Below are 71650 nucleotides of genomic sequence, written 5' to 3'. Positions count from 1 at the left end.
AACTTGCTGAGGATTTTTGTGCTTTTTTGCTGTACACTGCTTGATTTGGTGAAATTGCAATTGCACTGAATTGTTTTGTCTTCTTGTTTGTTGGTAAGTGAGACCTTTGAGCTGTACTCATGTTTGACGCACGTGATTTGAAGACTGCTTTTGCTGAGTGCATGTTGTAATGGCGTCGCGTGATGTGTCTTGGCCCAAATCTGCTGAAAATCTATGTTAATTTTAAGAACTTGCAAGTTCCTCCAAATATTGCAGAATTTGCTTGATTTTGTGTTAATTACTGCTATCGCAAAATTACGAATTCCTGAAGGGACTGTTTAATTATCATATTTATCTAATGTACATTGCAACTCTATATAAAAATTACTTCTAATCATATTAATGGTTAAGTAAGTGTGTGTGTGTGTGTGTGTGTGTGTGTGTTTTAGGTGAGCATTACAGAGTGGGATGAACAGGAACAGCACCTTCTGGAGATGTTTCCTAAGTGTAGCGTGACCGAGGCCAGAAGTGCGTTATCTATTGCTAAAGGAGACATGGAGGAAGCTGTTCGACTCATTATTGAGGGAGATGTGCAGCTCAGTCCCACCCCTCCCCTCAGTGTGAGTAAACCAACCATGGTGAAGCTTCATTTGTCTCTGGAGCCCTGAACTACTAAATAAAAAACAAAAAAAAAACAGAACAGTGGCCCAAATATGTCGTGCCAGCTGTGCCTCAGGATTAATCATTTTATTTGATGTATTATGCCATTCAGTCATATGTATTGACTGAACGTTTGTCTGGAAGCAAGCTTTATGTTGTATATGTTGCATTTGTTTCTTTATTTCTAGGGAAGCCAAGGGAAGACAGTTTCTGCACAAGCTGATGAGAAGCTCAAAGCAAATATTTTAGAAAAGTGAGTCTTCTCTGAACTACTGTAATAGTTAATTTTCTGTTTCAATTAGAGAGATGAAGGAATGAAGATGTATCTTTTATACTTTTTATGTTTAGATTTTTAGATTGTAAAGTGTTTTTATATTCAGTGTCTTAATAATTGATGTCCTCCTATTCTATTGCACACTAAACCAGTCACTTTAGACTGCCTTGTTTTATTGACTTGTATAGTTATTTTAAATTGTTATATTGTATTGTGTCCAATACTGTTGAAAGCTTCTTCTTCTGCAAATAAGTTTCCTTGTCCATTTTCTTTCAGGTACATGTTGGTAGATAGTGAGGAAGATAAGAAAATACACAGACCGTTCATCCCAAAAGACGTGAGTCTTTTGTTTTCTTGTGTACATGCTTGTGAAGAAAATAGCACATACAGTCCCTTCTGAAATTATTGGAACGGCAAGGCCAATTTGTTTGTTTGTGCTATACACCAAAGATGTTTGGGTTTGAGACCAAAAGATGGATATGAGATGAGAGTTTAGGATTTCAGCTTTTATCTCCTGGTATGTGATAAACAACATAGATGTGATTAACAACATGAAATATAGAACCCTTTGTATCAGACAACCCAATTTTTAGGCAAGCAAAAGTATAATAACTGATAATAAGATAGTCTTGAAGTCAATTAAAGTAAATAACACTTAATTTTTGGAATAACTTAAAATAACTTGATCAAGCCTACAATTCATTGACATCACCAAATTCTTGTTTCTTCTTTTTGTGACGCTTTTCCGAGCTTTTACCGCAGTATCTTTCAGTTGTTGTTTGTTTCTGGGGTTTCTCTCTTCATGAGTTGAACTGCTGCTTGACTGGGTTAAGGTCTTGTGATAGACTTGGCCAGTCTAAAACCTTCCACTTTTTCCCACTGATAAAGTCCTTTATTGAGTTGGCAGTTTTAGATCATTGTCTTGCTGCATGATAAAGTTCCTTCCGATTCATTTGGATGCATTTCTCTGTAAATCGGTGGACAAAATGTTCCTGTAAACTTTTGACCCAAACCCAGATGTCTTCAGTCTACTGCAAAAACAAATGAATTGGCCTTGCCGTTCCAATAGTTTTGGAGGGGACTGTAGATGTAGGCACTATAACGGTGTGTTATTTATAAGTCTACAAGGCTGATAGGTTGATTTCTAACTTATAGGCTCCAAAGAAGTTGGTGCGTTACCATGGCAATCAAGTGGTGACTACCAAGGGAGAGCGCTACCATCTGGTCAAGAAAGATGAAACGGAGGAAATGAAAAAGACTTACGTTAGCCTTAAACCAGCACGCAAATACCGCTTTCATTGATGATGTCTGTACAATTACACATCTGGTTTTTAAGTTTTATTTATAACAGGAGTGATTTGGCCTGTATATGAGCTTTTATGTGAGGTCCTATTTTTCACTTTTTTTGTCGCTTGCTTTTTTGGGGTATGGATGATTCAGACTCTATTCCGTTCTAACTGCACTGACAATGAAATCTTTACAAAGATTTGTTTTGGGGAAGTCTTTTACTTTTTGGTTTTTTTTGGTTTAGTTGTGTTTTATGTACCAACATCGGTTCTATGTTACCCCTCCTAACTGCCAAGGGTGGTTAAAAGAAACCTGTGTGTGTGTGCATCCATGTTAACAAGACCTTCCACAGTCATATAGTGGTAGCCATTCTCCCCCTTTTCTTCATGTTCATGGAGCTATCCAATTATCAGCTTGTTGACCGCATTCAGAACTACAGATGACTTGTTCTCCAAGGCTAAGGATAACCTCCTCTCAATCTCTTCTACCTCGTTGAGTGTACTTCTTGTATATTTTATATATATAGTATATTATGAATATTATGAATATTATTCATAGAATGCTACTGTAGTGCTCAGCATTACTACCTTGTATCACTCACCGCATTGATCACTACCTTAAAAAGGTCACGTTCCATGCTGTCTAGCGAGCTACCAGGCCACTAATCCACAAGGATGTAGTGTCTGACTCTGGACATCCTCTGTGCTGACTGCAGTAGTCTCGATGTCGATGGAACCCTCTAAACCAGCAGATTTAGACCCTGGTTCAGAGATTCATCTGACCCAATCTCTGTAGCGCATACAGCTTGTTGGCTGCAAAATGCCCACATCTAGTGATGACTGATAAGCATAACAAAAAGCCTAGAGAGCAATCTGAACTGCTCTCTAAATTAATTCATGGCTTTGAAGCAGACATGGCTCAGCTAAAATCAGTGATTCAGGAGCTGAGACCGTACAACTGGTAGGCTCAGAGTTTTTAACAGCACACTCCTTAGAGTTCAATGCCCAGTCATCCTTTTCGTTCCTTATCAGGGGAGGAAACTGTCCATCCTGTGCTGGAGGCTGACTTACTAGTGATCACTTCAGCTTAAAAGAGTTGGAGAATTACATGCTCTGGCAATAAGCTCATTTTGCATGTGTTGATGACCAGATGTTTCTGGAGAGACCTTGTGGTTGAATCTAGGATTTCTGCCCAAGGTCATATAAACCAATTTTCGAATCGGTTGATTGACCTTGTAGCAGGGTGAGCCTGCTTGCTATGGCTGGTACACACCCTACAATATTGTCAAAACCAGACGGTGTCCACCTGATCCATAGACAAAAGACACTCCTGGTGTAAACAGAGGCTGGCCCACAGGTTGGTGAACTCCATCAACATCGCCTATAAAAGGGCTGGACAGCCACCCCTACTGTGACATGGCACTCTACGAGGAGGGTCTCCTTATTTTTGGGCATTATTTAGAGACGCCTCCAGGAATTCTGTGCTGCTGCTATTACTACCTGGACTTCACCATGCACATTCTCTAGCTTGTACAAGTGGCTTGAGTGCCGAGGTTATCTCTGAGCACTCTCAAGGATATTCATGTTCATGACATTGTTGGCATATGTTATCCGGGAGATTCCCACCCCTGGTAGTTAGGTGGGATGAACTAGAATTATGTAACTGTGCTTTTATGAACCCCAGATAAACCCAAAGGGTCCTTCTCATTTGAAAACAGCGCCAGCTCAGCAAGAAGGTTCCATTGAAAGATGGCTTTATCATGGTGGTATTTATTGTAAATACTGCATCATACGTCACTACATGACTTTGAAAGGTCTTGGCGCACACTCAAGAAGGCACCAAGGTGTCCCTGGCTGTCCCTAGTGGGTATCCAGGGTTTATATATATTACATACATAACATGCAGTGTTTTAAGGATAATGATAGTTAGGCATGCATTTTGAAATCTGATTGCCATGGGGTAATGAAATGTGTCAGTCAGTAATATATGCTGCTAAGTGGCTGTTCTGTTATAAAAACAACCAATCCAACAGTTACTCAGCCTCAGGCATTATTAAAGCTGGGATGTAGTGAGATTAAATGACCAAAGGCTCTCATGGGGGGGGCGGGGGGGGGGAGAGTTACACTGTTTTTTTTTATGCAGATACAAATTATACAAGCATCTCCCAGTTTCATTGCATTACTACTTGTAGTGTAAATTCTTTTGAGCTTTGAGTGATTTACACTGGATCCACAGTACTTTTTTTTTTTTTTTTTTTTTTTTTAGTATTATGATGTGTTTTAGTCTCATTCTGCTGTTCTGTATTAGAAGTGTTGTGTACTTTGGTGTGTACAGTTCTGCATGGTTTTAGCTGATGGAAGATGACTGTTCATGTAACTCATGTTCACTATTCATAGTAGTACAGGAACCCTTGTGTATGAATATTTGTAAGGTGTCATTTGTGCTCAGGTTATGCAGTTCCTCATGAAGTGACATCTGCTAACTGATAAACTACAAAACTGTGTTGAAACGCATCAAAATTTAGATTTTTGCTGTATGATTAACATAAAAAGATGGATATAAACTTACATCAGGTGTATATTTCTGGCTGTATGTGTTTTATCATTCTAAATTCACAGCACTATTTTGTGTCAACATCTGTCGTGTAACATGAGCACAAGTTGTGGAACAGTTGGCTGAGCTATCATTTGAAAAGGTGGTGTGTTTTTTATTTTTTATTATTATTTTATCATTAGCAGAATACAGAGTTATGAATGTGTATTCTGGTTGTTAACCTGTTAAAACTCTTAACTCTGTAGTGTTTTTAAAAGAATATCAAATGCTTGAGAAATAAATGAGTGAAGAATTGAACGCTATTATTGGACAATACAAAATCTTCCATTTTTTTCTGCTAGGTTCAGTGTGATCGCAACCACTGATTTATAGCAGCATATTGCAGAGGGGTATTTTATAGAAAAAAACACCCACAACAGTATGTCATATAAAGAATTTATTGTGTTGCTGTCGTCTATGGTTACAGCATCAGTAAATACTAGTCGGTCTGATCCAGAGGCTGGTCTGCATGGAAAGGCAGCAGATTACACAGATGACAGACAGATTCCTTGCACAATAGCAGTGTAATGTAATGTAATGTAATGTAATGTAATGCCACACCACTATCTGTATTTGCACTTAAACCTGAAGTGGATGTGGCTGAAAGCAGAAAGGTGAAAATATAAACAAACTAGTAGCCGAATTTAAACTAAGGATGACTGAATGAACACTGTAAATGCAGAACTCCACATGTTCATGTCCATGGAAGTGGATTTTGTTAGTAGCTTTATATCTAACTAATCACTTTTGCCTAGATCTAAATAAAAAAAAGTCCCTTTTTTTGTTGCGTCCCACAGACAATGTCCCGATTACACTCCAATAGTTTGAACCAGATGTTATGTTAAGCAATAGTGGACCTCCTATTCATATCTGTATTCGTATCGGTTTCAAACACTATCTGTTCATTCCGAATAATGTATTCATATTCAATTATAGCTCTATTGCACATTATATTTAATCTTCTCATTGTTTTTGTATTGGTTAATCACCTAACTGTCCATAATATGGGCAGTACCACTCACTTCTGCTTCAGAATGGACACAATGGACTTGTTATAAGTGTGATAATATGCATTTAGGATACAGGTCTTAATTTCCCAATGTCCGTATCACCTGGGAAAAGTACCACTATGTCTCTATACAACAATGAAACATACTGAACCCAGAAGGCTGTGAGCTTTTTCCATATAGCATAATGCACTCCACCTCTGTAATGTACAGAAGCTCTAAAAGGCCATGCATTATTATTTTTTTCTTTCTTGTTTTCTTGTCATCTCGCCTTAATTTTCTCACTATCTCGACATAAAAGTTGGTTACTCGTGATCTTGAGATAACAAAAAGCTGTTTTCTCACGCTTTCTCATGCCTTGTGACCGGGACTGGTGTTGCGTACGTGTTGGCGTCTCGCCATCACTATTGCAAATGTAATAATCGTCCACTGTTTCCCCATTCTCGAGTTTCGGACACTAATGTGGAAGTTGTCAATCACTGACAGACAGAGTTATTTCAGCTTGAGTGAGTCCCTGATCAAATTAAAAAACTAATTTGTTCAACCATGATGCTGCAGGATTGCTCTAAGCTTTTGCTGCCTCCAGAACAATAAAAACATTACGTCAAGTGTGCAGAAAAATTAAGTTGTGATAATAATGCATGGCCTCTTAGGGCTTCTGTAGTATTGTTACCATTAAATAATATTATACAACTCATTAAGTATTCACACAACTTTAAGGTAAGTAATAGGTAAGGCTTTATTTCCAGAAGAACATTTCTCTACAGTGAATTAAAGCATCCTGGGAAGGTTAGGTAAACGAGACACTGTACCTTTGCTTCTAAAGAGCACTTCATTTATGAACTACATGCACAACAGGGTTGAGCATCTTATTCAGTGACTAATACAATAGAGCAACATTTTCAATAAAAACCACCACAACCGAATAATACTAACCTTATTTTTAACTGATATATGTCAGTATTTTTTGTGCAAGACCTTCATTTCTTTAAAACCCATGGGGTAGGTTTAAATGACGGACCAAAAAAGACAGTACCCTACACACTGCTAATATTCCCTACAACTCGAAGGCTAAACAGGAGTCATTATGCAAATCTGATGAATACTCCAAGTAAAAACTATTTTAATGCAATTTCTAACCTAGAAACATTCCCGAAGCTACCAGTGAATTAACAGCAGGTTTGAAGATGTAAGGAAGTGAAAGCTGGCTAACAAATGGACACAAACGAATAGAACACAAGATTTTCTTGTTTACAAACTGATGATTCTGGCTTACATTTCACCTTTCAGTACAACCCCATGCCCTGAAGTCACTGTGTGGCATGTCTACATCTTCACTTTTATGTACATGGGAAATAGTAGCAATTCCAAATGGCATTTATGATTCAAATTACAGATAGAAATGAAAGCTACAGTGCATGTTTGTTTGTTTGTTTTTATGTTGTTTTGATAACCTGACATGAGTTGCCCTGGCAACCCTGTAATAGTTACTTTCAGTCCGAGCTGTCAGGAGTGTAGGGTTGGAATTGGCGTGAACTTAGTCTGTACATTATACCCCATCTCAGATACGTCAAATATCATATATCTCAACTTCAGACACAAAAGAAGTCCATCTACACACTGACTGGCAAGAGCCGTAGCTAATCAGACCGAGACAAACAGCATGAGGGTGTAAACAAACAGGAGTGAAAGCGTGAACTCCAGCGCTACACTGGAAGAGTAAAAGGCTTCAGGACTGATATTTTTTTGTTTTCTTTTCGTTTCTCGCTGAACAGAAAAGGCATATGTTTTCTCACATATGTATTCCCAGATGGTAAGTGGTAATGACTAACAGGAGAAACTGATGAGTTTCTCTGTATATTTGTATTTCAAACTTATTTATATCAGGTAAGTGAGAGTTTCTAGTGAGCGTTGTTTTCAACACAATCTGGTTCATGCCAAATGTTCTTGACAGGCCGAAGAACAAATACACGGATTACATGAGAAAATAATAGGTGACTAGTTCATTCTGTGGGACATGTACTGTTTATCACACCACAGAACGGGCACTGATACACGTTGGCAGCCCAGCGATGCACAGGCACGACTGCTTGATTAGGCAGTCTGTAAATGGCTGACAGCTGCTAAAATGCAAATTATTGCTGAGAGCTTTTGCTCTTTTCATATGGGACTCAGTAACTGTGACAGTAACACTGATGTGCACAAAAAAGTTACTTTCTTCTCATCACAAGTGTTGAATATTTTGGGTTGCTTCCTAAACTGCATACTACAATAATAAATAGCATGTCTCTACACTATCAGAGTCATTACTATTTCTTGTGCCTTGTGTTGTTTGGGACAAAGCCTTGAGTGCCATCTAAATGTGTGCACTCGTAGCCGTGAAATTAATTTGCATGTAGAGGAAGAAGTATGACCTAATGCTCAGCAGTAATGAGACTACAGTCAAATCATAGTCATATGAACAACAACAATAAAAGCTATACTACTAAAATATATATATATATATATATATATATATATATATATATATATATATATATATATATATATATATATATATATATATATATATATATAAACAATTCAATCACAAATCAATTTGGCACATACAAAGTAAGCATTTACAAAACCAAATATGCAAAGTCTCTCCACAAAATCCACAAAATAATTCACCTTTCTGCAATAATCACTGTAGAAGAATAACGATCAATATGAACTTCTCTTGTGTGCAGAAATCTGTCATTGAAATCATCATAAACATTCTGTGACTGAAGATAAACAGAAGACAGGTTAATAAATCTACATTACCAAAAAAAAAAGCCTAAATGCAAAACAGACTCATTTGGAAAGTAGTTAGTGAATCAGATCTCAATTAGGCAAATAAACTGTGACAATAAGCAACTTGGACTTTTCTTTGTGTTTCCTTTTACATGTGGATTCGAGTAGCATCTTTAATGATTGTGAAGTCGCCTATTGTTGACCTTTAGATTCACTGTAATTACACAAAGAAGCATCATTCCTATGTGGGACAGATTACATTCGTACCATAGAACACATTTTTTATTGAATTCACACACAAAGACTCGACAGTCTTTCAATACAGTAAATGAAATGTTTGCCATAGCTTGCAATTAAGTCCTAAAAAGTGTACCACGGGTAAAATAAGATTACATTCAAACAAATGCACAGGTCAAACAAGCACATGACTTAATGTGCACAAAAAGAATTAAAACTTTTTTTTTTTTTTTTAGCAATTATCAAAGTTAATTTATTTTATTTTTTTTAAATCCTATTAACAGTCCCATTCCTTCAGGGGTTTCAAACATTTTCTGTGCATCACTACTGTGACTGAATGCTACACTCTTTTGGGGGTGTTAAAGAGAGGCTTAAATGGGGGTGGGAGAGATCGGCACTGATTTCAAAAGTGTAACTTTATAACCTGCATAAATTACAGTATACAGTAAAAATCTGCCATTGTTAAAGTAACACAGCTTGGCTTGCTGGAAGCACTCTTTAAAACTGACAGTCGTGTTTTGACTATTTTGACAAGGTAACAAATAACAAAAATAGGTGCTATTGCAGGGGCACTGAATGTGTGTGCTCTGAAGGTTTATTTTCTCCCACACTGCATCATATAACTAAATCAGTACATAGAACATTATGAGAACTCAAAAGACGGAGCAAATCAATTCTCTCTAGTGGTACCTTCAGTCAGCAGACATAACAGCTCGAGATATTCAAAGCAGACTGAAATGTATGCAGCCAAACTACTGCCATGCAGATAACCGAACAATATGAATGTACAGACAAGCATCCATCCACATCCCTATTCGCTACTATACAAAAGCACACTGGAGGTAAACTGCTGATTAACTCGGATCCTGCTCGTATCTCCCCTTGATCATCATGTTCAGCAATGGACCAACCTGTCGAAAGAACAACAAAGTTACATTTCTTAAAACATCTATAGCACAGCTGACAGCTTACGAACTCAGCAAAATTCAGATTCCCAGAATAACAGCTTGATAAATTAAAATAATGCAAGAATTATAAGGAAATGCAAAGCAGCTGCAGCTTTTTGAAACCAGAACCACTGTTCCCGGGCTGAGTCTAGGTCGTTCCCAAACCCACATATGGGGTCACTTGAGTTACACATGGGGTTGTGAGCGAAAACACATCTCCTCTTTTGTTTAATTCAATTATTTTACAAATTAATATTAGAAATATTGAAGACAGATATTGTGTGCTAATATTTTCTATATTCACTATATTGACATACTGCACAAATGTAATTGTGTAGTTCTAGGGCTATGCCTCAAATCGCATTCTTATATACTATTCTAGACTTTTTCTAAGACAGAGACTGAGATTTCTAATCTAATTTTCTAGATTAGTAAATACTTTTGAATGTAAGGTCAGAGTTGTCCATCTGAGATGCAGCCCATGACAACAATCATGACAAAAGTAGAAAATTTCAAGAAAGACAGAGCTTGTCAGGGTGTTTAATATGTCACTGTGCATAAAATTGCTAAACATTTTACAATTTGACTTGTAAACCTGCTGGACTGGAATGTTTTGGCTCTGGTACGCTGTCTAGTGCTTCTAAATCTTCCGGATGTGCACAAGATACACAGCAAATGTGTGCACAATAACGCAGCTCGCGTTAACATTGCTTCTGTACGCGCACAAAAAGTATAAACAAGGCTGCTATTGAAAAATAATCCACACTGGTGGTGTGATATAACCAGGTGTGGATTATTTTCCTCTAAAGCCACAACACCTCCTGCTAGACTGCTAGTAAGATGGTGCAAGGAATATTCCTTTGGTTTTTAGTCATTTACTTTACACAGATGTATTTTAATGACATCATAAAAAATGTCAAACATTACAACAGTCCTATATTATAAATCTTGAATTTAAAAGAATGTAGGATGGTCAAGGCTTGAGGTTGCAGAAAATTCATAATGTCAGTTTGGGGTTGTTTGCTCAAAATGTCTGGGAACGCCTGGTTAGGTTCTGTCAGTGGAAAGACGGCAACATTTGTGAACATGTGCACTGCTCACACCAAACATGATGAACGTTATTTTATACCTTGAGGATGTGTACAAAGAAACTCTCATGTGGAAAAAAAAAAGTTTAATAGATTCCTGAACATGTTCAATTTAATTTTGCTTAAAAGCAGGTTAGCTACAAATATTTTTGTATCTAGGTTAAGGTCAAAAGACAGAAGGACCGTCTCCATGCACTGCTGAAGTGTTTAAAAATAGCAGGCAAAAACCACTATGATTGAATGCTCTACTTTTCAATACCTCATGTGGGTCCCCCAAGGCCTCTCCTAACATCTTCTCAATGTTCCTCATAATGGCCACCCTCTGATGGGCCTTCAGTGGGTATTCTATCCTCTTTGGAGTGGGTGCACCCTGAGAAGAACAACACAGGTATGTTTCACGTGTGATATGAGATCACACAATACAAAAGGCTCTCTGTGGCTGCACTGACATTACATGCAACTGTGAAATGAGTCTGTGAGCTTTGGGAGTAACAGGTTCTACAACGTGTGCATCCACGTAGAACCCGAGTCATGGTGGGTAAACGGAGAACTATGGTTCCTTTGAGCTTAAAAGGTCATTAGGAGATCATTTGGGAAAGTGCATTTAAAATATTCTTAGGTGTTTAATATGGTATGTTGATTCAGTTGCATTTGTAGCAGCTTTACAATCTTTGCAAGGATTCACTTGGCTTTATATGCACTAAATTAGAGGTGTCAAAGTCACATTCTGCCATATTTGTGAGCCCTTGAAGGGACATAATCTAAAGCTATTCATTTTCTAACATATTATTTATTCCCATTATTATTATCCATCATCTTAGCTAGGCTTGGAAAGTTTTATTTTTTTATATGACCAAAACTTTATGGACACCTGACCATCATACCCAAATACATCTTCCCCAAATGGTTGCTACGAAGTTGGAAGCACACAATTGTATAGGATGGCTTTGTATGCTGCTATAGTATTACAACTTCCCTTCACTAGAATTAAGTGGACCAAATCTGTTCCAACATGACAATGCCCTTTTGCAAAGTGACACACATGAAGACACTGTTTGCCATGGTTGGTGTGGGAGAACTTGAGTGGCCTGACAGAGTCCTGACTTAACTATCTTGTATGAGGGGGTCTGTGGACCAAAAAATCTAGCTGCAGAATCAGCATGCATATAAATACCTTGTACCAGAAGTTGACGGTGATAGTTACTCCTCCATTTAACAGGGACTCAATGTGATGCCACCTGCATTATTAAACAGAAAGATTGACTCAAGTCCTATTCAACCTAAAACCAAAGTTTGTAAAGTATTTTGGCTGAATTCTAACATCACATTTTTTTCACTCCGCAGAGAGAAAAAGAAAAAAAAAAAAAACCTCTTATCTGGGAAGCCATGTTTAGGATTTAATATCTCCAGAAATTCATTTCATTGTCCATTGATATGACACGGATTTTCTTATAGATCAATAGTTAAAAATCTATTACAAATTTAAATGACAGAACATACCACTTGGAATTCAATAGTACTTCATAAAATTATTTATGACTAAATCAAGTTTAAATCAAGCTAAGTGCCATATTTTATATATATATATATATATATATATATATATATAAATAAATAACCACATACACCTGCACACACACACACCCCCCCACACAACTGATTAGCACTTCTTACCAGTACATAGGAATGTACAGCACATCGCCTGGTCCAACAACAGCCTCATATCCAAAGGCATTTTTAAATTTGGGAAACTTTTCATAATCAGGGTTTTCAAAATCAACCTACAATGCAAAGAACATGCAATTAAGAATCATTTTGTTTATGTTCCTATACTATAACATACTTCTAAAATCAAGGATTGTAGAACACTAAAAGCAGTGACTAACTTTATAAAAAAAAATAAAAATAAAAAAGATTATAACCATTGGTGTTTGCTCATAGCAGCATTGGTAATAATGAAACATTTCTGCATGGATAATAAATTGTCTTATAATTCTTCTTGGCCAGAAAGTGTTGATTCATTTTCTATAACAGCATCTCTGATAGTACTTCCAGATGCAAAGCAACTCTCAAGTTTATAATGCGCTCGTTCTAATGCCCTAGCGTTTCTATAGTCATAACCCGTATGGTGGACATGCCACATAAGCAGATTTATTATTTTATTTTATTTTTTAATTGTCATTATTAATACTGTAAAGTGTTCTGTACAGAGGTTTACAGTAAGTCTACCTCTGTATGGTATGGTAACAGGAAGTAACTTATTTTGTGGATGTTCTACAACATTACACAGAACTATAAAGAGATATTATTTTTATTAATAAATAATACATTTAAAAGTGTTAGCATTGACAAGTCCTTGTGGTAAAAGAGGAATTAAACATTTTGTTATTGGAAAATAAGCAGCTTCTGGGTGGTAATGCACATCACTGAACTGTTAATTATTTTCCTATAACAGCACATACCATTGTGCTTAATTCCTTAACATAATATATAACAAAAACAAAAAAATGACATCATCCTTACTACTGAAGTAGTAGCAGCAATACCTGGCTCTGCCTGTCACATGGGTGATGAACAGGGTAAGGGTAGAGACACTCAAACTGGTCTGGTGGGAAAAGGATGCATCTCTTGTAACCTTTGATTTGTGCAAAGAAATTCTGCTGCTCGTCATAATGTGCTGGCGTCACGTTGCCTTTTCAATGAAAGAGAATTAGAAGCATGCAAGAGAACACAGCAGAGACAGACGTTAAAATCATTCAGGCAATTAAAAAAAAGAAAATTAAATATTAAAGCAGCGTTGCTACAGTAGGTGGATGTCTACTAAATGGCTGGCTATACCCTATGATCTGATGTTGTACCTTCCATGCCTATGAGGAGCAGGTTTGAGGTTAGCTGCCCCCAGTTTTGCTGGGTTTGCTGTTTGTTGATCCAGTTCCAGTTGAATCCCAGAAAATCCACGACAATTTTTCGCCCAACCGTGTCATTTAAGGTCTGCTGCAAGTATAGTCTAAAAATCAAACAATGTCGTTGAATACATAGGTCACAGAAGTTATATACATATATATGAAAAACACAGACTGTAGCCCATATTTTCATCAATGAAATGGAACCACCAATAGGACCTCTAACCAGATATTATATGGGTGGGTGACTATTCTCAGCACAGCAGTGACACCGATATTTTGGTAGCATGCTTGTGTGTACGCTTTATCAGACACAGCAGTGCTGTTACGTCTGTACAATTGTACACTTACTGGCCAGTTTATTGCATACACCAACCTTGTATGTGTGCAGTTATAACCTCTAGCTTTTTCTATACACAATTTGTGTAATCCATCATGTAGCCCATCATTAGTGGTTAGTGTCCGACCACAGGACTTCTGGATGATTTTGGTTGGTAAATTGTTCTCAAATGAGCAGTGACCTTGTTTAAAATCCCCAACACCAATGGGGCCAGAACCCATATAATATCTGATCAGGAGTTCTTGTGGTGGTGTGATTCCTTATATAGACAGCGTAGAGGCTGGCTGAGGACACAGTCAGTACCTATGGGCCTACCTACAACATCTACATGATGCACCTATAAAGTTGAGTGCACATACAAGGTACATGTATCTAACACAAACTGGCATCTCAGTGAACCACCTTGTGCATTTTTTTTTAAATCAGTAAATCAGGTGTCTTGAAAAGGGATTTAATCTTTAAACTACAATACAATACTTTTCCATTAAAAATTTGCCAACTCAATGGAAAAGTACACACAGTGGCCAGATAATGTTCCATATCAAATGTAAATTTGGCAAACCATATAGTCCAACTAAATAAGGAGTCATCAATGATCAATGACCAAGTTGAAATCCATCTGTCATAGTGTACACTACATGATTAGCACTAACGTTCTTATACCAGACAATTCGGTTCAGACCGTGTTTGAGCAATTCTGGAGAGCACAATTTAAAATCTACTTTAAAAATTCATACAGGACAATGTGAGGAGACAAAGTGAGAACAGCGACAAAGCAAAAAGAGTTGTAATAGTGTGCACTTGGAAGCTTTTACAGTAAGTTACAGCAAGGTAAACCCTAATCAGGACAATGGTATACATAAACTTATTGCCTAAGCAGGTGGTGTAGCAAAGAAAGAGCACTCCATGTCCTAGTCCATTTTACCAAAAGAAACATGGAGTGTTGCCCTGTATATAAATGAGAATAAGGTGACTCGACAGAGATTAATTGTGAAGGACTAAACACTAACTAAAGGAAAGACTTTCCGAATAAAATATAAGAACATAACACTTGAACGTAAACAAACACAAAGTAGTAAAATATATAATGATCATTAGTGATTATTATAATATAATATTTTGATTGCAGGTCGATAAATATTTTATGGCTGAATGCAGCATCGAGCTGAGTGGAATAGTTCATATCATCATATTCCCTGAGCTCAGGCAAAATGATGCCAAGTGTTGCTTGAGCCAGACGACGATGAGAGGACACATATTGCTAACATTAGACCACTGAGCTAAAATTCAACCCACACAGGCACATGCTGCATTATATAAAATGGCAAGCTACTGGCAATGATCACAAACCACCATTTAACTGCTGTACTGGAGTACATATATATAACATCCAAGAACTTGAGTTAAAGCTATGAATGAATATCTTGTTAATAATCTTCTCTCTAATATTGAGAGAATATGGTTTTATTTTTCCACACATCAAAACAACATGTCTAACTAAGGCACAGTTGTGAAGTTAGCGCATGAGGAGGTCTGTTATTTCTGCCTGTTACCTGGCCGATGCCCGGCAGTGATTTTATTTCCTCGATAGGATTTCATGCATCTCAACATGTTCCACAACATTGCACCCCTGCTGTTAGAGCTATCTTGAATCAAAACACGTTGAACACTTTTTTTAGCCACCATTTGTGTTGATACAGGATAAGTGATTCATTAATACAACTTACCTCTGTGTTCCATCCAGCGCCTCTGATTGGTGCATCTTTTCTACGAACTCGGAAAACTTCATCTCTATTCTGCGTGACTTTGGCACAAAGTTCTCAAAGTTTGACATTTTCTTCTCATCATAATATAAGAATCTGTGGTTTTCAGAAATGTACACAGAAAAGTCCCCATTGCCAATGTTCTCTTGCAAGTAACTGATGTCCCATTTGAGTGCTGGATAAACCAAGTTGGTATCTGTTAACACAACAGGTTCCTATGGAAAAAAATGGCAGAATTACTATGCATTCATGTAAACATTCAATTCAATTCAATTTTATTTGTATAGCATTTTTAACAATAGACATTGTCCCAAAGCAGCTTTACAGAAATAAAAACATGTACAGATGGTATGGATTTTTGGTTATTTTGGACTCAATATGCCAAGAGTCAGTTGTAATCCTACATAGTTAGCAGCACTAAATGACTTCTAAATCCCTAACATTTAACAATAAGTAACATGGTCAATCCAAATACAATCACAATATGAACAGTGGTGTTCCAAGCTAGATTAGCCTTCATTTACACAACCATCTCAACATCAGTAAAATCCTGGAGGAGTACTCCAAGATGAAAGCTCACTAGGTAAGCCAGACTTAGCGTCCCATCCAAAAGTACTGGAACAGCAAAGCCTATTAATTTGCTTGTTACGCACCAAAGACATTTGGGTTTGAGATCAAAAGATGGATATGAGACAATAGTTTAGGCTTTGCTAGAGATATATCTCCTTGCAGTTCTTGCCTGATTTCCCACAGAAGCAAAGCTTGGTTGAGCCTGGTCAGTACCTGGATGGGAGACCACCTGGGGTTAAAATAAGGTTACTGCTGGAAGTGGTATTAGGGAGGCCAGCAGGGGGTGCTCACCCTGTGGTCTGTGTGGGGCCTAATGCCCCAGTATAGTGACAGGGACACTATACTGTAAAAACAGCAACGTCTTCTGAATGAGATGTAAAATGAAGCTCCTGACTCTCTATGGCCATTAAAAATCCCAGTATAGATTCATATTTTGATTTCTCGTAAAGAGTAAGGGTATACCACAATGTCCTGGCCCTTCTCCATCATGGCCCCCTAATAATCCTCATCCCTGAATTGGCTACTTCAATCTCTCCTCTCCACTAATAGTTGGTATGTGGAGGGCATTCTTGTCACTGTGGCTGCAGGTGCATCATCCAGGTGGATGCTACACACTAGTGGTGGTTGAGGAGATTCCATCCTCCCCAATACTATGTAACGTGCTTTGAGTGTCTAGAAAAATGCTATATAAATGTAAATGTAACTAGGATTTATTTTGCAGGCCATTCCAAGTTGTTGTATTGCTCAATATTTGTGCAATGACTCATTGATTTTACCACTTTTCTCAGTTTCAAAACGGCTTGCTTTTCTCCCATCAACAGCTCTCTGGTCTTCATGTTGGTTTATCCTTTTTAACAACAAATGCAGTCTTCAAAAGGTGAAACTGAAGGCTAAAAGCAAGCATAGATGTTCAGAGCTATTTATTGTTTAAACAATCAATCTATCAGGACACATCTGGGTAACAGGAAACACCCGTCAGGCACATGTTCCAATATTTTGCTTGTCTACAAATTGGGTGCTCTGATAAATGTGCCATGTTCTGTCATTTAACAGATATACATATAAATACCAGGAAATAAAAGCTGAAATTCTAAACTCTTCTCATATTCTGATCTCAAACCCAAATGTCTTCAGTCTACAGCGAAGACAACCGAATTGGCCTTTCCGTTCCAATAGTTTCAGAGGGGACTGTATTTCCACCAGCCCAGCTAATTATCAACTTCAGGTCCATGAAGGAAGCTAATCATAAGCCTTCTTCAGTTACTATTATAGCGTGTTCCTCTGGATAAACCTGCACTGTGTATGGCTAATGCTGAAGCTCAGATTCTGCAGTTGTTTTGGACAAACCGAGTGGCATCAAGGTTCCAGCAGGATAAAACAAAGTGTCTAATAAATTACTACCAACTTAACCCATCTATGATTACATTACATTTTGCCACTAAAGTTCAGATAAATGAAATTTCTGTACTTGTGGTAATGTCGGAACTGATGTAATCTGATGGCTGATTCCGATTAGTAATTTAGTAGCCTTGAATTCACATGTACCATACACAGTCCTACCCAGCTCAACTCAACCAGAAGAAAAAAGAAATCCATCACTCTCTTACCTGTGAACATTGTTCTTTCTTTGCTCATTTCATTGCTGCTTTGTAAAACCATCATTTCAATGGAATAACTACTGCACACTTGTTGGATAACACCATATTAATTTGATATAATTACAAATTTACTTAAATCAAGAATGTATTATGTCTGGGTAGTTGATAGTAGTTTTGCTCATAATGGACTGATCATTTTAAAATGTTTTAAATCATGTTTTCTTGAGAATTCTACAGCTTCTAGAGCTTTATTCATACTTATGAGTTTATTTGTAATTAGTTCTTTATAATCTTTATAGAGTTTATTGAGCAATAACTACTCTCCAGGATAAGTTGCTCTATGTATACAGGCTTTAACTGACATTTTATTGTTTCTGCAGTTGACTGTTTGGGGCTGCTTATATGCATGAGCCCCGATCACTACAGCCAGACTTCACTCAGCAAAAACAGGTCATACATAGTGGAACACACTGAACAGGGAGTCACTTGTTTTCCTAGCTTAAGTGAAGCTATATCAGACAAGCATTTTGTACTGGCTCGCTTCATGAAATACCCCCTGGCTCTACCATGCCCATTAATATTAATGCAATATATACATATTACAATAACCTAAATCAAACTCTTTTGAATATCTGCTAACTACAGGTAGGCCATAACCCTTACATCAGCCTCCTATTTTCATCATGAACCATCAGTTACATAAGCCACTTAAAAACACACCTCAGTTCTATTCAGACGGGATTCAATTTACATAGAGACCTGGAGTAATTCCATCATTTGCAGGTTCTTCACCATGCTTATATTATATTTCCATCCATGGCGATCAGCCGTGTCAGTGGGTTTTTTTTCTCCTCCCCTGAGGAAATCAGAGACCAAATGACCTACTGTTTGTCCAGCTCCACAGTCATCTGATAATTTTAGTCCTGTCTGGGTAGATACATCAGTAATTTTGCTAGCAGATGCTGGCTCTTAAATTTCTGCTGCTACTCTCTGTATTTAATCACCTAGCATGCGTATCCCCTTCCCCAAATCACAAAAAGAATAATGTTTTGCAGGAGTCTCAAAACAACTTACTTGGTATGGGTCATAACCTAATTTCCATACTACCTACATTGGGAGCCCATAAGCAGGACAAAGAAAATACAATCACAAAGGCTGATGGCTGATCAAAGAAGCTATTATAATGCCAGCTATAGTTAACATTAAGTAACATTTTGTTTACATTTAATGTTTTGCTTTCTAGAAATCAATGAATAAGCAGCTATAAGTCTGTAAAGTCCTTAATCGTCTAACACTGTCAGATTAATAACCATGACCGTATTACTGGCATTACAAGTGAAATTAATCACATACTGATAGTTTTGTGAAAAATAAAATTAAATCTTCATGCCCGTATTCATTCAAAGTTTATATTTTCAATACTTCAAAGTAGCAAACATTCCAGTGTTGTAACTTTCAATATGTCCTAGTTTTTACAGACTAACATCATGTTCAATTCTATTTTATTGACTTGTATAGCTCTTTTCACCATAGACACTGTTACAATCACATCAAGGGTTGCCATCATAAATGGGCTATTTAGCAAAAGTGTTTTCAAATTGTCTGTAACCTACTTTTACAAAAGCTTGAAACACACAACTGTGTTCAGAATAAACATATGGTGTTAAACACAGAATCACAGGCAAAAGGAGGCTTCCTGTTAAAGGAAAGCCATTTGGGGGAAATCAGTAAACTCACATTTCAAGGCTATTGCCATTTTTATTACATACATCTTATTATGTAAAGTGTATACACTTAAGCTCCTAGAAGCAATCTAACAAGGCAACTACAAAACTGGACACATTTATTATTTATTTTTAATGCAAGTGTAAGGATCTCGTACACAAGTGTGCCATAGCAACATTTTGAATCTATCTGAAATGAAAATGAAACTGTGGTTACCCGAACCCACACCCATATATGCTCACATTCAGACAAATGACTTCTTACCACATAACATTTAAAAATATAATAATAAGAAGAAGAGGAAGAAGAAGAAGAAGAAGAAGAATTATTGTGATCTTTAGAACATATTTTGGGCTTGGTTTTGTGACAATATACTCTGTTATAAGATTTCTCATCTTAGCGATATATATTGGCTGTAACATTACTGTTAAGCTGCCTGCATGGTAGATAGTGGCAGTGCGCAGGAAGGCGCTGGTGCGCGCGCGCTGTGCGTGTGCTACGTGACTGCAGGAACGTGCCGTTTTCAGCTGAGCCAGTCTGAGCCATAAACACCACATACACGGAACAGCCGAACCGAGGCTTCAAGCGACACATTATTTTGATGGGAATGCCGGCTCTTTTTGGTGAGTCACATCATTTAGTTCAGCTCACCAAAAAGAGTCGATACTTTCTGCTCCCAATTGGCTCAGTGCCTTATTTTCTACCCCGGACAAAACTAACTGTGGTCGAAATCTTACTTTACCTCCTAATTAACAAAAAATAGCATTGCTTTGCATTGTTTTATCTTTTAACCTAAATCATAAAGACACTAGAAATGTGCATTGACCAAACCAGCAGTCGTCCTTGCGTTGTTTTTGTGCCATGTGGTTCACTGTGAACATTTATTTCAATCAAAGAAAAAGATATTTCAAAAATGGGTCATTTAAAACGCCAACCCCACATTATCCTTAAAAACTTACTCTGCCTCTTACACCTCTACTCTGCGCACTGTGCTTTTCTAAAACTAAATTAAAAATCTTGTATGGTAGCACTACTTGTATTGTTCTCCGCTTGATATATCGCTTTGCTTGTATTTCCTCATTTGTAAGTCGCTTTGGATAAAAGCGTCTGCTAAATGAAAACATGTAAATGTAGTTATGCGATTCGGCTCTCAGCGTTCACCTAAAAGAGTCGGTTCAAAGATCCAACTCGTTTTCGAACAACACATAAACAAGCACGTTAACAAGACAATCTGTTGTGCTGACAGCCAGCATTTCCGACTGTTGTTGATAAACACACAACCGTACATGAAAGCCACTCAGACCTCAGTAACACACAGAGTACGGTTTTCTACAAACCGGTTGGTATGACGTAAAAGGTGTGTGTTTGAATTGAAGTACAATTCAATTCAGGTTTATTTGTATAGCGCGTTTTACAACTGACATTGTCACAAAGCAGCTTTACAGAAATATATAAGTTTCCAATCTAAATGTTAAATTGATAAATTTGTCCCTAATGAGCAAGCTAGTGGCGACCGTGGCAAGGAAAAACTCCCTGAGAAGAAGTAAGGAAGAAACCTCAAGAGGAACCAGACTCAAAAGGGAACCCATCCTCATCTGGGTAGACTGAAGACTCGAGAGGTGAACTAATCATTTCTGTTTCCGGGGAACAGACGTGACAAAAGAAAGAACGGCTCGGATCAGGAGGTGAGGTGAACCAACAGACTACATAGCCTGAAGACCTAACGCTAAACTATTAATTAATCATTTCTGTTTATCATAATTCGGCCATGGTTGCATTAGCCTATGGTTGTTTATGTTTGTTTATATATATATATATATATATACACACACACACACATACACAGGTTATTAAGTACTAGATGTGTTGGGGAATTTAACATGTAACATTTTAATTATATGCTGCTGAAATTAACGAAATGACTCGGGAAAAAAGATTCGTTCATTTTTCTGAACGAGATTCAAAGATCCGAGTCAGTAAAATGATCCGAACTTCCCATCACTAGCCTCCAAGCCACGAGGACGGTCCAGGCTCACTGCTCTCTCAGTATCTAAAAGCTTTGATTATATCAGTGAGGTCACGTGACTCGGGAGCGTGCTGCTGACCAGAGCTGCATTCTGTACTTGAACTAATAAACTGCGGAGGCGTGGCACCAAGTTCCAGACTCCAGTAAGAGTTTTACAGCTTACAACCTTAGCACGACTAAAGCCGCTGAGCACATATACAACTAATACACAATATATCTCATTATGCGCAATTACACCTGAATTCATGTTCCAGACTACAAGTGAAAGTGTAGTGAACTGTGCTACTCACTCACAAGCATGCCATTTAGCTAACTACTATAAACATACACGCATGATGGAGAGCTACAGCTCTGTTACAGCGACTATTAATCAATGTAAATACAGTTTCTTTCCTATTCGACGTTAGTTATGGAAAACTATAACGGAAAATAAAATATTGAAATGAAATATATTACTGCCGAGCCGTCTGAAAGAGGTACATGGGATCCTTTGTGGACGCAAGATGCATAGTCATGACTCCAGCCGTGAAAACATTTTAGCTATGATTAGTGTTAAAAAAAAGCGTAAAACATGTTAAAGACTAATTCCCAGCTAACATATCAACATGGCACGGTGTTAGCTAGCGTGTCTGTTTACTTTCAAATCAAAACCAACGCTAGGAATGACTTAGCAAGCTAATAGTAATAGTTAGCTCTCCACATACCCAGTTAGTGTACACTACTTTAGGTATATAAAAAGACAGCATTACCTCATTATTGATTAGGATCTCTGCTCGGGGGTCCGTATGAGAAAGACGTGGGATTTGTATAGTTTGGAAAGGGTATTTGCGAAACTGAGAGTCAGTCCAACCTGGATCATGAACACCTGAGAAAGGGTTAGCTGCATCGGGAGATGTGGGCTCAGCTTCAGCCACTGTTGTTGTGGCCATTTCCTCCGTCTCAGTCTCTCCGTGTGGGTGATTGTCCTTGCAGGCGACACTGCGTTGTTTTCCTGGTATGTGGTAAGAAGTTGATAGCAGCTGAGCGAACTGGAGCTGCTGAAGTATCCGCCGACAGTCTCTGAGCTGGGCAGCAGCACACTGCGCCTCGCCGTGTGTCAGGAGCTCGGGTTTGTTTGGCACCGGTGACGGCGCTGTGTTTTCTGTTCCGGTTGTGTGAAGCCACACACAGTGACCCATGTCCTACAAACAACTACACACTACTCTCACTTGTACAGACCGATAAATTATTCAAAACCTCCGTTTCCTTTCAGTTTTTGTAAGATTATTTGTAAATATTAACTCTTCGACAATTGCAAGTATGCGCAAGCAATTGTGTGTAAGGTCTTTTTTTTTGAAAACGTAAGAATGCGTTATTAAGTGCAGCCTGAAAAAAAATAACGAATCCCTAACACATTTACAATAATTGGGTAAATTGGATTCAATATATTATTATAATTAAGAGGCCCAAATAGCGTTAATAAACTAAATAAGAATGTATATAACCATTTTAAACTGTTTTATTTTAAAACGGACACAATATGCGCGCATCCCAAGGTGTGAAAAGTGATTCACTAATGATTCATTTTCTTTCGATTCTTTTAAACGAATCGGTCAAATTGAACCGCAACTAGTGATTGGAAGTTGGGATCATTTTACTGACTCGGATCTTTGAATCTTGTTCAGCAAAATGAACGAATCTTTTTTCCGAGTCATTTCTTTCATTTCAGCAGAATATAATTAAAATGTTACATGTTAAATTCCTCAACACATCTAGTACTTAATAAACTATACAAATAAACTATAGGCTAATGCAACCATGGCCGAATGATGAGAAACAAATGATTAATTAATAGTTTAGCATTAGGTCTTCAGGCGATGCAGTCTGTTAGTTCTTTCTTTTGTCACGTCTGTTCCCCGGAGACAGAAATGATTAGTTCATGTCTCCAGTCTTTGGGTACGAGTCGTTTGTTCTTCCTGAGACTACCCCATAGGCTGAATGCAGTAGGGCTGTGATGTGATGAACAAACGACTCAAACCCAGAGACTCGAGAGATGAACTAGTCATTTCTGTTTCTAAAAATCAAAACCTGAAATCTCTCATTTATATGTATTCATACCCTTGGCTAAGGCATTGTACACTGAGCTCAGGTACATCCTGATTTCTTTGATTATCTTGAGATGTCTCTAGAACTTGCCTGGCGTCCACCTGTGGCAAATAAAACTGATTGGGCTTGATTTAGAAAGTCACACACTTGTATGTATAAGGTCCTGCCAGAGATGGAGACTCGAGTCTGCGACTTGGACTCGAGTCGCACTTAAGTCACAAAAAAATGACTTGCGACTTCACTTGGACTCATGAACAACTGACTCGAGACTTGATTTGGACTTGAAGACAGACTTGTGAAAAACACAAGTCATATTTATTTGGCATTCCCGATTAAGTACAAAACTGTTTCCACGTCTGGTTCAGAATACTGTAATTGCTGCCAAAGGTGTTTCTACAAAATACTGAATAATGGGTCTTAATACTTATCTAAATGAGATTTCAGTTTTGATTTAAATGGTAAATGGCACACTTATATAGAGCTTTACACTGTCTCATTCACCCACACACATACCACTGGTAGCAGAGATTCCACGCAAGGCGCTAACTTGCCATTGGGAGCAACTTGGAGTTCCGTGTCTTGCCCAAGGACACTTCGGCATGTGGAGTCATGTGGGCTGGGAATCGAACCGCCAACCCTACGCTTAGAGGACAACCCACTCTACCACCTGAGCCACAGCCGCTCTGTAATAGATTTACAAACATTTCTAAGACGTTTCATTTTGTTATTATGGGTTATTGTGTGTACATTAATGGCCAAAAAGTATATAAAGTAAATAAATCCCGTCCGCTGAAATACTTTCCAAATCCGCTGTAAATGGTGGGTAACCTACAAAAAATGTGTGTGCCATTTGAAAGGCACATATTCAAACTTTCTTGATTAAATTAGCTTGTGTGTGTGTGTGTGTGTGTGTGTGTGTGTGTGTGTGTGTGTGTGTGTGTGTGTGTGTGTGTGTGTGTGTGTGTGTGTGTGTGTGTGTGTAGACATGTTTGTATATCTGGCCGTAGCTTTAATATCTAGGCATAGCTTTAATGAGGCATAGCTTTAATAATCATGTCAGTGGTCCATGGTTCTCAACTGAAGTAAAACAGCAAAAATAATTTTATTTTATTTCTTTCTTTCTTCCTTCTTGTAGCAGCAGCAGCAGCTTTAGAAAGAGAGCAGGAACCATCCTGTTCAGGTACAAAAGGTCTACCAGTTCAAAACTGGTTGAATAAAATATTCTTATGATCGGTTATATTGTTATTGTAGATGCTAGATGGATAATGTTTGAAGTAATCAATTTGGCACATAATACAGAATTAGTCGTTTGTTTTGGTAAGTTCATCATAAAGCACATGCAGGTGTGTTAAAAGGGAAGGGTTCAGAGCTCAGTCAGCACAGTAAGCACTAATACAGCTGATGAAGGTCATTTGTTCAAAATGGCCTGTTTTTGTGAAACTATATATATACCGTATATGTATGTGTGTGGCCTGGACCCAGATTCCTGGCCTGAATTATAGTGCTGGACTGGCCCTGACTTATATATGCAGCTTTTAGTGGTGAATCAAAGGAATCAAAGCTCAGATCATTCAATTCCCTTTCAAATAGAGTTCAAAATAATCCAATAGGTCATTTGAGCTATAATGTCCATGGCAAAACTTTTGTCCAAAACACACACAGTAATAGCGCAAACTACTGATTATTTTTATACTCCATGAGTGTGACTCGAGCTATCTGAGTTTTGATTCACCATTCAGAACAATGTCCACAAACATTGTTCAGGCCACAGTCTAAGCTTTCTGCTACTGCAGACCTGCATTCAATGTTTTATACTATTATTGTTACTATGTGTCTGTATAATAACCTATTTTATACAGATACATACACACACACACACGCACGCACACACACACAGTGGGGTCCAAAAGTCTGAGAGCACTAGTGAAAATGCTTCTGCTTGGCATTCTTTTTCAGTTTAACACAAAGGTTTTCATTACAAATTATATTATCCGTAAAAACCTGTGAAAAGTAGAATCTTTATTTGACATGAATTTAATAATCTCTTAGTTTTTGTCTCCTTTTTGCTTTAATGACAGTGTGTACTCGAGCTGACACACAAGTTCTACAAGTAAAACCTGATCTATACATGATAGATCTGATCCATTGGCGTGTCATCTGAACACGTTTCAATGGAAGGAATAAGACTCCCATAAAATCTGACCTTTTGTACAAAGGAGTCAATATGGTCAACATTGCAAATTAGCTTACATTTAAATAGTGGCCTAGAAATTGTACAACATCTTGAATACTGAATAGTCAAGATGTTTTATGTTTCCTTTTTTGTTTTAGAATTTTCTGTTTATTTCCAATTTTATATATATATAAAAAAATGAATGCCTGTATGATATGCAGACATAAGACACAACTTCACAACAGTTATATTAAGTGGTGAAAGTCATTAAGATTTTAAGTAGGAGCATTTAAATAGGAGTCTGATATAGCCACATTATCAATAGCTTCATCAGTTCACCAGCAGATGGAAGTGTAGCACCACTCTCACCTCCTCATATAATACAGTGGATAAAAAAATTCTACACACCCCAGTTAAAATGGCAGATTGTGCTAAAAAAAAATGAAATCAAGATATATCATGTCAGAGCCTATACCTTTATTGTAAAATTTTAACATATTAATTAAAGTGAAAAACAATAAGAATCATTTTAAGGAGGGAAAATTAAACAATTACCCGGTTGCATAAGTGTGCACACTCTTAAACATACTTAGTCGAAGCATCTTTAGATTTTATCACAGCATTCAATCGTTTGGGTAAAAGTCAGTAAGGTTGGCAAATCTTGACTTAGCAAAATTTTGCCATTCATCCTTGCAAAAGCATTCTAACTCTGTCAAATTGGCTGAACATCTCCTGTCCACAGCAGCTCTTCAGGTCACCCCACAATCATTTTTGATTGGATTTAGGTCGGGACTCTGGCTGGGCCATTCTAAAACCTTGAACTTTTTTTGCTGAAGCCATTCCTTTGTTGATCTCGAGGTTTCCTTTGGGTCGTTGTCATGCTGAAAGGTTAACTTCATCTTCATCTTAAGTGTTTTAGTAGAAGACTTAAGGTTTTGTGCCAAAATTGACTAGTATTTGGAGCTATTCATTAATCCCTCCACCCTGATTAAAGCCCCAGTTCCAGATGAAGAAAAAGAGCCCCAAAGTATGATGCTGCCACCTCCATGCTTCCCTGTGAGGATGGTGTTCTTTTGGTGATGTGTTGTGTTGTTATTGTTTTTTTGTGCCAAGCATATCTTTTGGTATTATGGCAAAAAAAGTTCAATTTTGGTCTCATCCGACCATAACACATTGTTCCACGTGGTTTTGGGAGATTGGATGTATTATTATTATTATTATTATTATTGGTTTTTGGCTTCCGTTTTGCCACCCTAACCCCGTAGCCCAGAGATATGAAGAATTCAGGAGATTGTTGTCACATATAGAGAGCAACCAGTACTTGCTAGAAATTGCTGCAATTCATTAAATGTTATTGTACCAGTACTTGCTAGTAATTGCTGCAATTCTTTTAATGTTATTGTAGGCCTCTGGGCAGCCTCCCTGACCAGTTTTCTCCTGATCTTCTCATTAATCGTAGAGGGATGTCCTGTTCTTAGTAGTGTCACTGTCATGCCATTTTTTCTCCACTTGTTCATTATTATCTTTACAGCGTTCCATGGTATATCCAATGCCTTGGAATTTTTTTGTAACCTTCTCCTGATATTTTATAACATTGAGATCCTACACCTGCTTTGTAAGCTCTTTGTGATTCATGGCTTTTCCAGTTGGATGTTACCAAGAAGATGTCAGTAAAATCCTATAGGAACATCTGTACTTTATTTGGGTATAATCAGTCATTTTAATCGATGGTATGCATACTAATTACTATTTAACATGAGTTTGAATGTGATTGGTTGAATCTGAACACTGCCACTTTCCCAATTATAGGGAATGTGTCAGTGTGCATACTTATGCAAGCTGGATTTTGCAAGTTTTTTGTTTTTATTTTTTTCCCCCAATATAAATATCAAGTGTTTGTCACTTGATATTTATATGTTGAAATTTCACAATAAAGATGAAAAAGGTTACATGATTTAAGAGAGTTAAAAAAAATTACATCACAAAAACCTACCATTTTAACAAGGGTGTGTAGACTTTATATCTACTGTATGTATGGGCCTCTATTCAAGTCTAAAGTTATGTGTAGTTTCTGCAGATAACATTCAAAGCTCACACTTCAATAGTATGCTAAATGTTTTCATCCTAGAATCTAATTATTAAACCTAGTAAGACCCTAAGATCACAACTGCTCTGCTATGTATTATATTGTACATACTGTGTTTGGATTATATCCTGTCTCTTGTATAACTCACTTGAACAAATGTAAATCACATAGTGTGAGCACCGCTGAGATGGTCAAAAAGGCCACAGTACTACTATAAATACTTTCAAATAGGGAAGAAAGAAATGAACTAGCTTACTTCCTTAAGCAAGTCATATTAATTATTTCTGAGCAAGAATCTTCAGCACTTGTGTCATTGTTTTCTCTCAGCACATCCTACTGACCCTAACTCGCTCTTGGTGCTGTGTGTCCAAAGCTCCTAAGCCACAAATCCCATTAGTCAAGGTTTTACAGAACTATTAAATGTAATTTTCCCATTCTTTTTTAGGTTGTATCATCACTTCCCTTGATGAAAGAAAATTCCCTCTCTTAATTGTGTTTATATTTTCCAGTATAAATGGGAAAAAATGTGACTTGACAGCAAGTGATTTGCTAACTGATATGTAATTTCTATAGTCATACATTTCATATTTTTCCTGTACAGCATACATATATTTAAAAGTCTCTTTAAAATACATTAGCGTTTCATTTTTTTATTTTATTTTCTTATATTCAGTAGAACACATTTCCCAGAAAAATGAGTCATGAAGTATAATTTCTGGTTCACTGACATCGGACATGCTCACTGATCATCCGAACCATGTGAGCAGATTTAGATCTATGTGTGTAGAGCTCCTAATCTTCAGTTCCTCTTATAAAACATTTCAGATTCATGGCTCACAAATCACAAGTGGCAAGACACAGCCTTATTCTTAACTAAACATGCACAAGGTGGAAAAGAAGTTAGCAGTAACATGGAAGAATTTCTGAGCTCTAACATTTTTAACTATTAAAACTGGAACTGATCAGATTTAATAGACAGCTGTAAAGACACATATCTGATGTAGTTGTAGTTTTTTTTCCATATTCTGCATGCGTAAGTGCAACGGTTTCATGATAAAAATGCTGTGTTTTGTCCATGTTAAAATATAATGTTTCTAACTGGAAATTGATTGGATGTCTGTAATGACCATAAAAAGCAACAACCATGATAACTTATTATAATAGATACTATATATATATATATATATATATATATATATATATATATATATATATATATATATATACACACACACACACACACACACACACATATATATATATATATATATATATATATATATTAAACTGCTGACAAGTTACAGTGTGCTGATGAAAGTGAACTGATAGAACTCTTTCCATTAGATTCAGATGACTGAATGTAACTTGGAGCCTAGAGGAAGTAAGTAAGATCAGCAAGGTGTTTCACTGACACATCTTTAAGTAAAGCAGACTGTGCTTGCAAGCATTAATGCATCACTCAGTGGAGGTTTAATCTGCCTTTTTAATAGGATATCACTTTTACAAGGCCTTAGTTTTGTCACTGGGTGCTACAGTAGGGCTGGCACTTCTGCAGGTGGGATGGAAGCTGGTAAGTATTTGTTTATGAACCCTCCTTGTCTAGGTACAATACTTGAACTAACTTCTATTCATCAAATAGTGTGAATCCATGCAAAGCCTTTTCCCAAAGTCCCTTTGAAGGCAACAGGCCATTGAAGGAGGAGGAGAGGGGGATTAGCTTCTTCAGCAGTGGTGCATTACCGAGGGAGCTGATTAGCTCGCCATTCATTGTTAAATCGAGCAAAGGAAGGCCCTAGAGGAGTGAAAGGAGCCAAATAGGTGGGCTTGGAATAAAACATCCACAGGAAGCCCAATACAGGCCGCATGAAGTTTCCCAACATTTTTTCCCCCAAGATGATTGCGTGAAAAGGAGATTAGCATACAAAATTAGAGGCAAGATAATTTGAGGGGCGACATGGTCCATGTTTTCCCTCTGTCTCGACAAAGTTAATTAAACCAGTATTAAACAGTAAAGAAACATCCAAGTGCCAAGGCATTGGGAGTTCTTTGAGGATTACTTAGATAGAAAAAGGGCATTTGAAAAGAAGAAATTGAGAGAGGCGTGAAGGAAGGAAGACTATAATTAAAACTCTTTTCTTATTGTTTCCCTGCCCCAGGGTTATCTAACACTAAATACAAAAAAGAATTAGCAAATCTATATGGCATGCTTAAACATTTGGAATCCTGACAAACAATCTACAGTTAGTATATAGGTACTGTTTAAAATATGCAGGACTGTATATATTTATATACTCCGGATCTGTATATAGTATTTAATTTCATACTTTCATGCAGATTTAACATGTACCATAAAATATTCAGATCACCCTTAAACACTTTTAACCAGTGACATAAGCCATGAGCACGAAGTTCCTTTTTATAAAACCCATACTTACCAAAATATCGTTAAATGGAAAAAAAATTGTTAGAAAAGGACACATTACATATCTTTAATCATAAACGTATGTGGGATGAAATGCAAAATAAAAAAAAAAATCTATCCAACAAAACACCACTACATATATGAAATAAATTAACAATATAAAAAGTGCTTCATCTTATTTACAGTTCATTTACAGAGAGTATGATTATTATCCCCAATTCGGAACACAATAATATTTAGTTGTTTGTTTGTTTTTTTCAGATTCAGATGTATTATAATAGAAAGAATACAGAGACACAGATTTCTGTTGCTGGAGATGCTATTACAAAGAATGCCTTATTCAAAGTCTACTGAGCCCTAATTTATGGTTAAATACAGTTTTCAGTGCTATCTTATATATATATATATATATATATATATATATATATATATATATATATATATATATATATATATATATATATAACACAATGTTTCAGTATTGAAACAATGACTAATGCGTAATATTTTCCTCTTCTAGCTTTCAGATATATTTAATATTTGTTTGTGTATTGTATGTGTTCTTTTTCACTGTCAGTTTTTTTTAATTGCTAATGCACATTCAAAATTCAGGTTGAATATATTAAAGATTACACTGTGTCATTTTCAAGCCTTAAAGACCACATTAGTGCTTCTTCCTTAAGCGAAGACTTTTTCTTCGACTTGCACTATCATTCTTAACCTGCTTGGCTCTCACACAGTAGTACTTGGTGACAGTCTTGCGGCACTGCTCACATTTTACCGCACAACACCAGTGGAACTTGCAGTTGCAGCTGGATACAGTCTCTGCCCTGCGCTCCTCCACAGCCAGGCCGCAGTCACTGCATAGCCGCTTGCAGCTACGCTTCTCCCACTTACTCAGATTCTTGCCCTTTTTTAAGCACTCACGGCCTTCGGTGCCTGGAAGGCCTAGTGTACGGTTCTCAACGCAGTAATCAGGAGAATCCTCCAGGTGCACCAGCTCCTTACGAGAGATGGAGCTGAAGGTCTCAGCGACGGCTCCACGACTGGCCGCACTGTTACCTGCACCACGCAGGAGGTCCACCTTAATGGCACGGTGGTACTTCTCTTTCAGGTAGTTGCCCACTTCTCGAAACTCGGGCAACTGAAGCCAGCAGGTCTGAGTGGTGCAGCTGCCGGATACACCATGGCATTTACACGTCCTTTGCATGGTCCCTTTCACAGCCTGGTGTAAGAAAAGTTCACAAATGAAAGAAATGACTAATGTGCTTCAGAAAAGAATGAATCACTCTTAACCAGTAATTCCATAAGATGAATTTTTGACTATCATTCAATTCACTAATGCTAGTATTTGTACTCATTTTCCATGTTTTAAAGACTCTTGAATTTGAATTCATCATTTCTCAAGATAACATACAATGAACCCATTCTTGGACAGACTATATGTCCAAAACATGCACTTGACAAAAAAAGGAATTCATTTGAATAAAGAAAAGCAGGTTCAAGGTTCAAGCTTGGGTGTTTCTCTTTTTTTCACCTTTTGTGCCTGCACAATATATCTTGACTTCAGATGAAACAAACATCTGTCATTTGAAAGGAAGCGTCTCTTTCTCAGGGACGTATTTGCTCTTGATAGGAGGCAGAATCAAGGTTTCACAGTGAGCCGAATTGTTCAGCACAGGAAAGGGGAGTATTTATTTAGCAAGGCCATTGTCAACATGTTTTCTGCCGTGGGCAGACCCAATGGTTAATCCATTCAGGATGAAATGAAAAAGAATTCTTTTGCATTTTTTTTTTAGTTACAATGATGCTCCAGGTGCTATAGTGAGCTGACAAAACCTGCAGAGGGGGTACTGGCAGGAAAAACAAAGCACTTCAGCTGCATGGATGTGATGCCTGTGGCTCTCTCAAGTGCAACAAAGACCAACATAAATGTAAGATCCTTATTGCTAGAATAAAACTAAATGCTTATTTGAGAAGCAACAGAATACAGAACCTTTGCAACGTGTGGCCCCCTAGGTCCTCTAATTAAGCTCGCACCACTGATCCCAAGAATCTTGAGTTGAAGTCTTGTCATAAAGGACATTCACAGGCTGTAAATAGGCCCATCTGGTACAGCGCAAACACTGTTGGGGGAATGAGTGGCACCTTGCTTATAAGGCCATGAATGAAACTCTTGGGTGGTAAGCGATCACTGGAAGCACTAAAAATGATTCAAAAGGCACTTTACATTCTGCTGGTGGCCAGGAGAGCTGCCTATGTTTCAATCCCCATCTTGTAGTGCAGGAGTAAATCCCCCACTCTAACAAACTATCTCTAGCACCCTCTCATAGGCTAAAGTCTGTGGGAGAAACTGGAGAAGCCTTCTTTGACTTTCAGGATACCTTGCGTCCAGCTTCATTGTTGTGCAGGTTCATGGCAGCACGTGCATCTTGCCCAGTTTCTAATGCATCCACAAACTGTTTGGAGATGGCCTCTCCAAAGCCCACATTATCACTGCAGCCTCCCCACAGCCAGCCTTGACCACCTGAAACATAGCCACGATATCAGTTACATACCACATAAACCTGCAGCACCTATCCCTCTTGTTATTACTAAGTAAATACATAAACTAATAATATTTGCCCAATGTTCCTGGGATGGGCTCCTGACCTCTTAAACAACTGCAGTGTTGTTTTTACTATTGTCTGTGATTGTGTATATCATAGTGTTCTTTTTACGGTATGTATACTTACCTCGCTGACCATTCCTGGTGTCATCACAGCCACAATTATCAAAGTCGCCCAAGCTGCAGTTCCTTGTAAGAGTGTACATAACCCCAGCAGAACTGATGGCATGAACAAATGCTGTCTCCCGGGTTGCTGCAAATAGAAATTAGCTTGAAACTATTTCTGATTTTTGTTCACATACAGTATTTTTGTGCCCAGCAAGACATACTGGACGTTCTGACCAAAGTGATTTAAAATTTCATCTGCGTTTCCTTGTAGACTACTTGATAAGATATTAAATACTGTTTATGACTGCTCACAGGTTTGTTTGTTGAATCAAACAGTGAAGCGCACAGTTGGCATAAGCTCAGCAGTCTCTCAATTAGGCAGGGGTCAGCACTAGACTGGGTCAGGTTTCCTTTTAGCACTTGAAGAATTCCCAGTGAAAGGAGTCTAAGGCGAACCTTTGACCCACACCCTTCAGATTAAGAGGACATCCATTTCACTCACTCACGCTGCCTCACAATAACATCTAGGTGGCCTTATATTTACTCACTTATATGCAAGGTTTAACTGATTTGAGTAAACAGTATATGTGGCTACAGTAAACAGTGTTCAAATGGTTTCGAATCAGATTACTATGACTGGATGATCTTATTGTAATAGATAAATAAAACTGTATGCTAACTCATTAGACTGACAAATGACAAATATCTTTTTTTATTATTATTGCATTGGGACACACAAAGAGTATATTTTGAGTAATTTTTCAAATCACACACTTACCACTCCTGAGTCCGCTGTGGGTGGAAAGCTGAAGGGCTCGTTCTGGACAGTTCCAGCGCTCCCACGCAAATTGATACTTGCATTCCTCAATCCCACTCTGAGCGCCTGCAGCTACGCTACTGGAATAGATCAGGTAAGCCTGCAAAAGCAGAAATAGTTAAACAACTTGATCCTTTTCACGCACCCACCCACACTCACACACACACACACACACACACACACACACACACTTTGGTTTAAGCTTCTGCAGGCAGGCTCACATGATCTGAATATACGTATTCATCAATTAAGATCAGACGTGGTTTGGTCTCTTGTTAAGACTTTGACTATAACTGATCCATACACATCAGTACAGCTGAATCACTCACAAGGTGAATGGGTTCAAGGGGAATAAAAAAAAATAATAATAAAAACTATGAAGATCAAATATGTGAGTTATAGTCTACCCTAGCATCAGATGTAGTATCAAAATAATTCCTAATAGTGAATGTGCTGTGAGATTTAAAAATAAAAATAAAAATGTCATTGGGATGCACTATTTGCATTGTAATGATTTATCTTAAAACAATGATCAACTTAAATCAGTGCTAGGATACTTTGACTCTCTGATTTTAGATTAAGATCTTAGTAGATCAAAAGAAGTTGGCTTACTTTTGGGCCAGTCATCAGGAAATTATTCACTGACCTGGAAGACAGCGCAAAATGTTAGCTCTCCCCCATGACCAACAATTTTGTACACAATACTTCTACAATACTTAGGATAAAAGGTTGCATCACATGCATAACATATACAACAAACAAACAAACAAACAAATAGTAATACTTTTCTTTTTCATACATATAAATAGTATATATGAAACAGTGTTACTGATTACAGTTACTACATAGATTCCTGAAATTAGATGCAAACAGTTAATTGCAGTATGTACATATATTTTATTATTTTAAAAATAAACTTGGGAGGGAAATCTGTGATCTGAAGAAAAAAGCTATGTAGCTATGACACTTGGTTATGTTGGATATGTTAAAAGTAATACATCTATATTATAAAAGAAGAATGGGAATTGTTTAGAGGATACACAAAGAGGTTAAATACAGTTAAATAAAGTCAATGAATGGGCAAGTAATTAGAAAATATTTATAGCACATTCAAAATGTGTAATACAAACTTTTGATATCTCATTTTTATTTTTTTTATTTTGTACTATTACTATATTTACACACTACCTGTCTATTTCAGACCCCTTCAGAGAGGATTACTTGGTCTAATATTATTCTACTCATCATGATCATCATGAAACCTGAACTTTAGACAGGACTTTACATTTCCGTTCCAAAATCTCAAAATGTCAAATATCACAAAGAGGTCATTCTGACAATTAATTAGCCTAAACAAAATAATGCTAACATCAAAAGATTTGATTACAAAACCAGTTGCCAACAGGATGAGTAACTACAAACACATTCGCACACACAAACACACAAAAAGCGATAAACAATGAGTTAAAATAAGTTAAATGATTGATGAATGCAATATATAATCTTTAAAAAAAAATTGTTGGGGGGGGGTCGGTCTTATATTTGTTATTAAATGAATAAAATCGTTGTGCTCTACAATTTGGCCTAATTCCCATGAAAATGACAGCAGTTGTAGTATGTGAACATTTTCAAAAGACAAACAGTAGTACAAATATTTTTTAATGATGGTTTTAAAGTGTAAACGTAGCTTACCAACTGCAGCAGGATTTCATGTGAACCATCAAGATGAAAATGTAATAATAAACGTCCAAATGGATGAACATCCTGAGAGAGCGATGTTAAAGCCAGATGTTAGCCTAGAAAATGGAATCAGGCGAAGCAGAGTCTATATAAGCTACAGGCAGCCTCTGAAATGGATCTGCTCTCATCCCAAACCGAGATTATCTGCTTAATTAAAGCCTTTTCCCCCCTTCTTAGCCTTTCAGCCAATCAGCACTATTGTGCCTAGGAGAGACTGAAATGATCAAAAGGGCACAGTGGCTCCCCGGGGCCAAATAGCGGGGAAGAGCTCAGTGCCTTAACAGTTGGGGCGAATCCATATGAATTCGGACTGGAGATCGCTGATCTCCTCAAAAACTCAATTTCCCCAGTGTGGGACAGTAACCTGGGACCCGAGGATGGTCGGGGATTGTCAAACGTCAAATGTTATTTCTTCTATGTTGAGGAAATTAGTGCAGTTTTACAGAAGAGACTTAGATTAAATCATCCTTAATCCAGATCAGCCCCTTTATGTAGACTGAAAATGGTTATTGGGGTGTTTTCAAGTTCTTTTCCTTGTACGAGTTTATAAATTCCCCAAATGCATTACTGCACATTGTACAGCCTAACTGTATACATAGCATCTGTGCCATGTGTATTCTCTAAGCTTTATTGTGTCTTCTGTACATATTTATTCTTCTCAATCCTTATAATTATGTGTCTTGCTGTCATATTGGTCTATGTACTGGAAGCTTCACTTCACACCAAGTCAAATTCCTTGTGTGTGAGCAAACTTGACAATAAAGCTTATTCTTATTCCTCTTATTCTTCTTCTTCAAGTCTCAACATTCTCAGAGATGGGATTGGTGTGCTGAATGTAAAAGTGAGCGTGTAGCACTCTAAACTCTATAATCGACTGCAGATGCTTTAAAAATAGACCAGCTAAATTATCAAATGCACGACTGAGCAAAACTATTCACTGGAAAGAAGAGACCGAATTAAGGGGATTGAATGAATAGAAACTGTGCAGATCGATGTAATGAAACTAACGGGTCATGACGACACTGTGTTTGCTCTCCTAATCCTGACAAACTCAAAGCTCGTTTGTTGTAATCTTCAATAATCTTCAGGGTTTTCACAGCTCACGTTCCCTCTAATTTAAGATTAAGGAATGTTATTATAAAGAGACGCTTCTGGATTATGACCTGAAAGGGGCGGGGGGGGGGGGGGGGGGGGGGAGTTGATTGTTAAACCATGGATTTGCCCGAATCAGAATGCTTTGATTCGCAATTATATCTTGTAAATTAACTTGTCAAAATATTAAGCCACAAAAACAAACAAACAAACAAAAACAAAGAACATTTTCAATTCTATTAAACTAACCATTTTATGTACTTCATATTTATGATTACTTCTATTACTTCTATTCTATTTAATTTTGATGACGCTGATGACAGCAAGCTATAGCCTACACCAAAAATTAAATAAATAGCCTAGATAAATAAATAAATAAATCACGCGGCACTTTGAAAAATATTGTACTATAGTATAATTTTAAAAACGTGTTGTGCATTGCACTGTAAAACTTAAGTTATGTGAAAGTTATGTGAACTTATCTCTTCTCTTTAATTCCAATTGCCATGGCAAGTTTTGGATACTGAGCTGAGTTTTCAAAAGAAAAAAAAAAACAAAACCTGAATTTAAAATAATCCATTTTCTTGATCAGCAAAACTTAACTTTTTGAACTGAAAAAGGTTATCTTCAAGATGAGTTTCCTCACGTTTTTAAGGCAGCAGATGAACTATCGTTTCTAAGTTTAACCAACCTGAATAAGTCCTACAGTTTACTAAATCAGTTATTGAAAAGGCATTACACAAATAACACCATCTTTTTAATGTGATGCTAATTAACCACTAAAAACAACAACAACAACAACACTAACTAACAACTACAACATGGGCCATTGCTTAACAATAATACAATATTGGGATGTATGCAGGGTATATTCAGTAAGAATTCAATAAGAGATGAGATTCAGTTGTACTTCCACCTGCCTGCTGATTTTAAGGAGTGCACGAGTGCACTACAGTTTGAAGTCAGCAGAGGGAGCCAGCGTCCAACACACACACACACACACACACACACACAGACAAACAAATGTTAGTGTTATTACTCTTGTGAGGACCTTCCTTTGACATAGTGAGGCTGTTAATGCAGGTAATTAATGCTATGCCTACGCCTGAATCTAAACCTAACCTTAACCTCAGTAACCAAGAGAAAAATCATTTAACTTTCTCAGTTTTTAAATAAAAGCTACATTTTTTCCACCCATCCATTCATCTGCTATACTGCTTATCCTTCCTTCAGGGTCAGAGGGAAACCTGGAGCCTATCCCAGGGAGCATCGGGCACAAGGCGGGGTACACCCTGGACAGGGTGCCAGTCCATCGCAGGGCACAATCATATACACATTCACACACCCATTCATACACTACAGACACTTTGGACATGCCAGTCAGCCTACCATGCATGTCTTTGGACTGGGGGAGGAAACCCCCACAGCACAGGGAGAACATGCAATCTCAGCACACACAGGGCCACGGTGGGACTCGAACCCCCAATCCTGGAGGCGTGAGGCGAACATGCTAACCACTAAGCCACTGTGCTAACCACTAAGCCATGTTTTTGTTAAAAAGAAAGAAATACCTTGTGGGAAGCAGTCAAGTTTTCTAAATAAAACTGCATTTTATTTTAAAATGTGTCCTCGCAGCCTACATTTCACGTATTTCACTAAATATTAACGTATTCCTATATCTGATAGCTGGTCATCACAAAGGGCTACAAACATGCTGAAATCTATTTTTACTTCAATGCATTTCTGCCACCTGTGGTAATGCATGACTGATGAAAGTTAAATGACAGTTTTATGCAAAACTATCGCTGTTATATTTCCACAAATTCCACAAACATCCATACAAATGAATGCACAACTCATAAAATACTTTTAGAATTTTTTTTATTTATTCAATTGTACATAAAGTGACAACTTTCCTTGACCTTACTTTAAGGCTTCCATACAGGTAAATACCTGGTGTAAAATATCGAGAGAAATAATAAATACTCCCTTTTTTAAAAAAATATCAGTGGTTAATGTGAGAAAACATACAGTAAGTAGCCTATATAGGCCTACTGTATTTGATAAAGAGTTTCTGTAATATAGAACATTTCATCTACAGAAATACACTGTAAAAAAAGAAAAGTTGACTTAACTTAAAATTACAAGGCAACTTTCTGCACAATTTTGTTGAGTTTACTCAACTTCACTTAACTCAATTTTTTAACTTTGAGTTGAGTAAACACAAGAAAGCCGTGCAGCAAGTTTCCTTGAAATTTTAAGTCAAGTCAAATTTTCTTTCTTACAGTGTACACAGAAAGGGCCTGCTGTGAGTACTGTTAGACAGTATAAGAATGGGCATGGGAGATATTTTTATCTTGATCTTACATTCACGTATCAAAGGAATCTAATAAACAATTTTCTTTAAAAATACGTCTCTGTTGATATTATGGACAACCCACAAATTCTTATAGTGCATTACACATTCTTAAATAAATTTACAATTAGAAACAACTCAGCGTAAAATAGTACATGTTTCTCCCCACATACAATTCAGAAATTGGTTGGAAAAAGAATCATAACAGTTGTTAAATTTTGAGATGACAAGGCCAATACCCCCCCCCCCCAAAAAAAAAAAAAAAACCCAGAGAAAATCCTCTGCTTTCATGAAACTATAGTACGTGGAGCTCTATGGTCTTCGCATTAAAGAAGGATGGTCATATAGAAGAGAAAACATACTGTATGAGCTGAGCTATACAGTATACCACAATGAATAAGCAGTACCCACTTTCTTGTTATTACTTTAAACACTAAAATATGATCACTAATCCTGCGTTTCATTTAGTTTCATTCAGCTGTGTAGGTAGACAGTTTTTTCTGGGCAGCATTTGCACACTGCCTAGATGAACACTGTCCTATACAGGAGGCAGCATACTGCATTCATCTTCTTAAGTACTTTAGTTTGGCTTTTAACTTTGAAGTTATCAAATGTATCTTTTGTAGTGAAGGCAATCTGATAACTCTGTTCAATGAACTAGAGCTCAATGAAGGTTTGAAAAACATGGTGGATAGAATTATTGCTCTAACCGCTCCTGCTCTGGGTAGGAAGAGGTTTACATGTATAAGTTACTTGGCATACCCATACATTTTTCAGTGTGCCCATAGGTGGTCCCATGATTCAGTTTAACTCAATAATGTACCATTGACAGGCAACTTAAGTTAAACTCTTAGCTAGTGGTAATTTTAACTGGTTATGTTAGATAGCTTCCTCTGTGATAAAAGAGCTAGCTGTTTAAAAAGCACAGTTGTGCTTTTAAAAATGCAAGTGCAATTTTGAAAATTTTTGTCCTCTGACCTGACTCTATCAGTTTTAGGCAGAAATGCAGAGGAGCTGATGATTGAAAGCTTATACTAAAATTATTTAATAGTCTTCCACCTAATTAAAATGAAGACAGATTATTGTGATCTTGCCTAAAGGAATATGAACTAAATTCAGGGGTGCCAAAATTTGTGCAATTTCATTTCTCTGTGAGAAGAGAAAGATTTTTATGCAATATATATAATTTAAGCAGTAGTATCAAAATAAGAATTTGTTCAGTGTTCGGACAATGTTAAACTTTTAACAATAAATTAAAATTTATACAGCATTTTTGTTTACAAAAATTTAAATCTGAAAGGCCAGCAAAGTTGTCTATTTTTGAACATAAAATTTAGTTATAGAATTTATTGAATTTACAATAAAATATGTCAGTGTGCAACTCAACAGTATCAGTGCACAAAGAAATCATTACCTGTTGCATTAAAACTTTGTTACTTTTATCCGTTCTGTCACTTCTTTCACTTTTATCACTTTATGACGACTTGAATGTAAACGGAAATTGCCTAAGGGATTATTAGCACATATGTAGTTATATAAGTTATAACTGTATAGCTTGCATAGTTTATCATAAAAATGTTCTTAAGTCACTGTGAACTGAACATTTTAAACACCAGTGATATTGATTACCTTTAGCTAAATACACTAGTTAAGCAATACTGTTACTGTGCCTTAGAGTTAGAGCAAATCATGTTTCCAAATCAAACTTTCCAGTGCTAAAGTACACATAGTTTCATAATAAAATAGCCAAAAAAGAAACAGTGGTCTTTAGTCTGTGTAATCAAGACTAGAATTCTGAAAGCACTGTAAGATTGGAGTAGGACCTTCGCTGCACACTTTGCTTCACAAATATGTTTAGATATTGGTTTAGCTTCCCATGACACATTTCGGATACTGAAATGTTAGAAATGACTTAGCCACTTTTGTGACTGCCATCACCAGTACGCTTAACCCGAGCCATGATTGTGTCATGAGATGGTTTCTTGCAGTCTTGGGCAAGTCCAATGTAGCACATCAAATCAATAAACACCTTGGTGAAGTTCAGAAAACCGCCATGCTCACTGGTAGCATAGTCATATGGAAATGTGTGATGGTAGTTATGGAAGCCTTCCCCTGGAATGAAAATAAATATGAAGGGATGGACAATATTAATACATTGTTGAATGCTCCAAATGTCTTTCTTTGTTAATCTTATTGAAATGCGATAGTGTTAGTAGAGACTTTCAGGGCTACTATCATATCTACAATTTTTAGACATTCGCTGTATAAGGGTCAAAGAGAAGCTAATGTGAACAATTATTATGTGACATTATACTACTCATACTCTTACTGTTTTCTCATTAGGGTATGGACATGCAACTAATACATATTAGGGGAGGAATACGGTTCGAAAGTGCAAACTTCTCATATGTCAATTATCAAAGTTGCTATAAAGGATCACAGTAAAATGAAAAACTGTCACAATAATTATTTTATTTTAAAACTCTTTAAATCTTTAACCCATAAACACGTGTATCATGTAAACATATGGTTAGATGCAAAACATACAAAAGAACAAGTATTTCAAATCCTCCTACCTACAGCACTGAAGGAAACAAACATGTTCTCTCTGGGGTTGATGTTGCGGTCAAAGGGCCTCATGCCCCACATGTGGGCAGCACTATTAACCAGCCAGGTGGCATTAAGGACCATAGCGTATCTCAGAAGGCCTGGGATGAAGTAAGCCACCCACAGGCTTTCCCCCCAGAAGTACCAAGGCACCAGTGTGGGAATGATGAAGCAAATCACCACTACAGACGACTTATAATACCTAAAATTACGTTAATGCACACATTTAATCTCTCTTTCAACTTTAAAGGAACATATTGAAAAACAAGCATAAAAAGCAAACATAATTGTATTATATAGCATATTTCTCATTTAAAACTTTATATTATGCTAAAGGCCCCATTCCCCTAAGTGATTTCTTAATCAGCTTAAAGGGATATCAACATGAATTGCTTAAACTGTGTGGAAAAACCTGCAAAAGCTAATTTTGCAACTTTATGTTGAAATTAATTTCTACAATATTTACAAGCCAGTCACTGTCCTACTAACTGAACTGACAGCTCTGTGAGATATGTTCTGAGGGTACTATATGTTCAGCTGACCTTAGATGTGCTAATCCCTTTTCAAAGAGATTCCAGGACCACTGTAGGGTTGCATGCACAAGAGTGGGATGGGTCACTGAACCCTGCTCATTCACTGTGGCCTGATGTGTGATTTGGCATAGGTGGGCAGTCTTTATAAACTTGCCACGCCACACAATGTGAGTAATACTTTGGCTCAAATGAGGGACGGGGAGTGAAATAACCCTACTTGCATCAAGTTGTAGAATGTATTTAGACATATTAAAAACAAATTAAAAACATTATTGGTAGGATATAGTGTAAATCCACATAAATGTTAGGTCAGCAAATATGAAAAATTAATAATAATAATGGTGATATAATAATGGTGAACAAAAGAATTTGGTACAAAGACAAATACAAATTACAGATACTTTACCCAATAAAGTGATTTCTATATTTTAATCTATGAAGTTACAAGTTCAGCAATTAAAGTGAATAAAATTTATTGCATGTTTATACCTTCTCTGGAACATAACGACAGGATCTGCCTTGAGGTCACTGATGTCCAGCTTGCTCCCTTTCTCAATGACCTCTGGGTGCTTACGTACCAACAGCCAGCCAACATGAGAAAAGAAGAAGCCTCTCCTGGCGTTATGTGGGTCTGCATGGGTCTCTGAGTACTTGTGGTGGACACGGTGGTCTCTAGCCCACTCATAGATATCATTCTGATTGGATAGAAATAGGAGAGATGACAATAATCAATCAAGTGTTACATATTAAGCATAATTATAACTAATGTTATATAATGACAAATCAGAAGGTGAGATCATGTACAATACTTATCAGCAGGGATTTACCAGTTTGATATAAAAGTACTGCTATCTGGGACAATACTACCTTGAAATGCTAGATTTTATTGGATTGATTTCAAAGTAGGACACAAATTGTCTAAAAGCCTGTCACTATCACTGCTCTCATAACTTGGCAACAAAGCCTGCACACAATCAGTTTGGTTACTTAGAACAGGGGTTCTCAAACTTTTTGCAACCAGGGACCCTTTTAACTGTAAAATAAATTCCACAGACCCTCAGCACAGGTTTTGATTTTTAACATTATTTAAATGTTTACAATGCTATTTTTTTTTAGAACCATAGTACATTCTTTTCCTGAACATGACATCATCAGAACACATTAGGTCTATCAATAAATCAATATTAATTATAGACCTACTTGTTGTTTTTTTCATTTAGGTATTCAACATATTAAATTCAAGTGACCAGTCAAATTAAAAAATCACTGGCCCTCTGGCTATGCTTCACAGACACCTCTGGGTGTCTGGACCCCACATTGAGAATCACTGACTTTGAGGATGTTGGCACTAGATTAGTATCTGTGATCAGTCCTTACTCAGTTTATATAAAATTGGTATCATAATAAAAAAATGTAAATATTGGGATCCCTGTTTTGCAGTACTCAAATGTAAACTGGGTCATGATTGAATCAATTAAGACAATTCATTTACCTGAAAGGCCATGGAGTTTGCAAAGGCCAAGTAGATTCTCAATGGCAGTTTAGCTTTATAGGACCTGTGGCTCCAGAGCCGATGTGCCCCTGCTGTCACTCCAGTGGCACTAATTATGAAACACACCCATGCTGTAAAATGAAATAGAAACATGTGTAAGAATATTCAGACTCTCTTTTCTTTACTGAACTGCTGATTCCATGGTATTTATATAGGAGATTCAGGGCCCTTAGGCTGCTTAGGGCCCCCAAGTATTAGGGGGCCCCAAAAGAATGCAGAATTTTTTAAAGAATATTTGTAAGATGTAGTCTCTTAGGGACCCCAGAGGCTCAGAAACAGCCCTGCTGAGAGGTGTGCCTTTCCTGCTCAAAGATGTTTTACATGGGTGCTGAATGTCTCACTGTGTTGTGTGTTCAGACAAGGTCTGCTTGGACTATAGAATCCCAGAGGAAAATTCTGCTAGATACAAATATTGTCTAGCTCACAACAGACAGCCTATTGACACACAGATTGTGCATTGTTCGGTTGGGCAAAAACATGGTGTGGTCATCCAAAACTCTGGAACACAATTTTTAGTTGTTAGAAAGGGGATACTCTTAGAAAGGGGATTTTGTCGAATAATTCAGGGTTCTTAGCCTTCAAAAAAGGAGCCTATTCCAATCCCCTTCTGATAGGAAAACACAACCCTGCTGGGAAAAAAACAACAGAAACCCTTATAGATTACCTTCTACTGGTAATTTGGTGCCTTCTGTTGGAGGCATGTTATGTCTAGTGGATACCATTAAGGACCAATAATGGCAATGGTTTTAATGGTTAGCTGATCGTTTGTTATAACAAACGATCAGCTAACCATTAAAACCATTACCATGGTATTTGTAGTGGAAACCATTAGAATTTCTGCGATGGTTCCTATTGTTTCTTGTTTGTTTGTTTTGTTTTCAGCAGGCATGACGCTCTATGTCTCTCAATCTCTCAACAACAAAATAATTTCAGTACATAGCCTATAATATATTAAAAACTGGATTAGACAAAATATAATCTGTCATTCGTTCAAATTTGGAGAAAAGCATGACTTGTTGACGTGTTAGTCTCTAACAAAAGACCGCGTGTTTCTTGACAGGCAGCACAGGAAACGCCCCCTCGCATCCAGAATAGCGCCTCCCTTAAACACTTGCATAATATTATATAATGTTATTATATAACACATTAAATGTTAAGATATTGGAGCATAGAATAAGAAGAAGAGCAAACCCACCCCATAACAGTGTAGAAGCTTTAGCAGAAGGAATCAGGGTCAGTCCGTAAACAGCTCCGATGTGCAGTAAAGTCATCAGCACAACATTTCTCCATACTATCTTCAATGGAGGCGACACGCCTTCTTTCTCTTTGTAGGATTCGTCAAAAGCATCATCTACCCACGTTCTTTCGCCATTTTCCTTTTGCCTGGCTGAATAACAATCTCTCTTTTCTGTATCAGTCATATTTTCAGTTTGGCCTGGGGCTGTGTGAAAGAGACAAAACATCATTATTATACACGCAACAACAACAGCACATGCGGAACTGTATTATGTTTCTACTGCCTTACTCACGCTGCTCTCAAATGCCGGTTCACAAAACCTCCGTGTTGTCGTCCGCCTGCCTTTCTATGCGAGATACAGTAGGCTACATAAAGAGGAACTGTACGTCAGGAGGGCGTTTCGCAGCTTGCTTTATTCCGCTTGCTTACCTAAGCCCCTCCTTCCGTTTATACGGTGTTATAAATGTTGCAGTTGGTTGGGAGGCGACGGATGCCATCTAGTTTTGCCAGTCTCATTGGCTGTCCGCTGGTCTGATGTTCAGGCTGGATGCAACAGCCTCAACAATCCGCTTTTTTCTCTGTCCTCCCAGTCACACTATTCATTGCAGTCCAGCTCGAATTGCACAAGTGGCAGTGACACAGACTCGTTGTTTTTAGCCACTCACTCCATGCCCAAGAGTAACCCTGGGAAAATGGTGGTCATTGCACTTTAATAACCATCAATAAAAAGCTTATCTATTTCTATATTTTATCTTAACACCCAATCACTCAAGAGCAGACTCATTTCTCCTTAAAGGAACACATTCAGAGCTGTAAAACACACACACACACACACACACACACACACACAGACACACACACACACATATATATATATATATATATATATATATATATATATATATATATATATATATATAAAACAGACAGTATTTCTGTGGCAGTTTAAGATTAAAATATTATTTGCCGCAAAGTGTCTTACATTCAAGGTATCATGAACATCTGCAAAATACTACTACTAATAAGAAGAAGAAGAAGAAGAAGAAGAAGAAGAGAATCATCGTCATCATCATAAACCACAGCAGATTGCACTTTAATAACCATCAATAAAAAGCTTATCTATTTCTATATTTTATCTTAACACCCAATCACTCAAGAGCAGACTCACTTCTCCTTAAAGGAACACATTCAGAGCTGTAAAAAAAATTAAAAAAATAATAATAAAAAAACAGACAGTATTTCTGTGGCAGTTTAAGATTAAAATATTATTTGCAGCAAAGTGTCTTACATTCAAGGTATCATGAACATCTGCAAAATACTACTACTACTACTAATAAGAGGAAGAAGAAGAAGAAGAAGAAGAAAAAGTAGAAGAAGAATCATCATCATCGTCATCATCATAAACCACAGCAGACAGCAAGGAATATGTCTGTTTTTATGTTTTTAAACTGTAGGAAAGAATTCTGAAGTTTAGACAACACAATACTGAATGTTGAATCTTGAATGATGAGTGGTGCAGCCGGTGGCATTGCCACCTCACAGCTACAGTATCCTGGGTTTGATCCTTGACACTAGTCTTGTGAAAAAAATAAGGGTTTTTGACATATTTGGACAAGCAAACATTTGATCATCTTTGAAACAGTGCCTATTAATAAAGTTGATTTCCTTGAACAAAACCACAAGGGAAAAAAAGTTTTTTCAATCATTTATACAACAGAAATAACAATAGATGTGATATTCTTTTGTGGAAAAACTAAGTACATCCTAGGCCTCAGAAGCTAGTATTGCCTCCTTTAGCAGAAATGACTTCTTGTAGGCATTAATCATAATTGTCCACCAGGCTTACTAGAATTTTTGACCATTCTTCCATACAATATTCTTTCAGTTGTACGATGTTTGAGGGTTTTTCTTGCATGTACTGACCGTTTCAAATCCCCCCACAACATTTCAATGGGATTCAAATCAAGGCTTTGACTAAGCCATTCCATAACACTCCATTTCTTCTTTTTGAGCCATTCCTTGGTGGATTTGCTAGTGTGCTTAGGATCATTATCCTGTTGAAAGGTCCACTTTCAGTTCAACTTCAACGTTCAGACTGATGGCCTCACATTATCTTCAAGCACTCTTTGATATGATGCAGAATTCATAGTTGAATCAATGAATGCAAGCTGTCCAATCCCTGAGGCAGTGAAGCAACCCCAAACCATAACATTTCCACCACTGTGCTTCACCGTGCTTCTCCTGAAATGCTGTCTTTGGTCTGCGCCAAACATGTCTGCTGTTACTGTGGCAAAACAACTCTATCTTTGATTCATCTGTCCAGAACACATTATTCCAAAAGGCCTATTCTTTGCTTCTATGCACATTGGCAAACTGTGGTCTTGCTCTAATGTTCTTTTCAGACAGCAAAGACTTTTTCCTGGCACGCCGTGTGAAAATAACTACAAAATATCAATTTTATATGTCATTTAATAGAGTGTATCAACTTTATTAATAGACATTGTTTCAAAGAGGATCAAATGTTTGCTTGTCCAAATATGTATTGAATTTTTTTTTTCCATGAGGTGTACTTATTTTTCCCTTCACTCTATGTTCTCCCCATGTTCACATTTGGTTTCCAACTGTCAAAAAACATATAGGTAGGTGGATTGATAATGCAAAATTCCCCCAAGGTGTGAATGGTGCCATATGATGTACTGGTGTCCCATTCAGGGTGAATTCTCCCTTCTTGCACCCAGGACTTCCATTATTAGCTACGGATCCACTGCAAACCTGATCAGAATAAAGTGGTTACTGGAGATAAATGAATGAATGCTCAATGCTCTGTCACACTCTAAATAAGCCGGTTTATTTTTTCGACCCAGAGGCTCATTGAGTCTGCTATCATTTCGTGGGTTTATTTGTACAGGATTTTATACTATAGATATTGTCATAAAGCAGCTTTATAGAAATGTAGATGTAGTAATGATGGTAATTCTGCTTCTTTTTAGTGAGGTTGATCGCTTGGCTTACCAAAAAGAGCTGACACTTTCAGCTCCCCAATAGCTCATTGGGTTTCTTCTTAACCAGAGAAAGTTTGTATATTACGACCAGTGATTGTTCTTTGTTGAATTTTGGCTGAAATTGTTTAATAAAATATTGCACCAGCATTAAAAAGTTTACATTTGTCAGAATTTTGCAGGTCTAATGTACTGATAAATTACTGACATTGTGTACATGATAAAGGTATGGTTATACCTAACATGTATTAATAATTTATGTCAGTAGTCAAGGTTGTTAAACATATAAGAATATTATAATCCTGACCCAGACACATGAATAACCCCTTCTTTATTCTGTTTCATAATGCAATGTCATTAACAAAGAAACCGTCCTGATCAAAGTTACTCTGTCCTTTCCAACAAATGTACTGACCTATTACAGTGTCTTCTGATTACACAAGGTAACATTATTTCATCTTTCTGACATTGCATTTCTTGCCTCATACATGGGCTTGCCTAATCTGTACACTCTGATGCAAACTAGTATGTAATAAATAACCTCTCACATGGTAAACAAATGAACTGCATGTTGCAACATATCGACAAACTACTGCAATACCTGCAGTGGATATGAACAATAAAAAAGTCTTTTAAAAAATATGTACTTAATGAATATATATATATATATATATATATATATATATATATATATATATATATAAAGTATAATAGGGGGCATGGTGGCTTAGTGGTTAGCAGATTTGCCTCACACCTCCAGGTTTGGGGGTCCATTTTTCTCCTCCAGTCCAAAGACATGCATTGTAGGCTGATTGTCCTCTCTAAATTGTGTGAGTGTGTGTGTGAGGTTCCTTTTAATCACACTTATTCTAAGAACAGGAGCTTTCTTTGGAGCTTTTTTCATTCAAAATGATTGAAAAACATGTAGAGACATATAGAGAGACCTCCATGTCATGATTAGTTGGATGTGGTTTCTTCTGTTTACAGAGCATTGGGCACTAAACAGACTGGGTATTTTCCTCCACATTTTAGGAACACTATTCCAAAATGTTTTTTATTTTATTTTAAATATGTACAGTTTATGCAGAAATCACAAAGCACATTTTTAGGACACTACAGTTCTACAGACCACACCAGAAGAAAGAAATGATATGTTATATTACAGCAGTTTTTATAAGTTTGTTACACTTAATTATTCATCGTTCCAAAACAAGCACCAGTTCACAGTGAGGTGTGTGTGGAAACATGTCCACAGGAACAGCAAGCTTTGGTGTAAAGGCCTCTCCAATGAGCTTCCTCTTCAAATCGGTCTTTCCACAAAGCTCCCTGAAATTCCGCATCGCTTCTCCTTCTGGCTTGCAGGATATATAGATAAGTCTTTGTATGTTAGGATGATTGCGCAGGGCTTGGATGACTCTATAATGCAGCCCTGCCCTGGATGGATTCACGACAGCTGTGAGTGCTCGCTCAGAGTGCATTGTGGGTATCAGTTTAGGAAGAACAACCTCTGCTTTTCCTGACAGAAACTCACAGTTCTGAATACCATTTAATGCTGCGTTATATTTCGCATCCTCTACAGCCTGCTCAATCAGCTCAATACCAATGACCTTCTTCAGTCTTGGGGATAGTGAAATGCCAATAGCTCCTGTACCACAGCACAAATCCAGTAGAGTACCCTTTTCACCAGCCTTATTCAGCTCTGCTACAGTCATGTACAGGGCCTCTGCTCCACTCTTGTTCACCTGAAAGAAAGAATCAGTAGAGATGCGGAACTTGAAGCCAAGGATCTCCTCGTAGATATGGGGCTCCCCATACAGCAGCTGGTAGGGAGAATCTTCATGACTGCACCGGGTCATGGTGCTTTCCTGAAAATAAAGTGAGTCCAGCTGGCAAACTGTTCCTGGACCTTTTGTGAAGTATTGTACTAGAGATGCTTTATGGACAGCAATCTCCTCAAGACTTAGGTTTTGTGGATGGAAATATACTATGGCCATTGTGTTACCGGCAGAGTTTGTTCTCACTGTAATTTCTCTCCAGTGTCCTCCATCATGAAACAAAATGCATGGTTTTAGTGGTGAAGCACGTATAAAATCCTCATAACACCTTCCCACCAGACTATGCTTTGATGGCATGTTAAGAAGATGGTCACCGTGAATACAGACAATGTTTCTACTTTTCCCAGTGCCAATGTAGAATCCGACAGTTTTTGGATCTCCATCTACTCCTTTGTTGACAGAGAAGGTGGATTTATTGCGGTAGCCATCCCTCACTGGTGAAGGCACTATGGGCAGAACAGGAAAACGGAGCTCTGCCTTATTGGATGTCAGAGACGAGTTCTGTGCCAGGTGATTAGTCATCTGAAGTAAGATCTTGTGCTGTTGTTCCTGTTTCCACTGAAGCTGCTCCTCATAACTCAGTCGCCACAAAGGGGTCACCGTATCAGCTAGTCTTTCCTCCAGTGACAGATCTCCTCCATCTGAAAGCCAGGATTTCTTTTTTGTTCTTTTCTTTTCAGCACTGCTTGCACACACTAAACTACGATTTAGTATTGCATAGCTTACAGGAACTTTTAGCAGATCCCCAGGCCATTTTAACAATGCTGGCAATATCTTATTCAGGTGCATTTTCCTGATCATTTTTCTAAAGTCTTACAAGTCAAGACGTCTAGGAAATCTTTCCATTACTGTAGTTGTTTCGTCTATTCTGGGGTTTTTTCAACTGTATTCGCGTTGCTTGTTAGGCAAAGCCGTGACGCATAATTCCTGCGTCTAGTCTTCTGCACGTCATTATGCGGCGCCTAAAAGCCATTTCAGTTCCGCTGTCGCAATGGAATCAAACAAGGACGAAGCGGAACGCTGCATAGAAATATCTATCGCGGCGCTTCAAAATAATCAACCCGACAAAGCTCGAAGATTCCTGGAGAAGGCGCAGAAACTGTTTCCCACACAGAAGGCACGACGTGAGTGAATTTGTTTCTTTTACGTGACATGAGAGCTAAATATGTCGCTAACGTTTATGAGCTAGCCCGTTGGCTAACGTTAACCAGCATCCTAGTGTCTAGTCTAACCTGTTTTGTGTATAACCGTATATCTCTTGGCCTTTACATTTTCGAAGACATGTGTTCTTCTTTCTGCACTGTTATGACATGATCTCCATTATTATCCGGCATGGCAACAACAGCCATAAATATTTCTAGCTAAGCTGTTGTGCTAGTGGTGTGTAGTTTACTCAAGCTTCGACAGTGAGTGAATTATTTGCACCCCCCATTTTATTACACAAATTAGTCACGTGACTGCACTGTCTAGTATAAATTATTGAACAAACCAACGTTAATAGCTTCAGTGTTTATTTCAGAGCGCTTGACAGCTTAGAGCAAAACTGCTCATTCTTCTTTTTGTGTCATGCTTATGGAAGCATCTGAATTTGGTGTAAACAACATGAGTCCATCCTGTTTGATGTAAACAGTACAAGCTGGACATAGCAGTGTTACGGGATGAGGAATATTTTCTTGGTATTTCCGGTGGCCTCCTGTCAGTCCTGTCGAGCATCTCAGAGATGAGGTTGAAAGGACTCTGCAGCCATTTAATTTGCTGAAATTTGCCGTGTTGGTCCATTCTGTGTGATACAACATTATGCACAACAAAAGACGAATGCCTAGCTGCATGTATACTATTCTGCAGTGCATAATACTACTGTTTAGTTGTACCTAATAACATGGCTACTTGGTGTGGTTAGATATGATCTGCTTGCAGGTTGTCTTGAACAGATACCGGGTAGTTTTGGGCTGTCTGACAACGAACAAGCAGACACCGCTGCTAACGAAGCCTTCAAACTGAGAATTACAGATTGTCCAATCCCACCATCAGATCTCAAACCCATCATCAGTCCCTCCAGGATGTTCGCAGAAATCAACACAAAATCGAGCGAATCCGTAATATTCGGAGGCGGGAGAAGATAAGGACAAGTCTAAGGGCCCTGGACAGACGGAGGGCCCAGCAGAACCCCATAATTTCCTGTATGATTTTGTTATTTAAATGGCCCCTTTGCCCAATAATCTATTGGGAAGCACGCTGTAATGATTGCCCTCAGACTGTGCCAAGTGCATGTGTCTGTCCCCTTAAGACGTTCGCAGCTTATTCAGAAACGCCGCACTTTGAGTGAATCGTTTGTTTGAGTCGGTTCATTTCAATGAATTGGAGAATCCCGTTGATAAAACTAATCTGAATGATTCATTCACGAAAAGAACCGATTTGATTCTCAAGTTCAACTCACTGATTCAAAGATCCTGTCACGGTTTTAGCTCATTTCCACATTTATTTCTGGAGCTGCTGGTGTGTGAAACTTCTTATTCACTCGGTGAATAATAACAATAATAATAATAATGGTAAAGTTCATTGTTCTTGGTAATTGAGGAATAAGAAATTACAAGTCAACAGCTTATAAAGACATCCAGACAGAGTTTCTGTAGTGTCTGTGTATGAGAGAGAGTACAATGGTGTTAATTACTTGTACTATAATTATATATATATATATATATATATATATATATATATATATATATATATATATATATATATATATATATATATATATATAAAATTAGTTATTTGTATATAGTTATAGATGCATAATTTCAGTAAATTTACTAAACTGCTCAAACTTAATTCTTTATAGTCTCTTATTGAATGTTCAATAATTGTTATGCTTATTGATAGTTTTTACATGGCAATAAGATAATAATTGGGGGGTGGACGGTTGGGGCCCGGAGTACAAATTAGCCAGGGGGCCCAGAAACCCTAGCGGCACCCCTGATTGTCTGCATTAACTCTAATGAAGTGTAACCACACTTTTGAACATTTGGTTCTCTCTGCCATCGTCACGCTATGTATTAAGTGGGAGCTTATCGCACTCGGCGTTGCATGTGACAGCCTGAGAGATCTCACTTCTGGATTGTGAATAATGAAAATGCAGACGAATGTCTTAATATTATCGCAAATTAGAAATGGTTGGTGAGATAAAATGTACAAGATGATGTTTATTTAGCAATAATGTATAGGAAATATATTTTCTTAATTTCTCCAGTACTGAAAGCAGAACCGATAGCATCAGAGCTTATCGATACTGCGGTCTTTCATAATTTAGGACCCGGGGCCAGTTTAATAATTTCGGTACCCATCCCTAACTATGGAAGCCCGTTTCCGCCTTTAAGTAAAAAAAAAAAAAAAAAAACTCTGATTCTGTAAGTTATAATAATTATAAACTTTCTTGTAATAATGACGGCGCTCTCTCGTGATAATGACGGCGCTCTCTCGTGATAATGATGGCGCTATCTCCTGATAATGACGGCGCTATCTCCTGATAATGACGGCGCTATCTCCTGATAATGACGGCGCTATCTCCTGATAATGACGGCGCTATCTCCTGATAATGACGGCGCTATCTCCTGATAATGACTGCACTATCACGTGATAATGACGGCGCTATCTCGTCATAATGACCGCGCTATCTCGTCATAATGACTTAATTCACGCCTGCACAATGTGTGCAGGCAAGCAAGGCGAGAATGTGCTTTGCAAATGCAGAATGGCTGAACTGTTTTGAAAGAAACTATGCATGTATAAGAACAGCTGAACACTTTTGGGCTTAATTGTGTTAATTTCCCCTATGTATGGAGACTTTTGGGACACCCTGTATTACTGGGCTGTCCTAATCTTAACAATACTAGACAGTGATTTTACTCAGAAAAGATATCTAGAAGTCTTCCAGAAAGTCTAACCAGGGAAAATCCTAGAATTCTTATCAAATATTAAAATGAAGGACCTTATATTGCAGCTGTTGTTGACAGTTTTTGAATGTTGTAAGATTTTATCATTGTAATACTGTGAGAATGAAAATAGCCATGAAAATAGCCATTGATGCTGACATGGCATTAAAAGAACGATAAATAAATAAATCAGGTTGACTTGTCAATATGAGCGATTGACACGCATCTTTTTTCCTCAACTTGCTGTTTTAGGTTTATTAGAATCTATAGCTCTGAATGGAAATGCACATGGCAGTAATAATAACTGTGGAGAAAATGAGGGCAGTGGAGTTCGACACCGAGCCACCAGTGCTGGAGAGGAGACATCAGAAGACCGAGCCACAGACGGAGCCAAATCATATACAGCAGAACAACTGGATGCAGTCAAACAGTGTGTTTACTTTTGACAGGAATGCTACACATATACACTACTATGGCTATAAAAGCCGTTTTAAACATCATGTGATTAATTGTGACATTTTACTGGTAGCTGGTAATGTTTTGTGTTGGTTTTGTATTGTCCCTTTCCTCTGACGTAGGATAAAGAAGTGCAGAGACTATTACGAGATTTTGGGAGTCAGTAAAGATGTGTCGGAGGATGATCTGAAAAAAGCTTATAGAAAACTGGCTTTGAAATTCCATCCGGATAAAAACCATGCTCCAGGTGCTACAGAGGCATTTAAAGGTATGTCATGTGCTATAGAGGGTATGCATTGACCTCACTTTGCCGCCGGAACACGCCCTCTTGGGTGGACTGAGTGGCAAAACATCCAGCAAAATGGCTGGTTTTAATAGGGGAAGCTGCGAAAACGCTAGTATAAATAACAATTATCAGCTTAAATTAAAGGCAGTTGGACTCGACAGTGACCCTTACAACTTGCCTAAGAACCTGTGGTCCATGGACATCGGAAATCGGTTTTCCCGACATTTATATGTACCTGAAGCCTGAATGCATACAAAAGCCTTGATGCTTGGTCCTACTTCAAGGCGGGATTTGTTGGAGAAATTAAAGTGACAAGAACACCAATAAATATTCTGGTTGTATGTGGACAGGTATGTACAAATATTTTTATTTGATTATATCATTTTATCTGGTAAACCGTAAGCTAGATAGTCCTAGTTTGTTGGTAGCTAACGCTGCTTCCACTTATTAACGTTATATATTTGTGAACTGTGAAGTAAAACACAGTCAGAGAATGAATGAGTCTCCATTATTCATCAATGGAAATAGGCAGCGTTTAAAAAGAAATATGTAGCAAATTATTCATCATTGTACATGAATACCACATGGCAAAAGAACTCGCACTTACACTGATCGACTTAGTAAAAAGGAGTGAATGGTTTTTTGGCACTCTGTAAAAAGATACCTCTGAATCTTGTTGAATCTCTTAGCACAGTCGATCTCATAACAGCTTTTTCCCATTTTATGTGTTTTTTTTCTGTGTTCTCACGGAATTCACGCTGTACACTAATGATGCCGATCCGTCTATTTGCCACTCAGTGGGTGTGACCGCTGCGAGTTCTGGCTACCGTGAAGTCATGCATACCCTCTATATAACTCTCAGCTTCTTATTCGTATAAAATATAATCACCACGTGTGTACTCACTGGTCTTTACTGGTCTTGAGCAAGTTCTTATAACTTTTATTCCGTTTTTTGTTTATAGCTATTGGAAATGCGTATGCCGTTCTCAGTAACACAGAAAAGCGGAAGCAATACGACCTTTATGGTGAGGAGAAAGTTCACCCGTCACGTCATGGCCATTCTCATCATGGCTTTGAGGCAGATATTTCACCTGAGGATCTCTTCAATATGTTCTTTGGCGGTGGATTCCCATCTAGTAAGTGAACAGTTTGGTAATGGGATATTCTCTATATGCTAACACACATATTGTGTGGGGGGGTAGCAGCTCACGCCACATAGTACATTATAACCATAACATGACGCTCCTACTGTAATCATAATGGATAATAAAAGCTGCTATATTCTGACCACCTTGCGGCACTTCACATAGAATCAGCTTAACTTAGCTTAATATTAACCTGTTGTACAGGGTGTCTCAGAAGTCGCCATTCATAAGGGACTATGTTTGCCAGCACCCTGTTGATTGTCTTCGTCAGTGGATGTTCATGGGCGACTTTTTGAATTTGTTAATAAGTTTGGCAACAGTGTCATGTCTGATATGCTTGCCCTGTTTCCTGTTAAAGTCCATCGCAAGCCTTAAGAATGATTTCAATATGTTCTTTTGTCAAAGGCATTCTTAAAGGCTGTCTGAAAAAATATATATAATATAAACTAAGTATGAAAAAGTTTTGAAGACATTGTGCTAAAAAGTGTTCATTTCCCCTATGTATGGAGACTTTTGGGACACCCTGTATATTTCCCATTACTGTTATTAACCAAAGATGTTTAAAAGCATGGATTGAGGCCAGTGACCCATCAGGCTACAGCAGAGCAATTTTTTTTTTTTTTTTTTAACTGCCTCATGATAACTTTACCCAAGTTTGACATACTGTCTAAGGAAATTCCACGTTTATACAGCTTCTGTGTTTAGAGAGATTATATTTGGGTTGTACAGTTAGGATGATATAATACTTCACTGCGAGTGTGTATTGTGACCACTGTGGGCTGTCTTTTTCATATTTTTTAGCACTGGCAGATGGTAGAGGGGGCAAGAGGTAATAATAAGTAAATATCGGGATAGTAATTATTAATTATCGCCCAGCCCTAGTGGCACCACATTGCTTTATCATACTAGATTTTCACGTTTAGATTTCTGTGACACTTGTCCACTTTAAATATTGCCTCGCACCTCTGGGGCTGAGGGATCAATTCCTGCTTCCGCCCTGTGTACACAGAGTTTGCATGTACTTCCCGTACTTCGGGGGCTTCCTCCCCAAGTCCAAAGACATGCATTGTAGGGTGATTGGCATCTCTAAATTGTGAGTAGTGTATGAATGACTTTGTGTATGCGATCATGCATATGAGCTTGGCGCCCCGTCCAGCATGTCCCCCGCCTTGTGCCCCGAGTTTCCTGGGATAGGCTCCAGGGCCCCTGCAACCCTGTGTAGGATAAGCTGAACAGAAAATGGATGGATGGATAGATAATGTTCAAGAGTATGAAAATGGAAGCAAAACAGCTGTACAGATCCATGGTTATTGTTTGTAGACTTTGTGTTTCCTTTGCACATGCAGACCTGTCAACCTTCATGCATTTTGCCTAGGAGCTCCCCATTTTAACACCAGAGTACACGAGTATGAGTTATCACTCAGAAACTTGCCAAAACAGTGGTCTACTTCACCCACTCTCCCCACGCCAGTAAAAACAGCAGATGAACCAGTCAACTTGTATCTGGATTTAGTGACAGATTCTTAGTCATTCTGATCTCTAGAAGCACTGCCCATCCCCCATCACACGTTACTGATCTTTTGGCTGGAGCTCATGACTTGATTTACTTGTTTGGAAAATGTGCTCACATGGCACCTTCACTTTCTGTAACGGTAAATGGAGATTGTTTTATGTTCATCGATGTGAAATAAAAGCCATCGATTTATGTTAAAATTAACTAATGCTAGATACGTATTAGAGTAACATTTCACAGATTGTATGAGGGACATTAGAAAAGCAATTGGTAAAAGGACTATATCTAATATATAAAACATACCATTTTGAGAAAAAAAAATTGTTTGTTGAATTTTATTTTTGTTTCTTCTTCCGGGCTGGCAGGTCTGCAAATGTAAAGCACTCGTATATCGAAAAATGATTTCAGGTGTTTGCATCATGAACCTTTTCACTTCTTCCAGGTAATGTCCATGTTTATAGTAATGGCAGGATGAGATTTGGACATAACCAGAGGCCTGAGCGAAGAGAACAAAGGAGAGATGTAAGTAACCGTGCACTGGTAAAGTTTTCTCGCCTCCGAGAGAATATGTTGCGAATTTAGAGCATTTTTTCACAATTTATTTCAAGGCTACAATAGTGTTTTTTGATCACAGAATTGTATAATGCTGTTTAACTATGCCATGATGTCTAGCCACAAGCTGATTGCTTTATTCTTATTGTTCAGCAATGTTTAACACATTCTGCTTTAATATTTCCCAACAAATTAGGGAAGTCTTGCTCTGTTTGTTCAGCTGATGCCCATCCTCGTCCTCATTGTAGTTTCAGCCCTTAGCCAGTTGATGGTGTCCAGCCCCCCCTACAGTCTAAGTCACAGGCCGTGAGTCTTGCATTTCAACAGCATTCACTTTTTATTGACTTGTCTGACTCAGTTTGTTTTTATATGCCAAGCAATACACTTTCTAACTGTTACTTAGAAAAAAGTAAAAAACTGTTACTTTGTAAAAAGTTTGCACACTACACGAGAAAGACAGTTTGCCTTGTTGGGAAATGATCAGCTTTTATAATATCCAGTGGAGTCCAAAAGTCTAAGACCACTACTGAAAAATCTTCTATTTTTCATTCTTTGCTAATTTAATCCAATAATTTTTTTTATTACAAATTACATTATTGACAACCACTTGAGTGATGTAGAATCTTTTTAAATATTTACATGAATTTCAGAGTTTTTAGTATTTGGTATGTCCCCTTTTCACTATAATGACAGTGTGCACTCGAGCTGGCATGGACTTCACAAGTTTGTGCAAAACCTTATGATCCATTTTAGATCAAATCCATCAGTGTCGTCTGAACACATGCTTCAATAGACGAGATTAGGCATGAAGAAAATCTAACCTTTTGTAAAAAGCAGTTAACATGGTCAGTATCACACATTTGCTTACATTTTACATAGGGACCTGGAAATAGTGCAGAATTACATTTATGTTCTTTGTATTAAATATTTCAAAATTCTAAAACCTTCTGTTTATTTTCCACTTTTAAATGGAAAAAAATCTCAGATTTTCAATGTGGTTTCTGACATTTGGACCTCACTGTATCTCTTTTAAGAAAAAAAAGTAACGTTTGATATGTTTCAGATCTTCAGGGCACACGAACAGGAGGCAAACAGCTAATCTGAATGTGCCTTACTATGTGGGTGACCACTTTTCAGAAGAATATACTGGAAAGCATCTTAAGAATATTGAGCAAAGTGTGGAGGATGACTACATTTCAAACCTTCGAAATAACTGCTGGAAGGAAAAGCAACAGAGTGAGTGAAGCCATTAGTTGCACTGTATCATAGCGTTTAGAGCCTATTTTTAGTGTTATATGATCATACAAAAACACAGTCAACCACATTTGTATGGGGAGGTGGACAGTGGTTGAGCATTCATCACAAAATTGTGTTGCAGTGCTCAGAAGTGTAGCATAGCGATCATAGTCAACACACATTATCTTCAGTACTGAACATCTGAACTTATTTTGTATTGCAGAGGAAGGACTGTTGTATCGGGCACGGTATTTTGGAGATTCAGACTTATACCAAAGGGCCCAGAAGATGGGTACCCCCAGTTGTTCAAAGCTGTCAGACATTCAAGTCCTTTTACATGGACCCTGAAAAACAAGTAAGTTTTTATAAAACCATTCTCTTATTTATATACCTAAAAAAAAAAAAAAAAAAAATTCCTGTAATGTATACAGTCCTGGTTAAGTTTCAGTACCCATAGATAAAACTATTTTTCTCTTTGAATATGCATACATAAATCTGTTCAAGCTTGCTATTATGACAAATTTAATTGTACAATAAAAAACAATCAGCCATAACATTAAAACCACTGATTATAATAACATTGATTATCTCATTACAGTGGTACATGTCAAAGGGAGAGAGATATTAGGCAGCAAGTGAACAGTCAGTTCTCGAAATTGATATGCTGGAAGTCGGAAAAATAAGCAAGTGTAAGGATCTGAGCGATTTTGAAAAGGGCCAAATTGTGATGGCTAGATGTCTGGGTCAGAGGAGAACATCTCCAAAAAAAGCAGGTCTTGTGGGGTGTTCTCGGTATGCAGTGGTTAGTACCTACCAAAAGTGCTCCAAGGAAGGACAACCAGTGAACCGGCGACAAGGTTGTGGGCGCATGAGGCTCAGTGATGCATGTGGGGAGCGAAGACTAGCCTGTCTGGTCTGATTTTACAGAAGAACTACTGTATCACAAATTGCTGAAAAAATTAATACTGTCTATGATAGAAAGGGGTCAGAACAAACAGTGCATCACAGCTTGCTGCATATGGGGCTTAGTAGCTGCAGACCGGTCAGAGTGTCCATGCTGAACCCTGTCTACCACCAAAAGCACTTACAATGGGCATGTGAGGATAAGAACAGGACCATGGCCTGGTCTGATGAATCATGTTTTCTTTTGCATCATGTGGATGGCCGGGCGTGTGCGTGTCGCTTACCTGGGGAAGAGATTGTTCTGCTGGGAAACCTTGTGTCCTGGTATTCGTGTGGATGTTACTTTTGACACGTACCACCTACCTAAATATTGTTGCAAACAGGTACACCCCTTCATGGCAACGGTATTCCCTAATGTCGGTTTCCTCTGCAGGATAATGTGCCGTGCCACAATGCAAGACTCGTTCAGGAACGGGTTGAGGAACATGACAAAGAGTTCAAGGTGTTGACTTGGCCTCCAAATTCCCCAGATATCAATCCGATCGAGCATCTGTGAGATGTGCTGGACAAACAAGTCTGATCCATAGAGGCCCCAACTCACAACTTACAGGACTTACAGGATCTGCTGTTAACGGCTTGGTTCCAGATACCACAGCATACCTTGAAGGGTCAGAGCTGTCTCGGTGGCAAAAGGGGGAGCTACACAATATTAGACAGGTGGTTTTAAAGTTATGGCTTATCGGTGTACCTCTATAATATAAGCATTTACACCACAGGGCTGTTGAATTCTATGGTCGGATTAGCGATAACGTATTGATTAATTTTCTATTACAGCATGTCTCTGACAATAATGACAGATGTAATTAAACGATTTATATGTATGGTTTATATTAAGTCAGTGATTCTTATGCACTGTTGTTTCCATAGAAACAACTTATTGACACAGAGTTGTATGGTGTATACCCCAAATAAACTAATAATAAACAGATAAGATCTGTGTTATTTAATAAATAAGAAAATATAATTAAGGTTTTTGTAATGAGATGATTATTTAACATTTATTGAAGGAGTCATTGGAGTCAGTGGTGTGTAACAATCAGTATGTGTACAGCCATGGGAAAGTCTTCAGGACAGAGAAGTTTGCGCTTTCCAGTTTCTCTGTATAATTACAGACTGCATTTTTGCTAGAGCGAGAGAGAGATATACTGGGCTGCTAGAACATAAATGATGATGGGAACTAACTTGTCTCACACACGATCCACAACAGTAAATACACTACATGGCCAACAATATATGGACACCTGATTATCACACCCGTATGTGGTCCTTCCCCCAAATTGTTGCCACAAAGTTTGATGTACACAATTGTTTTGAATGTTGTTATATGCTATAGCATTATGATTTTTCTTTAGTGGAAATAACAGGCCATACCAAACCTGTTCCAGCATGACTGTTTCCCTGTGTGGTCCATGAAGACATGGTTTTCCAAGGTTGGAGTGGAAGAACTTAAGTGGCCTGCACAGAGCCCTGGCCTCAACCCCACTGAACACTTTTGTGATGAACTAGAACACCGACTGAGCTCCAGGCCTGCTTGCCCAACATCAGTGCCTGACTTCACTAATGCTCTTGTGGCTGAATGAGCACAAATCCCCACAGCCACACTCCAAAATCTATTAATGCCCATGATTTTGGAAAAGGATGTTCAGCAAGCACATCTGGTTGTAATGGTCAGGTGTCCACATGCTTTTGGCCTTATAGTGTATAACTATAAACAGAAAAATGCACCATTCATTAATAAAAAAAAAATAAAAATAAAAAAAATTAGTAATTGTTTGCATATTGCTTCACGTGTGGCTGTACACTCACTGAGCACTGTATTAAGAACAACTGTACACCTACACATTCATGCAATTATCTATTCAGCCAATGATGTGGCAGCAGTGCAATGCATAAAATCAGGCAGATACAGGTCAGCAGCTTCAGGCAGTTCTGTGGAGGGAAACACTTTGCTGATGAGAGACGTCAACGGAGAATGGCCAGACTGGTTAGAGTTGATAAAAAGGCTAAAGTAACTCGGATACAATTGTGATGAGCAGAAAAGCATCAAAGAATGCACAACACGTCGATCCTTGAGACGAATGGGTTACAACAGCAGACCACATCGGGTTCCTGCTAAGGCTGAAGTTGCAGTGGGCACAGGCTCACCAAAGCTGGACAGTTGAAGACTGGAAAAACGTAGCCTGGTCTGATGAATCTCAGTTTCTGCTGAGGCACACAGATATTGGGGTCAGAATTTGGTGCCAGCAGCATGAATCTATGGACCAGACCTGCCTTGTGTCAACAGGCCAGGATGGTGGAGGTGGTGTAATGGTGTGGGGAATGTTTTCCTGGTACACTTTGGGCCCCATAATACTAATCAATCGTCGCTTGAATGCCACAGCCTGTTTTGAGTATTGTTGCTGAAAATGTGCATCTCTTCATGGCTTCAATTTACCATCTTCTAATGACTACTTCCAGCATGATAATGCACCATGTCACAATGCAAAAACAGTCTCAAACTAGATTCATGAAAATGACTGAGCTCAATATTCTTCAGTGTTCTTCCCAGTCACTGGATCTGAAGCCAATAGAACACTTTTTGGATGTGTTGGAACAGGAGATTTTCAGCATTAAATCGTACCTAAAAAATCTCCAGGAATTGCGTGGTCAACATGGACCAAAATCTCAAAGGAATGTTTCCAACATCTTGTGGAAACCATGCCATGAAGAATTGAGTCTGTTTTGAGAGCAAAGGGAGGCTCTACCAAGTATTAATATAGTGTTCTTAATAAAGTGCTCAGTGAGCATATAGCACCACCCAAATCATTTTTTTCCCTTTAACAGTTTTGATTTTTAAAATGGTACATCTTAAATTGAAACAAAATATTATAAAATTCCATTTAGTTGTTACTTGGATATGATGGCAACAATGATTTCAGTATGAGGCCCAGTTTAGTTAAATCTGTGAATCCTGAATGTGTGGTGCTTGAAATTGATATTAAATGAGATCTTGAGGAATTATTTTTTTATTACCTTTTTTTCCCATCTATTCTATGGAACTTCTGATATCTTGTATATTGTACTGTATTTTGCATTGATTTTTGAAAAGGGAAAAAGTCAAATAACACATTGAAATTTTCAGCAATGTAGTTGATACTTGTAATTGTGTGTGTGTGTGTGTTGACATTTGTATGTTTTATATGACTTCTTTTTTTCTTTTTCTTTTTTAGGAAGGTCCATATTTGAAGGTGACCAACTACAAACTCACCAAACTTTCACTAAACGTAGAGTGGGAATCTGCACCAGTTCAAGAAAAGAACAAAAACAATCTATCTCCTTGCAGCCACAGGCAACTTTGTCTTTCTTCTCCCATAATGATGTTGAAGTGGGACATCATTGAGTATCTAGTGCTATGGTCTGAAAAACAGCACTAACACTTAATTGTGTTTATATGAAAGTAACTGGTGATGCTTTATGAATGTGAAACGTGAACAAATGGGTATATTCTGAATAGTACGTTATGATCCAAGCTTAATGCTTTTCTTTCAGTGTGTCCATGCACCCCAGTTTTTTTTTAAACAGTTCATAAAATCCTTTATTTTGGTTATCTGAACCAATTCAGATTTTTACGTTTCAACAGCAAGAACGTCAAGAAATTTGGTTATGTAAATTGTTGCCATTTGTTATTTAATTATTCACTGTAGATTGCCTGTTGGATTTTTTTTTAAGAAGCAGTTGAGATTAATGAAGAGATTTTCCCATGTATTTATTAAAATTTAATCAACTATTCCTGTGTGTGTAATGTAATTATTGTAGATTCATCAAGGGTCTGAGAAATGGAACTAATGTATAATTGAGTGCAAAATTTGTACCCCCATGTTTTCTGAGGGGAAAAAAGAATTCCAAGAAGTTTATAGAGTGGGGGTGGGGGGTATATTACTATTTCCGTACCTACTGGGGGGGGGGGGGCAAGATATTACTATCTCCATACCGAATTTGAAATAGGCAGTGTGTGATATCTGGCAGACACAACATAATTGAAAAGAAACAGTGGTCTATCGAACAAGCACTGGATAAGCAGAATAACTTTAGTTTGGCATCATTATGCAGTTTTATTTGTACAAAAAAGCCCAAAGATATGGCTGTATAAATAAATAAACCGTACAATGCATATCTTTTGGCAGTAAGACAAGATTCAGTACTTTTGAAAGTGTTCATTTGGGTACAAAGCTACTGATTATAATAGAATCAAATAAACAAATAAATCTGTAAACTTCATCACATAATGAGGTAGTGCAAATTTAACTTGTGCAGACATTAAAGCGTTTAAAATTACACAAGCACAATTATAAAATGTCTACAATAGTTTCTTTCCTGAGGTAGTTGAATACTTTTAGCTTCCGTTACTTAAGTGATTGGTATTTTATGGGGCTAGATTATAAATGTATGCTAACACACCTTACCCTATATCGGCTTTATAAAGTGTATAGTAAAACCCATACATCAATATTTGCATAGTCAGTTTCTTAAAGTGCACTTATTATGGTTTTGAAACGTGACTAATTTTGTTTTAAAGGTCTCGTACAATAGATTTACATGCATCCAAGGTAAAAACAAACACTTTAATGTGCTCAATTTAAATTACAGCCTAACCTTCCAGAGGTGGGTCTTTTGTTCCCAAATTATGTAGGCTAGTACAGGAAGCAAGTTTGGAATTACTAACGACTCATTTCAGCTGTTCAGAATCGGTTCCTTCTTTTGGGAGTCAATAACTCCGTTTGTCGTGCTGTGATTTTTGAAACTTTGCAGACTTTTACATTCACAAACAGCTCTATAACACACTACATGCAAATGTAATATTTGAAAAAAACCATAATAGGTGCACTTTAAATAAGAAAGTTTTCAAGTAAGGTTTGCCTATAAATCTTAGTAATAGAAATTTTTTAAAAAGAAGTGCCATCTTCAGGTCATAATTCTTCTACATAGACTTCCTCCGTGCTGTACAGCTTCCTTTTCAGAACTGTAAAGCCTGTGCTCAGTTTAACGGAATTGCGGAGCCTACTCTTAAACTTTGGCCACAGTCCCCCAAGATCCAGCCGCAGTAAAAACGTGAGATGGAAAGTTGGAACAATATCAGGGTCCACAGATATCTGTCCCACACTCTGATGGCTCTTGCTGTTGTCCACACACACGTCAATTATGGCTCCTCTGAGACCGCAGGGTTCGGTGGCCGCCAGAAGCAGCAGCTCCTGACCGATCCTCTCCAGTAAAACATGAGGAACAACCAGTCTGAAGGAGCCGAGCAGCTCAGCACTGCTCTCGCTCAGAACATCAGACACGTTGGCCACCGTCTCTGCACACAGAGCCTCTTCAAATGGGTCGTCTTCCATCAAAAGCACCGATAAACACCCTGAAAGAGTTTTCAAAACAAAATTACAAAACTCAAAATTCCAATAATAAGTGGACCGTACGTTTAAAAAGACATTTAACAGTGTACTAGATCATACTGATGGGTCGTTCATGAATGATTCATTAATTTTTAATGTATCTTTACTATGACTCGGGAATAATGAGTTGTCTCAGAGAGTGATACGTACGGACACACAGACACAGACACAGACAGACAGATCATTTTTATTATATTCTGCTGAAATGAACGAAATGACTCGAAAAAAAGATTCGTTCATTTTTCTGAACGAGATTCAAAGATCCGAATCAGTAAAATGATCCGAACTTCCCATCAGTACTATATCACCTTGGAGACGGAGTGAATTAAAGAACATTAAAGCTGAGTTTACCTGAATCTCTCTCCCCCGTTGCTTTTGTGTCATCGGCGTGATTGAGCAGTTTCTGGACCACTCTCCCCAATGAAAGGCGTTTTGAAGCACCGGATTCGGACTGTGAATAATCCATGGTAGAAGAATTAAACCCCTGTGGTAAGAGCTTCCTGTATGAACAATAGTGAACAGACAAAATGCTCACAAACTTCAAGATGCGTTCAAGGAATATTTATACGCAGTGATGGGTGGCGCCGCCCCCTCTCACTTCTTAGCCAATCAGATTTAAAGACACGGTCTCAGCGTTTCATCTCCGCCAAAAAAGCTTCGGGCTTTTGGAAAGCGAACAGTTTACGATCCCCACTTCCGCAGGGGGTGAAATGTGGATGGCTCATGATTTTGGAGTGAAGAAAATGACACCCTTTAACCCCCAATTGTGAAATGGTTAAAGACAAAAGTTGAAACATAATGTACTAGGTCTAGTGCAGTTGGTTTAGTGCTGGGGGTGACGGTATAAACAAGCTGAAATAGACATCAAAATCAAATACACAGCTAAAAATGTTATTTTTTAAATTACGATTAATAAAAACCCACTAAACTACAGTCTCATAAGTCAGATTCATTCAATCAGGCCTTCTTGTAAGAATACTCATTCTGCATCAAGCAGTAGGAGAGAAAAAAACTTTGAATGCACTTTTACGTTTTTTTTTGTTTTGTTTTGTTTTTTTGTCCCACTGTTTGATACAGTCATAATGCTTACAAAACGACTGATTTTATATATAAACTATAACATAGGCTACATGGAAACTTGTGTGGGAGGCTATTTTTGGTGGAACTTTATTAGTTGATTTAGTAGCAAGTTCTTAAATGATTCATTCAAGAACTTCTTGTTTTTTGCTTGTTTGCGGTTCTTTTCTAGTCCCACGTCTGAACCAATCAGCTTTCAGCGCACGTGCAAAACGTTCCAATCTGCTGGAATTTGAAGCGCTTGTGAAATTGGTGGTCTGCGGTGGCCCCGCCCCTTCCCCACTCTCCCCAAAACGCCAAGAAGTCACGTAGACATCGCGGCTGTAACAGTAACATATCAACAAGCATGTTCGCGTGAACCCGATAAAGACACGATGCTGAAATAATAGCCTTATAACTGCAAGCATAACAAATTAAGTCTGTAGGCCTGTGTCTGAGACTTTGACAATGAAAAGTCCTTCCTAAGAGTAAAAGAATATACCCGATGTATTAGGAAAACAAACTCCAAATAGCCTGTAATGAGAAAGACGGGTCTGTAAGTGCAAGCAGCAAAATAAAACACATAATTGTCCAAATGTAATCGTTTTGGTGTAGTAACAGACTCCATGTTCTGCAAATAAAGAAATATTTCACCGGTACTGAAACGAGTGTACAAGAATTTACATTTATTTAGGAAAAATTGCCACGAAGACTTGGAAACCGACTCTTTTGTTTGAAGCAGAAATCACAGTTGTTGCAGTTGGGGGTCAACGCCCGGACATGAGCTAACGTTTAATATAGGCCTAACTTGTGTTTTATTAAGTGTTTGTTGTATTTGAATCTGTTTCATGTTAGATTCTGTCGTTTGATAATTATAGTTAATCAGTTATACGCGGTTCTTAAACTAGGCAAATTAACTAGCTTTTATATGAACTAGCATTCTAGCTAGTTAGCTAACTAATTCAGTGATGTTACAGGTAATCTTGCTGTCTTAGCCATTTCTGATGTCAAAGAGTTTCGGTGTGATTTTAAAGGAGATGTTCCCACAGCAGTTACAGGACATAAACTGTAAATTCAGTGCCGTAGGGTGACATGGGCAGGTAGCACTGCAGCCTCACAAATCCATTCTGGGGCTTGGTCCTGAACCTGGCCTCTGGCCATTTTGTGTTTCCTTCTCCCCCAAAACTCTCTCTCTCTCTCTCTCTCTCTCTCTGTGTGTGTGTGTGAGAGAGAGAGAGAGACTGCGTGAATAAATAAGTTGTTCCACAACAGGGATTGCAGTGCGAGATCTAATCTAACAGTTATTTCTCTTTTATACTGATTTCTGATTTATTGTTTTGACACCTCAACTTTGCTGTCATGTCACATCACGTGTAAAGACGGTTTATTCATCTTTAGCTTATGGTATGGCTCTACACTCCTACTGTGAATAGAAAGCAGCACAACAATGGTCTTTTTTTTTTTTTTTTACATACTTTTAAAAGAACTTATTTAAATACTTACTGCATATGGTGATATTTTTAATATGAAAATTGATAGATGTATGTATATTTCATGTTTAAAATATATGCAAAGCAACATTCTTATGTGATTCATACAACTTGTTATAATGATACAAAGGCTTTCAAATGAATAAAAAAGTTACATTCACAGCATGGTCTCACAGCTCCAGAGTTCTGGGTTCAAACATTATCATGGATTACTGCATGTGCTCCCTATGCTCTCTTGGGTTTCCTCTGGGTTCTCTGGTTTCCTACCACTGTCCAAATCCATCCTATCCAGGGTGAATACTTTGGTCTTGTGCCCAGAGTTGCCAGGACAGACTCTAAACTCACCACAAATCTGACCAGAATGAAGCATTACTGAAGAGGATGATGAATTAAATAACAACAGCAGCAGCAGCAACAACAACAACAACAATAATAATAATAATAATAATAATAATAAGCTAAACACATTATTAGCACACAATTAGCTCATATCACAAAACACAGAAGGTGAAAGAACTGTTGCTTTTTAAACAAAGAGATTCATTAGGAGGCAATTACATAATTTTATAATTTACTAGTGTTTTATACTCATTTCTATTTATGTGTCTACAGTAATGTTTTGGCCACTAGAATGTGATTTAATATTCAGCCACATAAAAAGAGCAACTATTAGATTATTAGAGATGCACCGAGTTATCGGCCAATAAACGCTATTGGCCATCGGCCGATAGTTCAAAAACATCCGATGATGTTTTTGATCAGGGCTTATTATATCCTGTCAATCAAAAGAGGGTGGGAAAACACATCGATTTCATGTTGTGTGTAAAGATGATGTCTTTTGTATGGAATGACGACAAAACTGCAGTTTGTAATCTCTGTAAGGTCTGCACTGATAAAATTTTACACCGGACGCTGCAGCAGTGAAGCGGGAGTTTCGCTGTCAAGACAATTTTTTTTTTGCTACACTGCTCAAGCTACTCAAGCTGCTCACGCTGAATTAAAGTTCCAGTACATCGTTGAAAGTTTTAAATGAAGGTGAGTTGACAAAAAAGTATATATTGCACAGAAAAATATATTTGTAGAGTAGTATATTTCATATGTTAATATATAAAAAGTTTATATTATATATTACTAGTTTGATGTTCAATGACGACATAGAAATGCTTTTGTTTGTGGTGTGAATGTGAAGCATAACAGGAGGTTTTTTAAATTCAGTCAGTGTTAATATGAATCACATGAGTATGTTCATATGAATATGAATGAGTTAAGAAATCTTAATTAAATCTTCAGAATTTAGTTCATGTGTTAATGTTAATTTGAGTAATGTGTTTTCTGTTTATGAGACCAGTTACTGTTAAACAACTTGTTGAAATGGAGAGAATAAAATTCCTATTTAATTTTTTTCAGAATTGTGGAATTAATTATTATTAATTTAAAAGAAGGCATAAAAGGCAGAACTATTGGTATCGGCCGATATCACTCTGAATAATTAGTATCGGCTGAGAAATTTAGTATCGGTGCATCTCTACTAATTATACATGTAATTATATACATGTACTATCAGTTGGGTGTGTATGTATTAATGTATCAATTGTATTATAATATGCTATCATCACGTTTGTCCTAAAAATAATGTCTTGGAGGAATATTAGCCCATTCCTCAGTACAGAACAGCTTCAACTCTGGGATGTTGGTGGGTTTCCTCACATGAACTGCTTGCTTCAAGTCATCTCTCCACAACATTTCTATAGGATTAAGATCAGGACTTTGACTTGGCCATCTCAAAACATTAACTTTATTCTTCTTTAATCATTATTTGGTAGAATGATTTGTGTGCTTAGGGTCGCTGTCTTGTTGCATGACCCACTTTCTTTTTAGATTCAGTTCATGGACAGATGTCCTGACATTTTCCTTTAGAAATATAATTCAGAATTTGTTGTTCCATCAATAATGGCAAGCCGTCCAGGCCCAGATGCAGCAAAACAGGCCAAAACCACGATACTACTACCACCACCGTGTTTCACAGTTGAGATAAGTTTCTTATGCTGGAATGCAGTGTTTTCCTTTCTCCAAACATAACACTTCTCATTTAAACCAAAAAGTTCTATTTTGGTCTCTTCCATCCACAAAGCATTTTTCCAACAGCCTTCTGGCTGTCCATGTGATCTTTAGCAAAATGCAGAAAGACAGCAATGTTCTTTTTGGAGAGCAGTGGTTTTCTCCTTGCAACCCTGCCATGCACACCATTGTTGTTCAGTGTTATCGGCATTGGCTGCTTTACTTTGGCCCGTTGCAGTGATATGCCAATGCGTCTGCCATAATGATCTGGGCAATACAAGTAAATTGGCGAGCTGTGGTTTTTCTGGATAAAAAGCACAATAACGTTTATATTTTTCAAACGATTTCAATGGTTTATGATCAACATGTAGTACAAAAAAGTTATTGAAAATTTTTTTCCAAGTCTAACTATCAAGATTCTACGTAACTGTCTCCAGTTACTTAGAATCTTGTTTCAAGTTAGACTTGGAAAATTATTCATTGTCATAAAGAATTGTGAAACTCAGGCTTGTCAAGCATAGATTTGGCTTATTTCTTGGTTAATAAATGCTGAGCCATTCCTGTCTTCAACCCCATCTTTTAGCTTTTCTTGTGCTCCAGGTCAGAATTCTGTTAACAAACCTCGTTCATTTTTAAATACTGAAAAAAATTGAAATGGTGCATCTTTAAGTACTAATAATTGACCATCATTGTACCAAAATGGAACAAAATCAGCAAATACAAATTAAATAGTGAGACACTGGCAGTCAGTCTGCTTTGCTTGCCAAAAAAAAAGCACCTAGTGACAAATCTAGCGACTTTTTTGACAAACCTTAGCAACTTTCCAAATGTCGCCAGTACTGTCCTGCAAGCGCGAGGTGTTGCTTTCCCGCTGCACTCTCACCTCTCTCTGCGCCTGCTCTGCCCAGTGAGGGGCTGAGAGCCGGAGCAGCACATCCCTCTGATCACATGGCAACTGACTTACACATGAATGTAAAAAGAAGCACGTGCAGGTGTCCCACTGATTGATTTAAACAATGTCATGGATAACAAGACGCGCCCTTCCTCCCAATTTACATCAGTCATATGCGAATGTTTTTAGAACGCAAAACGAATGAAATGCAACATGTTTTACATGTAAAATAGTCCACGTTATTATAGCCTAGTTCTCTTGTTCAAAGTAGTTATAGTGTTCAGAAACATTTTCTATCATTCCATACCATGTTCCATACCTGTCCGTTATATAGTTTTATAAAGGTCATTAAAAAAAGTATTATCTATCTATCTATCTATCAAAAACAATTCTATATATATATATATATATATATATATATATATATATATATATATATATATATATATATAATTTATATAGAATAGGTAATCATTATACCTGGTCTCCTTCTATATGGGGTGGGGGTGCCAGTTGATAGGGGATTTTGTAAATCTCTACATTTATTTATTTGGGAATCGTAATCTAGCCTATTTACTTGAATTATGAAAAAATTCTAACCCCATAAACAATGGTGTTGAATTT

The 71650-nt window shown here is 37.6% G+C and overlaps 7 protein-coding genes across 10 annotated transcripts in view; 2 read left to right on the top strand and 5 right to left on the bottom strand.

Annotated features, from left to right (window-relative positions):
- Positions 1–5529, top strand: part of cuedc2 (CUE domain containing 2) — an 8849-nt gene extending 3320 nt beyond the window's left edge. For all 4 annotated transcript variants that reach the window (XM_053621314.1, XM_053621313.1, XM_053621311.1 and 1 more), the window contains 4 exons: positions 429–599; positions 828–892; positions 1190–1250; positions 2069–5529. In XM_053621314.1, coding sequence (XP_053477289.1) covers positions 429–599; positions 828–892; positions 1190–1250; positions 2069–2215 — 444 coding nt within the window. In that variant the 3' untranslated portion in view covers positions 2216–5529. The remainder of the gene's footprint in view (positions 1–428; positions 600–827; positions 893–1189; positions 1251–2068) is intronic.
- A 2840-nt stretch (positions 5530–8369) lies between these two features.
- On the bottom strand, positions 8370–23323 carry hif1an (hypoxia inducible factor 1 subunit alpha inhibitor). The gene is made up of 8 exons (XM_053621309.1): positions 22524–23323; positions 15820–16070; positions 13708–13856; positions 13396–13541; positions 12524–12630; positions 12024–12087; positions 11109–11219; positions 8370–9725 (listed from the first exon to the last, which is right to left on the bottom strand). Exons 1-8 carry the CDS (start codon positions 22950–22952, stop codon positions 9669–9671), a joined length of 1314 nt encoding a protein of 437 aa, XP_053477284.1. The 5' UTR covers positions 22953–23323; the 3' UTR covers positions 8370–9668.
- Positions 23324–31105: 7782 nt separating this feature from the next.
- On the bottom strand, positions 31106–35953 carry wnt8b (wingless-type MMTV integration site family, member 8b). Its single transcript, XM_053621310.1, has 6 exons — positions 35766–35953; positions 34686–34719; positions 34035–34173; positions 33276–33401; positions 32925–33067; positions 31106–31765 (listed from the first exon to the last, which is right to left on the bottom strand). Exons 1-6 carry the CDS (start codon positions 35834–35836, stop codon positions 31205–31207), a joined length of 1074 nt encoding a protein of 357 aa, XP_053477285.1. The 5' UTR covers positions 35837–35953; the 3' UTR covers positions 31106–31204.
- Positions 35954–38769: 2816 nt separating this feature from the next.
- On the bottom strand, positions 38770–45810 carry scdb (stearoyl-CoA desaturase b). The gene is made up of 6 exons (XM_053621308.1): positions 45483–45810; positions 45149–45394; positions 43894–44024; positions 42891–43096; positions 41838–42070; positions 38770–41373 (listed from the first exon to the last, which is right to left on the bottom strand). The coding sequence occupies exons 2-6, from the start codon at positions 45372–45374 to the stop codon at positions 41174–41176; spliced, it is 996 nt and encodes a 331-aa protein (XP_053477283.1). The 5' UTR covers positions 45375–45394; positions 45483–45810; the 3' UTR covers positions 38770–41173.
- Positions 45811–48965: 3155 nt separating this feature from the next.
- trmt2b (tRNA methyltransferase 2 homolog B) lies at positions 48966–50969 on the bottom strand. The gene has a single exon (XM_053621306.1). It carries the CDS (start codon positions 50823–50825, stop codon positions 49386–49388), a length of 1440 nt encoding a protein of 479 aa, XP_053477281.1. The 5' UTR covers positions 50826–50969; the 3' UTR covers positions 48966–49385.
- An 11-nt stretch (positions 50970–50980) lies between these two features.
- Positions 50981–63867, top strand: dnajb12a (DnaJ heat shock protein family (Hsp40) member B12a). The gene is made up of 9 exons (XM_053621307.1): positions 50981–51148; positions 54206–54383; positions 54532–54677; positions 55658–55831; positions 57796–57875; positions 58102–58211; positions 58969–59141; positions 59365–59496; positions 63314–63867. The coding sequence occupies exons 1-8, from the start codon at positions 51016–51018 to the stop codon at positions 59487–59489; spliced, it is 1119 nt and encodes a 372-aa protein (XP_053477282.1). The 5' UTR covers positions 50981–51015; the 3' UTR covers positions 59490–59496; positions 63314–63867.
- Positions 63868–64110: 243 nt separating this feature from the next.
- LOC128605019 (DNA damage-inducible transcript 4 protein-like) lies at positions 64111–66191 on the bottom strand. Its single transcript, XM_053620125.1, has 2 exons — positions 65882–66191; positions 64111–65493 (listed from the first exon to the last, which is right to left on the bottom strand). The coding sequence occupies exons 1-2, from the start codon at positions 65994–65996 to the stop codon at positions 65051–65053; spliced, it is 558 nt and encodes a 185-aa protein (XP_053476100.1). The 5' UTR covers positions 65997–66191; the 3' UTR covers positions 64111–65050.
- Positions 66192–71650: the final 5459 nt, after the last annotated feature.

Source organism: Ictalurus furcatus, chromosome 3, assembly GCF_023375685.1.
Source record: "Ictalurus furcatus strain D&B chromosome 3, Billie_1.0, whole genome shotgun sequence".
NCBI classification, from domain to species: domain Eukaryota; kingdom Metazoa; phylum Chordata; class Actinopteri; order Siluriformes; family Ictaluridae; genus Ictalurus; species Ictalurus furcatus.
The sequence above is the reverse complement of the archived record's forward strand: the minus strand, read 5'-3'. Positions and strand labels throughout refer to the sequence as shown.

Bases quoted from the DNA above. Each gene is read 5' to 3' on its own strand.
- hif1an (XM_053621309.1), bottom strand. From the start codon at position 22,952: ATGGGTCACTGTGTGTGGCTTCACACAACCGGAACAGAAAACACAGCG. The intron at 16,071-22,523 runs GTAATGCTGTCT...TTTTTTCCATAG, and splicing joins AGATCCTAATCAATAATGAG to GAACCTGTTGTGTTAACAGA. The intron at 11,220-12,023 runs GTATTTATATGC...TGTTCTTCTCAG, and splicing joins CCGTCAACTTCTGGTACAAG to GGTGCACCCACTCCAAAGAG.
- wnt8b (XM_053621310.1), bottom strand. From the start codon at position 35,836: ATGTTCATCCATTTGGACGTTTATTATTACATTTTCATCTTGATGGTT. The intron at 33,402-34,034 runs GTAAGTGTGTGA...TTCTATTTGCAG, and splicing joins CCACAGCGGACTCAGGAGTG to CAACCCGGGAGACAGCATTT. The intron at 31,766-32,924 runs GTATCCTGAAAG...TTCTTACACCAG, and splicing joins ACAATGAAGCTGGACGCAAG to GCTGTGAAAGGGACCATGCA.
- scdb (XM_053621308.1), bottom strand. From the start codon at position 45,374: ATGACTGATACAGAAAAGAGAGATTGTTATTCAGCCAGGCAAAAGGAA. The intron at 44,025-45,148 runs GTGGGTTTGCTC...TTCATTTTACAG, and splicing joins AGCTTCTACACTGTTATGGG to CATGGGTGTGTTTCATAATT. The intron at 41,374-41,837 runs GTAGGAGGATTT...TTTTCATTCCAG, and splicing joins TGTTTCCTTCAGTGCTGTAG to GGGAAGGCTTCCATAACTAC.
- trmt2b (XM_053621306.1), bottom strand. From the start codon at position 50,825: ATGATCAGGAAAATGCACCTGAATAAGATATTGCCAGCATTGTTAAAA.
- dnajb12a (XM_053621307.1), top strand. From the start codon at position 51,016: ATGGAATCAAACAAGGACGAAGCGGAACGCTGCATAGAAATATCTATC. The intron at 51,149-54,205 runs GTGAGTGAATTT...TTGCTGTTTTAG, and splicing joins TCCCACACAGAAGGCACGAC to GTTTATTAGAATCTATAGCT. The intron at 55,832-57,795 runs GTAAGTGAACAG...CACTTCTTCCAG, and splicing joins TGGCGGTGGATTCCCATCTA to GTAATGTCCATGTTTATAGT.
- LOC128605019 (XM_053620125.1), bottom strand. From the start codon at position 65,996: ATGGATTATTCACAGTCCGAATCCGGTGCTTCAAAACGCCTTTCATTG. The intron at 65,494-65,881 runs GTAAACTCAGCT...AAACTCTTTCAG, and splicing joins AACGGGGGAGAGAGATTCAG to GGTGTTTATCGGTGCTTTTG.